The 72,089-nt window shown below is 40.4% G+C and overlaps 2 protein-coding genes and 1 long non-coding RNA gene across 5 annotated transcripts; 2 read left to right on the top strand and 1 right to left on the bottom strand.

Annotated features, from left to right (window-relative positions):
* Positions 1-26,667: 26,667 nt before the first annotated feature.
* LOC138896535 (uncharacterized) lies at positions 26,668-43,650 on the top strand. Of its 3 annotated transcripts, XR_011409869.1 has the most exons (4): positions 26,668-28,309; positions 30,280-40,273; positions 40,502-40,559; positions 41,488-41,809. It is a non-coding gene; the product is annotated as an uncharacterized lncRNA (long non-coding RNA). The 3 variants fall into 3 exon arrangements; XR_011409868.1 differs by lacking the exons at positions 30,280-40,273; positions 40,502-40,559 and adding an exon at positions 43,305-43,650 and having other exon boundaries at positions 41,488-41,549; XR_011409867.1 differs by lacking the exons at positions 30,280-40,273; positions 40,502-40,559.
* Positions 43,651-44,432: 782 nt separating this feature from the next.
* Positions 44,433-44,900, top strand: LOC138896006 (uncharacterized). Its single transcript, XM_070180779.1, has one exon. It carries the CDS (start codon positions 44,433-44,435, stop codon positions 44,898-44,900), a length of 468 nt encoding a protein of 155 aa, XP_070036880.1.
* A 17,440-nt stretch (positions 44,901-62,340) lies between these two features.
* Positions 62,341-63,387, bottom strand: LOC104091817 (uncharacterized). The gene is made up of 3 exons (XM_009597239.1): positions 62,785-63,387; positions 62,528-62,724; positions 62,341-62,440 (listed from the first exon to the last, which is right to left on the bottom strand). Exons 1-3 carry the CDS (start codon positions 63,385-63,387, stop codon positions 62,341-62,343), a joined length of 900 nt encoding a protein of 299 aa, XP_009595534.1.
* Positions 63,388-72,089: the final 8,702 nt, after the last annotated feature.

Genomic DNA, 72,089 nt, shown 5'->3' with positions numbered 1-72,089 from the left:
CCATTCCGGAGTCGTCCACATAAAAATCAAACTCCGGTTAACTCTTTCAACTTAAGCTTCTAACCTTAGGAATAAGTGTCCCAATTCACCCCAAAACTTCCCCGAAATTAATCCAATCACCCCCGACAAGTCACATAACCACAAATGGACATAGAAGAGACAATAACTAGGGAAACGATGGTGCAATACACAAAACGATCGGCTAGGTCATTACACATTTTCACCCAAAAATCTCTTTGTTCTTTGATTATAGTTATTGTGTTATTCATTACTTAATATTATTATATTATCATGTGATCTTTCATTAACTTACCAATTGACTTAATATCTTGTTTATTACCCTTTTGATAATCATATATAAATATAATTTTTTAGTCCTAACTTTTAATGTACTAGTATCTACGAACGTGTGTTGCACGTTATTCCCTATCAATCATCATAAAATAAAAATGTTAGGTAATATATTGTAATTACATTATATTTATGAGGTACAAATATGTTATTAGACACTAATTTTCAATAGTGAGATAAAAAAATATTAGTGGAAAAAATTTTACATTCCCAATTTTTCAAACTTTCAATTGTGAGTAATAGTTTTTTAATAGTTGTTGACACTCAATTTTGACCCTCCGTATTTAAAAATTAAATTTTGTAGGTTTCCTTGTCAAAAAAATGATAAAATATAGTTTTTGCACATTATTTAACTTTAATAAAATTTATTGATAATTATTCCTATTTTTTTTTACAAAATATGAGAATTTTTATCATTTTATTGTAATTAGTTAAATACTACCATTGTGGTGCATTTTTATAAATTTCAAACGATATATTGATAATTGTCCTATTTATCAAATATTAGGATATTCTATCAATTTATTGTCTTTTCAAAAAAAAAAAATAATCAATACGATACAATTGTAGTAGTTATATTTTTAAATAAATACTACCAGATTTCCAAATTGAATAATCATCTTTCAATTTGTAACACAACTTAGTAATACATGGAAGTCAGTGGAATTAATTTCAGAATATTGATCAAATCCAGGCAAATCTAATGTCCCATCAACATCGGGATGTGACGAGACATCGTGATGTGGCAAGACATATGATATGACAAGTCACTTAATGTGACTTCGATGTGACATGACTCTCTTTACATCTTGACCACATGTTTTTCTTTTTATTTTACATTTATTTTTATTTTAAAATTAAGTCCACACAAATCCTACCTACACCCACTATAAAATAATACTTACACACTATACAACATGGAGGGAAAATAAGATTTTGGGGAGGGGGAAACCCTAATATATTTATCAATCTCTCATTCTTCTCTAACACATAGTCGTATCTCCCAAGAGGGTCTCTCTCTCATTTTGGAGAACCTACCGCCGAGCTCCCCCCCCCCCCCCATTTTCGCTGGCGGCCAGCCATCAGCGGCCATGGCTGGCGCCTTCCCCTCACTCCTCTTCATCCCCTCTTCCTCCTTTCTTTAACAACCGTAAAATGGGGAACAAAAACCCATTAGATCTGATTGAAATTATTAGATCTCACCAGAAAATCCTTCACCGGTGACCGTGCTCGCTTGGCTTCTTGAAGATACTGCTCCGATGACTCCTTGGTTGTAGCGTCATTGATTCCGTCATGACCCCAATCCCCATTGTAGGATGTCGTGATGGCACCTAGTCTTTAAGCCTAACACATGCTAATAAATAATGGAATTTAACTAATCTTATCTGCAATACATTAAATAATATCTGAAACCACGTAGCTAAACCAACATCAGTTACATAACCCCAAAACCGGTAGTACAAGTCATAAACCTTTCTAAGAGTAACTATATATAATGAATACATCACTGTTTCGGAATAATATGAAACAATGGAAATAAAATACAACAGAGGGTGACTTTGGGACCTGCGAACGTCGAGCAGGTATACCTTGAAGTCTCCAGCCGCGCAGACATCAGTCTCAGAAAAACTAACTCGATCCGAAGTACCTGGATCTGCACAAAAATGTGCAGAAGCGTAGCATGAGTACACCACAGCGGTACCCAGTAAGTATCAAGCCTAAACTTAGTAGAGTAGTGACGAGGCCAAGTCAAGACACCTACCAGGCATGTAAACCTGTGCAGGATATAACATAAAGCTAACAAGGAAAGGACAACAATGTAAGGCCAATGGCAGAAGGATCACAAATTACAATCAAAAGTGAAAATAATGGGAACACGAATGGCCCGAGAAACAACCAAGTAATTAAGCAACAACATAGTCGAGGTACAGATGAAATATAAATGAATTCAAGTAAGGGAAACCGATGACAACTCAATCAAGAAAATCATTCCTAATGCATGAATTTCAACAAGAATTAACCCAGGTACCACTCCTCGTAATCTCAAATCATAAGTCACAGCTTCCAAACCTTACACACATGGCACCTTGTGCCCATATTTTCCAAATCACTTTCGCACGGCAAAATCCACGTGCTACCATGTACATAGTATCTGTATCAAATTCTAATAAAAATGTTCTAGGGATCTATTTATATACAATGAAGTATAATTATAGTTTTTGAATCAAGTAGGAAATCAATGAGAAAATGAGTTTATTTTAGAAATCATTTGGGTGAAGAAAACAACATTTTCAAATAAAATAAAGTATCGGATAAGCAACTGAATTTAATATAGAATTTGTTAAATTAAAACATAATAACGATTTCTAAGTTAAGTACAAGCATCAGATAGATTAAGAAGTTTAAGTTGAGAAATAAATTAAAGTGAAATATGACAACTATTAAGAATAGTAAAGTACCGAATGAAACGACGAGTTTAACTTAAGAGTCACACAAGGAAAGCATGCCCAAATTCTTTCATTTAAAACCGTTATGTTATCAACAACTCAACAGGTTATGAGATAGTAACTCTGCGTAGTAAATTCATCTTGAAAATCAATTCACCAAGTAACCACATGAGCATAGATTGATACATTGAAGTAATACAACAGTTCACGTAGGATGCATGACTCACACAAAACACAACAACAATAAGTACAATACACACAATCCGTTGTGGCGTGTAACCCGATCCCACCGTACACACACAATCCTCCCTTATTTCACCATATCAATATCAAGAATCACATATAAAATTCGTTGCGGTGCGCAATCCGATCCCACCGTATTATCATTTATCAATATTATAATCCTCCCTTATTCTACCATAAATATCACATATATAATCCATTGCGGCGCGCAACCCGATCCCACCGTATCAATATCAAATCCTCCCTTATTCCACCATATCACAACCATTGCTGCGTGCAACCCGATCCACAAACAATTTAAATCAACAACAACAATCCAATAACTCAATTTACAAGAATTTCTACCATCAAAGGGTATGAGTACACGACAATAAAGGAACCATGTAATAATCAAGGAATGCAACAAATATTACAAAAGCGATAGGACAAGTGAAGCACGTGACAACTAAGGTGTGCAAGTACAATAATTAAGGAAAGTAGCAGATAAGCACGAAGTCATGGAAGGGACCAACAATTAAGAGGTCACAAGACAATAAGGAAGGCAACAACTTCAACCAAAGCATATAAGAGCAAAATAACAAGTAAGAGGAAGAACAAGTGCTAACAACGTCAAGTAGAGCTTGTAAGAGTAGACTAATAATGAAAGATATCACATGTTATGAAAATTCAATTAAAGGCATGGAAAGTGTCTAGATACTCGAAACCGGTCAAATACCACATATAGGCCGTGTACCCCACTCGTCACCTCGCGTACACGGCTTTCACATAACACGAATAGAACAATTAACCCAAATCTTAAGGGGTAGTTTCCCCCCCACAAAGTTAGGCAAGATACTTACCTCAATCTGGCCAAATCAATACTCAAATAAGCTTTTCCTTTACAAATTCGCCTCAGCTCGACTCAATCTAGCCAAAGACGACTTAAATACATCAAACAATGCAAGAGAAAATAATTTTAATTAACAAAGCTATGATCTTTATACAATTTCCAAAAAGCCAATTAAAGTCAACCCCCGGCCCGCCCGGTCAAAACCCGAGTCCAAGGGTAGGTATTGACTACCCATAGTCCCACGAGTCCATATATGTGTTTTGTTTCCAAATCTGAGTCTAATTCGACTCTCAAATCCCAAATTTTTATTTTTTAAAACTTTGACAAAATCTCCCAATTTTCCTTTAGATTCTCATGAATTTGATGTTAAATCAAATATAAAATCAGGAAATATAATTAGAAATCGATTAGAATCACTTACCCAATAGTTTGGTATGAAAATCTCTCCACAACATCGCCTCCCACCGAGTCTAGGGTTCAAAATAGGATAAAATGAAGCTAAATCTCGGAATACTCAACTATAAACAAGCTGCAAATGTCGCATTTGCGACATGGGGTTCGCAATTACGAACCCTCACAAAAGTAAAGAATCCTTCGCAAAGGTGAAGCTTGAATAGTTCTGATGCCTTCGCAAATGTGACAAAAATGTCGCAAATGCGGACACTGATCTTTCACAAAAATGATGAGTTGGTCGCAAAAGCGATTCTACCCCAGCCCAGGCCTTCATCGCAAATGCGATGCAGAGTTCGCAAATGCGAACTCTTCAGGCTTCGCAAAAGAGATCATTTCTTCGCAAATGCGAGTCCCTTCCCCAGCAGACCAGGTTCGCAAAAGCGAGGACTACCTTGCAAATGCGGTAGTCGCATTTGCGACAAAACATCGCAATTGCGATGAAACCAGCACCAACACTCCAAAGGCTACAAAACAAATCTGAAACCAATCCTAAAATCACTTGAGCCCCCGAGGCTCCAAACTAAACACCCACACAAGTCTAAAACATAACATGAATTCACTCGCACGATCAAAACACCAAAATAACCTCTAGAATCACGAATCAGATGCCAAAACGCATGAAAATCACAATGAACTTCAAGAACTTCTAGAATTACAACCACGTGTCCGAACCACATCAAATCAACTCCAAATGATACCAAATTTTCTAGGCAAGTTCCAAATGATGAAACGGACCTATTCCAAGTCCCGAAAGAAAAATCCGAACCCAATAGCCTTAAAGTCAAACCATGGTCAAACTTAGGAAAATTCTAAACCTTTTAATTGCCAACTTCCGCCAAATGGTACCGAAACCTTCTAGAAACATCCAAATACAAATTCGGGCATATGCTCGAGTTCAAAATCATCATATGGACCTACTAGAACTATCAAAACTCTGAACCAAGGTCGAATACTCAAAAGTCAAACTTAGTTAACTCTTTCAACTTCAAGCTTATCAAGTGGGAGTCCTCCTTCAAAATCAATTCCGAATAACTCAAAACCAAAGCCAACCATGCACGAAAGTGATAATACACTATGCGAAGCTACTCATGACCTCAAACTGGCGAACCGGACGCAATTGCTCAAAACGACCAGCCGGGTCGTTACATCCTCCCCCACTTAAACATACGTTCATCCTCGAACGTGCCAGGAGTCGTTCCAAAGCTATCAAATCACTGCATGATCTCACCATACAAACACCCGGGGGTGATTCCATGTCACCCTAATCCATGTAGGCCTCACAACGTAACTTAACTGAAGATCTCACTTTATTCTTAGTATATAACCTTAGGACATAACCCAATCCTCAACATCTGAAACTCATCATAAGACCCGAATCTCGCATCAATACACTATATAAGCCTGCACAAGCTAAATGGAGCCATAATCCCAACCCAAATTACAATCACATGATGTTCCACACAACTCAAATGCCGGTAGCAATAACTTCCGACCACCATAGTTGTCCAATAACAATCTTGGTACCGGAAATACCCTTTTATATCAAATAAAACTTTGTTCTGGACCTCTGCAATGCTGCCTATGATAAAAGAACATGCACAAACTCATAACCACCTATGAAATCAATAAGCCAAGAATCTCTCTCGTCCGTCAAGGGCCATTGCCCAATTCTGAGCAGAAATAGCATCATCTTTCCAAACATTCCTCATCCCGATACGATAGTGCAAATCTCAGGTCTAGAAACCTCATCTCAGCCAATACAAGCAGCCCAACTGACAACTCACCTCGAGACCACACAGATTCTCACATAACATGGCCCGTACACCAAACCAACAATAACTCAGATATGCAGCAAAAATAGAAGGAAAGCAAGGTGCGAGGGCAATCTAACAAGTACGACAGATATAACAACAAAAGTACAATTTCGTTAACTCATCCCACAGTGGGAAAACAAAGCACCAAATAAACACAAGGGAAAGGGTATCCCACATAACATCCGATGCGACATGCAACCCGATCCCAAATATAACAATCCAAATAGGGTACCCATCGAGCCAAAGTGCTCGGGTTCACTGATCACATGAATGCCGATATCAAGAATGATAGAGTGTACCAATATAACGGTGGGACAATAAATAGAAATAATACAACATGGAAGAAATCAAGCACAACTAAGGTGCAATAAGCAAATCAACATCATGAGGGTCATCTTGCCCAAATCGCCATAAGGCTTGAATGAGGTTACAACATGCGTGAGAATAATCATACAACCTTACAGCCCATCGTAGCATAAGAGAGGAGCACATAACATAGACCGGGGGCACACATAATATCCATTCTGTCGGGTAACATGACCATGATATCAACTTCACAAGAGTACCCAAACCTGTTCTGATATAGAATACACTTTCCCATTAGGCTTTCAAATAGACCCCAAACCAATTCCGATCATTCCCAAACAAGTAAATATCCTCCCAAAAGTCCATAGCAACCTATACATAATATATGCCAACAGTTATCCTATTCTCAACATTTCTTCGCAATCCGCAACCAAGAAATAGTCCGCCTACAAGGACATCCAGCCACGAAACCTTATGAATACCGGAATTTCCATACCCGATCTTAATTACGCTACTCAAATGGCTGATACATCACTCACACTACATCATCTTACGAAAGCATCCACGCCGGTCTTCCATGCCATGTATCAAAACCCAGACCTCAGAAGCCTCAAAATCCGGTAATCACCATACCACTAGCCAAGCATCCGAAACCAAAACACAAGGTGCCTTCCTAAAATGCACGCTCTTCACATGCGATATCCAATAATGCCAGCATTCTATTAACTTCTTATATCTATCCAGGAGAAAATCATAATGCACAACATATTCCTTATGCCCGTAGCAGACAACCGACTCAGGCCGTGTCCGACACCATCGAGAACTCTACGAGACCCTCCCGCACGTAACTAAGCCATCAGGACCGAATCTCCCCAACTCAACCGAGTCACACAAACCGTCCAACCCAAGAGTACTGCCACAAACACCGGTAGAGAATTACCACCCCAAAAGGACTAATTACTTCCATTGATATGCTGACCCAACACCACCGAGCTTACCCATTTCTTCGAATACTCCTCAACTTTCCTCTAGGGTAACACTCCTTCTTGTCGATACACAACGATCCTAAAACCAAAGCTCAATGCATAAAATCCTAGCACGAACCACGTATCCCAGACGCTCATAAACCACTGTACTTCGTCTGAAGCACCCCACAATGCTGCAGCCGAGATGCCCACGCGGAAAAGACCTTATGTGAATCTGAAATTGCTTCTTTGACCTCTCTGATACTGAAATATAGATTCGTTAATGATGCAGAAATACCACAAGCCCTAGCTTTATCCCATGCAAATTTCAGATCTTAATCATATACAAATTTCGAGGAACCTTTCAATACCACATTTATACATCTCAAGCCAAAATTGATATAACACATGACCCTGCAATCTGATCATCGATAGTGGACTCTTCCACTTGGCGCGAAGCCACATGACATAACATCTAATGATCCATAATACTAACCTTCACAGCTCATAAACACCAATCATAAGATACCTAAAGTCATCTACTAGCGCATATCCATCCTCGTGCCAGTCAAACTCGCTTCTTCCAGTGCCTTGAATGATAATATGTTCCTTCCACTGAGTAGAAATCCCATACGAACCACATAGTCTCTAATACCACCAACTATCCTCAAATCAATATCCACCTCATGACCCTACCACGATCGCGGCGACTAGTCAACCAATTTAACCTTCCCGAGCTCGTACTTATCACCAGATGCCAGACCCGCTGCACCCCCACGTGAACAACTGAATGATCTCTCAATACCTATGCATCCTCAGTCTGGATGACATGTTGAGACAATGTTTGAGCATCCCTGGCTCCCTCGTGGTCCATCCACAACATCATGAATCGTCGGCGCATAGCTGATACCGAGGGTGCAATATCATACACGAGTGGATGCAAAGGAATATAAGATATATGCTTCAATATGAATTAATGTCGCACGATAAGGAATGAAAGAAGTAGAATTTCCTAATAGTTTTCGTAGACTTTCGAAGATAAGTACAGACGTCTCCGTACTGATCCGCAAGACTCTACTAAACATGCTTATGACTCATAGACCTATGAACCTAGAGCTCTGATACCAACTTATCACGACCCAAGTCCCCCTCGTAGGATGTCGTGATGGCACCTAGTTTTTAAGACTAAGTAAGCCTAACACATGCTGATAAATAATGGAATTTAACTAATCTTATCTGCAATACATTAAATAATATCTGAAACGACGTAGCTGAACCGACATTAGTTACATAACCCCAAAACCGGTAGTACAAGTCATAAACCTTTCTAAGAGTAACTATATATAATGAATACATCACTGTTTCGGAATAATAGAAAACAATGGAAATAAAATACAATAGAGGGTGACTTCGGGACCTGCGAACATCGAGCAGGTATACCTTGAAGTCTCCATCCACGCAAACATCAGTCTTAAAAAACCAACTCGATCCGAAGTACCTGGATCTCCACAAAAATGTGTAGAAGTGTAGCATGAGTACACCACAGCGTTACCCAGTAAGTATCAAGCCTAACCTCAGTAGAGTAGTGACGAGGCGAAGTCAAGACACCTATCAGACATGTAAACTTGTGCAGGATATAACATAAAGCTAACAAGGAAAGAACATCAATGTAAGGTCAATAGTAGAAGGATCACAAATTACAATCAACAGTAAAAATAATGGGAACACGAATGGCAACGAGAAATAACTAAGTAATTAAGCAACAACATAGTCGGGGTACATATGAAATATGAATGAATTCAAGTAAGTGAAACCGATGACAGCTCAATCAATCAAATAATTCCTAATGCACGAATTTCAACAAGAATTACCCCAGGTACCACTCCTCTAATCTCAAATCATATGTCACAACTTCCAAACCTTACACACATGGCACCTTGTGCCCACATTTTCTAAATCACTTTCGCACGACAAAATCCACGTGCTACCATGTACATAGTATCCATGTCAAATGCTAAAAATATGTTCGTGGGATCCATTTATATACAATAAAGTATAATTGTAGGTTTTGACTCAAGTAGGAAATCAATGAGAAAATGAGTTTATTTTATAAATCATTTGGGTGAAGAAAATAACATTTTAAAATAAAATAAAGCATCAGATAAGCTACTGAATTTAATATAGTATTTGTTAAATTAAAACATAATAACGATTTTTAAGTAAAGTACACGCATTAGACAGATTAAGAAGTTTAAGTTGAGAAATCAATTAAAGTGAAATATGATAAATATTAAGAATAGTAAAGTACCAAATGAAATAACGAGTTTAACTTAAGAGTCAAATAAGGAAAGCATGCCCAAATTCTTTCATTTAAAACTGTTATGTTTTCAACAACTCAACAAGGTATGAGATAGTAACTCCGCGTAATAAATTCATCTTGAAAATTTATTCACCAAGTAACCACGGGAGCACAGATTGATACATTGAAGTAATACAACAGTTCACGTAGAATGCATGACTCACACAAAACACAACAACAACAATAGGTACAATACACACAATCCGTTACGGCGCGCAATCCGATCCCACCATACACATACGATCCTCCCTTATTTCACCATATTAATATCAAGAATCACATATAAAATCCGTTACGAGGCACAACCCAATCCCATCGTATTATTATTTATCAATATCATAATCCTCCCTTATTCCACCATAAATATCATATATTTAATCCGTTGCAGCGCGCAACCCAATCCCACCATATCAATATCAAATCATCCCTTATTCCACCATATCACAACCGTTGCGGCGTGCAACCCGATTCACAACCAATTTAAATCAACAACAACAATCCAATAACTCAATTTACAAGAATTTCTACCATCAACGGGTATGAGTACACGACAATAAAGGAACCACATAATAATCAAGGAACCACATAATAATCAAGGAATGCAAACAGGACAAGTGAAGAACGTGATAACTAAGGTGTGCAAGTACAATAATTAAGGCAAGTAGCAGATAAGCACAGAGTCATGGAAGGGACTCAACAATTAAGAGGTCACAAGAAAATAAGGAAGGCAACAACTTCAACCAAAGCATATAAGAGAAAAATAACAATTAAGAGGAAGAATAAGTGCTAACAATATCAAGTAGAGCATGTAAGAGTAGATTAACGATAAAAGATATCACATGTTATGACAATTCAATTAAAGGCATGGAAAATGTCTAGATACTCGAAACCGGTCAATACCACATATAGGTTGTGTACCCACTCATCACCTCACGTATACAACTTTCATATAACACGAATAGAACAATTAACCCAAATCCTAAGGGATAGTTTCCCCCCACACAAATTTAGGCAAAATACTTACCTCAATGGCCAAATAAATACTCAAATTAGCTTTTCCTTTACAAATTTGCCTCAGCTCGGCTCAATCTAGCCAAAAATAACTTAAATACATCAAACAATGCAAGAGAAAATAATTTTAATTAACAAAGTAATGCTCTTTATACAATTTCCAAAAAGTCAACCCCGGGCTCGCCCCGTCAAAACCCGAGTCTAAGAGTAGGAGTGTGTGGGAGTATCACATGGAGTTCGCGCACCTGTCAAAATATGCCTTTCTAATATTGCCTACTATGGAGGCTAGAGTGCGCCGGTTTGTCCAGGACTTTCGACCCTTGGTTATCAATGAGGCCGCTACAGCTGCCTTGAACTCAAATATGAACTATGGGAAAATGGTAGCATTTTCTCAAGCTACAGAGGATCGTAAGTTAAATAACAGAAGGGAGCAAGAGGGTACTAGCAAGGCTCAGTCCGTAGGCAACTTTTGGGAGTCATTTGGTGGGAGAAGATCAACTTTTAGGGGAGGGTCAACAGGGCCATCCCAGTCTTTTGCTCAGTCTTCAGCCAGCGCACTGCCAGCAGGGGCTAGTCAGCAGCAGGCGAGTCGTTTCAGGCCCAATCAAGGCAGTAGGGGACCCCACCAGCAGGGCCGATCAGGAGGGAGATTCTAGCAGCAGCGGAGGGCCCCATGCCCCAAGTATGGGAGGATACATTTGGGAATCTGCTACATTGACCTGCCAGTATGTTAGGGGTGCGGATTGAGGGGTCATATTCAGAGGGAATGTCGTGCATCCCGCCAGGGTGCGGGCAGGGACACAACACAACCATCTAGTTCTACAGCTGCTACATCTTCAACACTCCCTCCAGCTCGAGGCACCCCAGCACCAGCAGGGCATGGTGTAGCTGGGGGTGGAGCACAGAGTTCGGGAGGATCCAGCCGTTTCTATGCTATGAGATGTCGCCAGAATTCAGAGGCTTCTCCAGATATTGTCACAGGTATATTGACTGTCCAATCTCATGATGTATATGCTCTTATTGATCCCAGTTCCACTTTGTCATATGTCACACCTTATGTTGCTATGGAGTTTGGGATAGAACCAACAGCTTCATGAGTCGTTCTCTGTATCTACTCCGGTTGGTGAGTCAATTTTGGCCGCATGGGTTTATAGGGATTGTGTTGTCACATTGCGTGGTCGGGACACTGTGTCCGATCTTATTGAATTGCGAATGGTCGATTTTGATGTGATAATGGGGATGGATTGGCTTTATTCATGTTTTGCCAAGCTTGATTGTCGAACCAAAAATGTTAGATTCGAATTTCCAAATGAGCTAGTTATTGAGTGGAAGGGTGATGATGTAGTGCCGAAGGGTAGGTTTATTTCTTACCTTAAGGCCATAAAAATGATCAACAAGGGGTGTATTTACCATTTGGTCCGAGTTACGGACACCGATGCTGAGGCACCTACACTTGAGTCCGTGCCTGTTGTGAATGAATTTCCGGGAGTCTTTCCGGATGAACTCCCTGGGATCCCATCAGACAGGGAGATTGATTTTGGGATTGATGTGATGCCAGGCACACATCCTATATCTATTCCACCCTACAGAATGGCACCAGCAGAGTTGAAGGAGCTAAAAGAATAATTGAGAGATTTGTTAGAAAAAGGTTTTATCCGGCCAAGTGTGTCGCCTTGGGGGGCACCGGTCCTTTTTGTAAGGAAGAAAGATAGGTCACTGAGAATGTGTATTGACTATCGGCAGCTCAACAAGGTCACAATAAAAAATAAATACCCACTACCAAGAATAGATGACTTGTATGATCAATTGCAAGGTGCCAGGTACTTCTCCAAAATTGATTTAAGATCCGGGTATCATCAATTGAAGATGAGGGAGTTTAGGACCCAGTATGGGCATTTTGAGTTTCTAGTGATGTCTTTTGGGCTAACAAATGCCCCAACAGCCTTCATGGATCTTATGAATCGAGATTTTAAGCCATTCCTTGACTCTTTTGTGATAGTGTTTATTGACGACATTCTTGTATATTCACGAAGTCGAGAAGACCATGCCGATCATCTCAGGGCAGTTCTGCAAACCCTACATCGGCACCAGTTATATGCAAAGTTTTCAAAGTGTGAATTTTGGCTTGAATTTGTCACATTCTTGGGTCACGTAGTCTCTAATGAAGGAATTAAGGTTGATCCTCAGAAAATTTCAGCTGTGAAGAATTTGCCGAGGCCTACAACTCCAACAGAGATTCGTAGTTTCTTAGGCTTAGCTGGATATTATAGAAAGTTTGTGGAGGGGTTTTCTACTCTTGCCTCTCCATTAACTAAATTGACGCAGAGGGCAATTAAGTTCCAATGGTCAGATGCTTGTGAAAAGAGTTTCCAGGAGTTGAAAGCAAGATTGACTACGACACAAGTGTTGACTCTACCAGAGGGTATAAATGAATTTGTTGTATATTGTGATGCTTCAAGAATTGTGCTTGGGTGTGTATTAATGCAACATGGGAAGGTGATAGCTTATGCTTCTAGGCAACTAAAAAATCATGAAAAGAACTATCCAACACATGATTTAGAACTTGCGGCGGTGGTATTTGCATTGAAAATTTGGCGTCATTATTTATATGGGGTCCCATATTTACGGACCATAAAAGCCTTCAATATTTTTTCAAACAGAAGGAATTGAATCTGAGGCAGAGAAGATGGCTTGAGTTACTCAAGGACTATGGCATTGATATTCTATATCATCTGGGAAAGGCCAATGTTGTGGCAGATGCTCTTAGCCAAAAATCTATGGGTAGTTTGACTCACTTGGAGGAATATCAATGGCCATTGGCCAAGGAAGTTTACCGATTGGCTAGTTTGGGTGTTCGTCTTGTGGACTCAAGTGAAGGAGGGGTAATTGTGCAAAATAGGGCCGAATCAGCGCTTGTTGTGGAAGTCAAAGGGAAGCAATATGATGATCCATTGTTGGTGCAGTTTAAAAAGGGGATTCATAAACATAAGACCATGGCCTTTTCTCTTGGCATGGATGATGGTACACTAAAGTACCAAGGGCGACTATGTGTTCCAAATGTGGATGGTCTCCGGAAAAGAATTATGACTGAAGCTCACACATCTAGGTATTCCGTGCACTCAGGTTCTACAAAAATGTATCATGATCTTAAGGAAGTCTATTGGTGGAATGATATAAAGAGGAATGTGTTGGACTTTGTGGAAAGATGTTCGAATTGTCAGCAAGTGAAGGCCGAACACCAAAGGCCCGATGGGTTGGAACAGAACATAGAAATTTCAATGTGGAAGTGGGAAATGATTAATATGGACTTTGTGGTAGGATTACCTCGTACCCCTTGTAAGTTTGACTCGATTTGGGTGATTGTGGATAGACTCATGAAGTCAACACACTTTTTGCCGGTTAAGTCTACCGACACAGCGAAGCAGTATGCTCAGTTATATATAAAAGAAATAGTCAGGTTGCATGGCACCCCAGTTTCCATCATTTCTGATCGGGGGGCACAATTCACTGCTAAATTTTGGAAGAAATTTCAGCAAGGTTTGGGTACTCAGGGGAATCTTAGTACAGCCTTTCACCCGCAGACTGATGGGCAGGCAGAGTGGACTATTTAGATGCTTGAGGATATGTTGCGCGCTTGTGCTCTAGACTTTAAAGGTAGTTGGGATGATCATTTACCACTCATAGAATTTGCATACAATAATAGCTATCATGCTAGCATTCATATGGCATCGTTCGAGGCTTTATATGGTAAGAGATGTAGATCTCCCATTGGGTAGTTCGAAATTGGGGAAGCAGAGTTGATAGGGCCAGACCTCGTGCATCAGGCTACAGAAAAAGTTAAAATCATTAAGGAGCGGTTAAAGACTGCTCAAAGTTGTCAGAAATCCTATTCGGATGTTCGTCGTAGGGATTTGGAGTTCAAAGAAGATGTTTGGGTATTCTTGAAAGTTTCCCCATAAAGGGTGTAATGCAATTTGGTAAGAAAGAGAAATTGAGTCCGAGGTATGTCGGACCATAAAAAATCATTCAAAGGATCGGTGAGGTAGCGTACAAGCTTGAGCTACCGCCTGAAATGTCATTAGTGCACCCGGTATTTCATGTGTCTATGTTGAAGAAAGTAGTTGGAGACCCGACATTCATTGTTCCGGTTGAGACTATTGAGGTTAATGAAGAATTGACTTATGAAGAGATTCCAGTTTCTATTATTGATCGGCAAGTCCGAAAGTTGAGAAATAAAGAAATTGCCTCCGCGAAAGTGCTATGGCAGAACCAACGGGTTGAAGAGGCTACTTGGGAGGCCGATGAAGATATGAAGAAAAAGTACCCTTATTTGTTTGAATAGCTATGTAATCATTCTATGAAATTGTTCCCTATGAATTACGTATCATTTGTGGAGCTTAAGTTAAAGGTGTTCCTTTTTGGTAGTATACTGCTCGTGAGGCCACTGTTGGCATTGTTTTAATATTATGTTACGTCATTGGTTCATGTCTATGTTGTTAGGACTGGTTTTGGTAATTCTCTAGCAGGTGGTTAGGCCCAATTGCAAAGGATACTCTGCCAAAATTTCTGAAAAATTTGGGAGTTAGCCAAATTTTGGGGCCTTAAGGAAGCTGAAATGTTGGAAGAATATCTAAGATCTATATGAAGTCAAGAACGATTAAAGATAATGGTTAAGGTGAAAGGAGGATAATACTGAGCCTAATAATGACTTGTAAAATATTCGAGGACGAATGTTCTTAAGTGGGGGAGAATGTAACACCCCGGAAAAAAATTTCGAAGTGTTTTAAAACCATTAAGAAGGTTGGCGGGTGCTAATTATATTAATTTGGGTATGAACAAGACTGATAATTTGAGTGATATAAATTGATGATTATAATATATGTATGAGGTGCATTAAGAATGGTTTATGGTCTAAGAAGAGCCCTAAATCTAAGTCAAGTTGAAAATTATGTGATGGGATAGACTTTCAAGTGAGTATGCACAAGATTTAGCTTCAAACGAGCATAACTCTCACGTTATGCTGATTTATATGGTGTATAACCTATTAAATTAAAGCCCTTTCAATCTAGTTTCCAACGCATCAAACCGTTTGTCATTTGGATATGTAAACAGAAAGTTATGGCTATTTTACTAGACATGTGTCATATGCGCGGCCAGATGCGCGGCCGCGCATATTTGAGAGTTTCTGCCTCAGATGCATGGCCAATGCGCGGCCAAATCCGCGGCCGCGCACATGGGAACTCATTAAATAACCCCAAGTCCGGGTATTGAGAGGGATTAAGTCATTTTGGCCTAAAATCTGATATTTTTAGAGTGAGAGAGAGTGTCCTAGAGTGAGAAGGTGTTCTTCAATAATTGTTCTTCACTTTTTGCTCAAGTTTTGGAAGATTAAGAAGGGAAACTCACTAGGTCTTCATCCTAGAGGTAAGATTCTACACCCTAACCCTCAATTTCGAATTTTGTCTAAGAATGGGAAATTAGCAAGACAATTCTTGGGTATGAGAGTTGTTTATTTTCTTGCATGTGTTATCAAAGAGTGTAGGATGATTGTTGAGCTAAAAATAGTAAAGATTGAGTTGTGGGATGATGGAATCCTCCATTAAAGGACCTTGAAACCTTATGCACACCTAGTGTTTGATAAAATGCTCAAATGAGCTAGAACCATAATCATCCTCCTAATTTTGGTTCAATTTGTTATATTTCTACAATAGATTGAAGTTGCTAAGAATTTCGGAACATTTTAGAGTTTAAGGAAGCTCAATTAAGGTATGTATGGCTAAACCCACCATCTTCTTAGAATCGAATTCCACGGTGTTCGTGTAATTGAAGTAAGATCTTGATCATTATTGAATTGGCTATTCCTAATGTGGTTGTGTCGAAGGATATATGTTCAATATTTATTCTAAATATTTTTATCATGTCATCTTGCCATTTGAGGATATGTTCAAAATGTGGAATATGTGTTAGAAATGTTATGACTTCATGTCAAGATCGAAATAAAGGTTGTTATGCCAAATTGTATGAAAAGCCTCTATGTGCCGATGATTCCCAAATTGTTGTGTTATGTGAACTTACTGTCTTGAATGGGAAGCCTTATTGTTGTTGATAATGATTATGATAATGATATTTAAATGTGGAAAAGGGGACTGAAATTATGAAATACGGCCAAGTGCCAAGAATCATTTTGTAATCGTGATTACTAGTGCCAATGAATCAAAAGAATATGAAAGAACTATGATGTGAGATAGTTGAAATTGTAGTTATGGTTGATGTCTCAAGTGAGATGGCCTAGCCGATAGGGCCGTGATCGGACGCCATGCCGCACACATGGTGGTAACTGTGTTGGAAATGATAATTGAAATTGTGGATATGGGTGATGTCTCAAATGAGATGACCTAGCCGATCGGGTCGAGATCGAACTCCGTGTAAGAACACGGTGGTATTGTGGATTATGGCATATGGCACTAAAGATTACCCAACCTAATAAGATGGAAATTGACTTGAGAACTTATGTGATCCTTACTTGATGTTTTAGTATTGTTTTGAAGCTCTTATTGAACTCATGACTGTTTCCCATTGTATTATTGTCCATTCTATTGAGATGGTGTTTTAGCTTTACATACTAGTACTATTCCACGGTAATAATGCCCCTTTTGCCGGGGGCGCTGCATCTTTAAATGGATGCATGTGGTTACATAGAAGACCGTGTTGATTGCAGTTAGTGGCACATCATCATCTTCTCAGCAGACTCGGTGAGCCCCATTACATCCCGGGGTCATGTATCTTTTATACTTTGTGTATCCTTTTTGAGGTATAGCCGGGGCCTTATTTCTGGCACCATCTTTGCTCTCTTTTGTATCTTTAGAGGCTCCATAGCCACTATGTGGGTTGCATATGGGTGTTGGGAATGTTAAACCAGTTATGTTGTGTTTGATCACTTGTTCCATTCGAACTATAAGAAATATGTATTTTGAGACTTAAAGGCGCAATGGCTAATCAAATGATTTAGCATCGTATGTATGAACTTCTTGCTGTATAATTTATGAAATCATGTCTTTTCTTGATTATGGGTGAATTGGGTAGAAAGAATCTAACAAGCTTGCTCGGCCGGGTTTACTCGACTGAGCGCCGGTCGCGCTCCTCGGTTTTGGGGCGTGACATACGCGTACCTGATTCTTGACCTTGTGTTAAGATACGTAGACAACGGGTCATGGGTCAGGTCTTTCTCCTCCTTAATTGGATGAGTCGGTCAAGTCTGGCCACTTGGGTCAATAGTTGACCGAAGATCCTTGCGAAAAGGGTCATATCTGAAAAAATAAAAAATGTATATATCTTTCCCTATTGCTTCGAAGTCTTTCTATAGACATCAAAGGGAATTAAAATTCCCAAAACATATCCCTGCATAATTCCTCCTTGTGGAAATTCAAATAAAAAACCAAAACATCTTCCTCTATCTCTAATCTTCCCGAACTACGCTTGACCCGATTCTCATTTTGACGAGATACGTAGGCAACCTGCGAGTTCGGTCACATTCTTCAAAAAAATCAATCAAGGACCCTTCCCGGGTTCAGTCACATTTTTCAAAAAATCAAAAAATCAATCAAGGACCCTTCTCGGGCTCGATCTCATTCTTCAAAGATAAACAAAAATCATCAATTAAGGACCCTCCCCGAGTTCGATCTTATTTTTCAAAAAATCAAAATATACTTTCATCGTGCGGACATTTCAATTCCTGTCGCTCCCATCGTGCGGAGATTTACATTTTAGTTACTCCCATTGCGCGGAGATTTACTTTCTTATCTTTCCATCACGTGGAGATTTTACCTTCATTTCAATGCTCCTATATAGAATGATACATAACCCGTCTAACATTCAGCGCTCCTATACGGAATGGTACCTAACCCTGTCTAACAATTAATGCTCCTATACAGAACAATACGCAACCTGTCATTTTACTTTCTTGTTAGAGCTCCTAAACGGAATGGTACCCAGCCCCGTCTAACAATCAATGCTCCTATACTGAACGGTACACAACCCGTCATTTTACTTTTCTGTTCAATACTTCTATACGGAACGGCACACATCTTGCTATTTTACTTTTCTGTTCATGCTCCGATATCGTTTTGGAATGGTAACCACAAAGCCCATCTAACATTCAATGCTCTGATATTTCGTCGGAATGGTACCAAAGCCCGTCTAACATTTAATGATCCGATATCGCTTCGGAACAGTAACCACAAAGCCTGTTTTACATTCAATTTTCTTTAACAAAAATCACAAAAAGCCAAATCTCTTATTCAAAAATTCGAAAAAGAAATGAAATAAAAATCTAAAAAATATTTTCTTTCTAATCTTCCTGAACTACGGTTGACCTGATTCTCATTTCAACGAGATACGTAGGCAACCTTCGGGTTCAGTCTTATTTTTTCAAAAAATCACAATTTTATTTTTGATTAAGTCAAAATTCAAAAAAGGAAGAGAAATAAAACAAAATTGTTAAGTCAAAATCCAAAAATCAAACAAAGGGGGAACCCTTCGGGTTTGGTCCTATTTATCAAAAATCAACAAAAAAGAAGAGAGGAAACATTTCTTTGACTCTAGTCCCATTTACCAAAAATCAAAAAACAAGAAGAGGAAAATCACCAAATATTGACTTGGTTGGTACCATCATTGTTAGGAGTGTGCATGGGAAAGAACAAGTATAAAATTGGTATGATGGAGAGGGTCAGCTTCGTGGTAAACCATAGATTCTTGTGGTAACTCTTAATTATACTTTAGTGATGCTTGAAAAATCTCGTGCTTACTGTTGGGTAAGAACAAAACCGACCTCATCGTTTCATGTGTATTATGTGGTGAGCCTAGATTAAAATTCGTTACATTGCATTGTAGATCTATAACTTGGCCCGAATGTCTATTGAGGCAAAATCCTGAGTAACGCTTGGTTTAGGAAAGGATCGTGTTTGACCCATTTGAGCCTTTAAAGCCTACCAAATGACATTGATCCCTAGAATTATCCCCTTTGAGCCTTATGCCTTTTTCTTGGACAACCACATCTTAGTCTATACCCTTCTTTGTGCTTAAGAGAACTACCTCTCTCTTGGTCCAACCTCCTCGAGCGCACTGAAAATGTATAAATTCAGACAAAGACCAAAGTGAAGGTGACAGGCATCAAAAGGCGAAAGTTATAGAGTCCAAGACAATAAAAGATATGACATCATAAAGAAGAAAAATGAGGACTCCACAAATTCAAAAGGAGGATCCAACAAGAAGGAGAAAACATCCGCAAAATCCAAAGAAAATCTAACAAAAAGGGAAAAACTCCACAAACTCAAAGGGGAGGAACTCCAAAAAAAAAAGGGAAAACTCCTGCAAAGCAGGAGAAACTTCAAAAGAAACAAAGAGAAAAAAGTAGAAAACAAATCTCTCTGTAAAAGGAAGAAGAACCTCCGAAAAAGTTCAAAAGAAGTCAAAACAAAGAAAGGGATATCGAGCCAAACAAGATCAAGCGCCGAAGCGTGGTTTAAATGCCGAAGACATGGATACAATGCAATGCTCAAGGTGGGATTAACCACTTTTATCCGATATGATTATCCTACGTCCCCAAGCCTACATTACAAGCCAATAACAAATCCCTACATGATCCTATTCCAAGTGTTCTCACATTAGTGGATACTCACATAAAGGTCAAGCATATGGTATCTCAATTGCATGCATTGAATATCTTTCTGAGCGTGAGTACACTTCTCAAAATATCCTAAAAAACATAAATACTTCATAAATGTGTGAAAATTAGGACTTTTCTTATGGTGAGGGCACTTGAAGCATGAGTTAGACAGAATTCAAAACCTTTGATTGAAGAAATATGAACAAATCTTGTCGAACTTAGGTATACATGAGGTACCACTCAAAGCTATATGAATTACCCATAAGTTCATCTCGGTATGCTGGAAAGTATTTGATGGAAATTCTTATGGACAATACTAATTGTTCGTACCAACCAAAGTCAAGTAAAAAATGAAACAATGATCGATCAATAAATCGTAGTCTCTCTTTACTTCTCATATTTTCAAATATTCTCTACAAAAGCTACAAAAACAACAGAAAATACAGAAAACAAAAAGATTCAAATTTTGTTGACAGTAGACTTAGGTTTTGTTGTAACAAAATTATGCCCGACCTGACTTCCCACGGAGTGATACATAGGCAACCCACATAGGGTCCGGTCCAACTCATATAATAGAAAATCAAAAATCCTTTTCATACATTCGGAACTACGTTGCGACTTTATTTCCTTTGGTAGGAATACGTAGGCAATCCACATCGGATTCAGTCATCTTTTGAAATCGAACTATGCTTTGGCCTGATTCCATTAGGATACGTAGGCAGTCTTAGTCAGACCCGACCATATCATTGCAAAATTTCATCATTTTGCATATACTGCCTACCCGAATCATTAATAACAGAACCCTCTCCATCAATTTTCTCATATATATATATATATATATATATATATATATATATATTCATTCTTGCTTTTCCAGGCGCCCTCCTGAACAATGGGCATTTCATTTCAAAGTCAAATTTTCCAGGCGCCCTCCTGAAAAATGGGTATTTCCATTCAAAGTCAAATTTTCTAGGCGCCCTCCTAAACAATGGACATTTTATTTCAAAGCCAGATTTTCCAGGCGCCCTCCTGAATAATGGGCATTCTATTTCAAGTTCAATTTTACAGGCGCCCACCTTCCAATACGGGTATCTTAGATTTAAATGCTTCGATATCTTCGAACCGGTACACAGACTGGATTTTCTTAAAAAATCAAAGTGCTCCTATCACTTCGGACCGGTATCTAGCCCCGATCCCTTTCGAATTAGAGTTCTAACATGGGACCCTATTTTATTCAAAAAATCACATAATTATCACATCGCATCAACAAATAGAAGCATAGTCCATGCCTTGTCAACTCTACTGATCAGAGACGCGACACAGTGTGGAATTATCTTCTAAAAACAAAAACTGGGGCAGATTTTGAGGACGGACGTCGAGCTTTCCAACAACAATCGACATGTCCCAAGTATTGTTCTTACGTCCCATTGACATGGGGTGTGTAGGCAATTCGAACCCCCATAGTCAAACAAAACACCCAATATTATCACATCTTGACACTGGGGCAATTTTCAAAATCAAAATTCAAAATTCATCCCACCGCCTTCTCGAACTACAATCGGCCTGATTCTCGTTACATTCGAGATATGTAGGAAAAATCAACACAGAGCCCGGCCTCATCAACATCAAAATCCATTCAATCAATCTATCCGTCCATCCAATACCACGTACCAAGTGTTATCATAGTCCGACACTGGGGCAAATTTTTGGAAGCAATGTTGAGATCACACGAACCATTTCGTCCTCGAACATTTGTCTTCCACCCCATGAGGCTACAATCCACAAGTAACACTCAGTTGCATTCCAGAACTACACGCGACCTGATTCTCGTGCAACCCGAGATATGTAGGCAACTTGGAAACCAGAGTTCGGTCACAATTTTCAAAAACTTCTCATTCCCACTCTATCATGTTGGGTCAAAATTGAGTATGGTGTCAATTTCTTTGCCCGAAGACTCTTACATCATCTTCGATAAAAAATGGGCAGTTGTTGACACTTAATTTTGACCTCCGTATTTAAAAATTAAATTCTGCAGGCTTCCTTGTCAAACAATGATAAAATATAATTTTTTGCGAATTATTTAGCTTTAATGCAATTTATTGATAATTATTTCTATTTTTACTAAATATGGGAATTTTTTTCATTTTATTGCAATTAGTTAAATATTACAGTTGTATATTTTTATAAATTTCAAACGATATATTGATAATTGTCCTATTTTTCAAATATTAGGATGTTCTATCAATTTATTGTATTTTCAAAAAATAAAATAATAATTATTACGACACAATTGTAGTAGTTATATTTTTAAATAAATACTACCAGATTTCCTAATTGAATAATCATCTTTCAATTTGTAATACAACCTAGTAATGTCACGACCCAAATTTCCCTTCGTTTGGGTATCGTGATGGAACCTAGTCTTAAGGATTAGGTAAGCCTAACATTAATTAAAACAACAACATTATTTAAATAACATCCAAATATTTGAAATAGAAATCTCTTAAAATTTACAATTCCCAAAACCGGTAGTATAAGTCATAAGCTCTACAGAGTGTTTGCTAAAAAAAATCTAAATACAACTGTCCAAAAATAAGAATAAACAGTGCAAAACAAAATCTTGAAGGTGACTCCGAAACCTGCGAACGCAGCAGCAGGTTTACCTTGAGTCTCCACAGCAACGACCCACACAACTGCTAACGAACAAATACCTAGATCTGCACAAAAAATGTGCAGAAGTGTAGAATGAGCATACCACAACGGTGCCTAGTAAATATCAAGACTAACCTCGGAAGAATAGTGACGAGGAACAGTCAAGACACCCACTGGTCTAATAAACTCAACAAGTATAAGTATATGAACAACAAAAATATAATATCTACATAAAGACTATGCAATATGGCTCACAATACAATAATGGCAATAAGAAAGGAAACAACATGTATCAGCGGAATACCATAAAAATGACACAGAAAAGTGAATAGAACACAACCTAAATCCGAAATCACAAATACAGCAAGGACAAGTAATAACTCAATAATTACAACCGCTTTTACATCAGGTTTTAGTCAACAAACTCCACGAGGTACCGAACCTCGGACAAATCACAACTCACGGGTCTCAATACCTGAACCCTAACACTTAGCATCCTGTGCCCTCATAATACCTCATAACCGCACTGACGACTCACGTGCCAATAGAGCCATTCTCACATAGAAGGCAAGTAAACAAGGGTGAGCATATATGCTCAACAATATCAAGAACACCTTTTATCCGATAAGAGTGCTTAACTACGTGTATGCTTGTGCAAGTGTCCTAACATAGTCCATACCAGCAAATAAGCATAAGGAAAAAGAACGAACAGCACGTAGAATATTTTTTTCACAACTTTCACAAGATAAAGCTCACACAGGTAAGTGTACCACTACACAAATATCAACAACAAAAATGCCCACAGGCCATCACAAATCATCACAAATCAATCCCTGACACATCCCACCTTGTCTTGCCACGTGTGCAATAATAAAGTAAGTGCCCGCCTTATCTCGTCACACGTGCATAATAATGTTCCCACCTTGTATCTCCACATGCGCAATCCACACATATATATATCCCGCCTTGTCACGCCACATGTGCAAATATCAGTAGTAATAATAGAATGGCAAAAACCTCGTGCATCACAATAATAAAAACAACAGCAACAATGATAATAATACAAGGATACGACAAATACGTCAACTCAAAAATTCCAGAACTCAAGGAAACGGAAGAACTAATTCACAAGGAGTAGTCACAATAGAGAATGCTAGTCATAATAAGAACGGCTCAATAAGAAAGGAAATATTATGTAACAACGGTCCACAATGTACAGTTCGACAACGAGGAAGCTAACATAAGACGAATAATTCCAAATACGGACAAGTCAACTAAAATATAGGATATCTAACTTCTTTTAAGATTGGGAAATTAAGAGAGAGATACAACAACTTCAATTAAGGATAAGCAGTATAAGGATAATCATTTACCTCAATTAAGGATGAACAATTTTAGTTAAGGCACATATGAATCAAATGAACTACAACAGTGGATCATGAAGCAATTAATTCCAATTAAAGTAGGCAGAAGTGAAACTAGAAATTAAGAAACGTAATCGTAACGAGAACAACTGCATACTCAATGAATATAAGGACCTAAAAATCTCTAAAAGGCCAATTTTTCACAAATAAGTCCGGGCACGTACTCGTAACCTCGCGTACACGTACTATAACTAGCATAGAAGACTCAAATCCTAAGGGGTAGTTCTCCCACATGAAGTTAGACAAGATACTTACCTCAAAGAAGATAGACCGATACTCAAAAATGAACTTCTCGGGTGAAATAACCTCTGGATGGCTCAAATATAATCAAAATAACTTCAAAGCACAAATAAAACTCATAAGAGACTATTCCGGATCATAAAGTTTCAATCTTTATCAAAATCTAAAAATCAGTCCAAAAGTCGACCCCCGGGCCCGCACCTCGGAACACGATAAATTTCATAAAAACCGAACACCCATTCCGATATGAGTCCAACCATACAAAAATTATCAAATTCCAATATCATTTCATCCCTCAAATCATGATTTTTTATTTTGAAAATTTTCTTCAAAAACCACCATTTTTCTCAACTCAAAACATAAATTAAATGATAAAAATAAAGATAAAATCATGGAATATATAAAATTCTAGGTGAAGAACACTTACCCAATCGATTTGCTTGCAAAACCCACAAAGAATCGCTTCAAACCGAGCTCCACAAGTCAAGATATGATAAAAATGGCCTAACCCTCGGAATAGAGAACTTATATTCTGCCCAAGTGTTTATGCATCGCAAACGCGGAAGAGCAATTGCGTTCACGAAGAAGGAAAATGGAAGCTCCCAGTTGTGCTTCGCGAACGTGACAACACGTTCGCGAATGCGGAGAGGAGAAATCTGATGGCCCACCGACTGCTCTTCGCGAACACGTGAAGTAGTACGCGAACGCGAAGAGTGGAATGGCATAGCTACGCGAACGCGCAAGAGACACGCGAACGCGAAGAGGAAAATGATCACTAGTGCCTAGGGCCTGGTTTGCACTTCGCGAACGCGTGATAGGGAATGCGAACGCGAAGAAGGGGGTGTCACAACTTCACGAATGCGAGAGGGTGACTGCGAACGCGAAGAGGAAATATTTCACCCTCCAAAATAACACTACGTGAATGCGAAGGCAAGGACGCGAACGCGATGAAGAAAATCAGATGACAGATAACAGCAGTTCAAAATAGGAGGAAATGACCCGTAGCCCATCCGAAACACACCCGAAGCTCCCGGGACACCGTCTAAACACACAAACAAGTTCCATAACCTAACACGGACTTGCTCGGGGTCTCAAATCACATTCAACAACGTCGAAAATACAAATCGCACCACCAATCGAACTTATGAACTTTCAAAACTTCCAACTTCGAAAACTCGTGCCGGAATCAATCAAACCAACCCGGAATGACGTCAAATTTTACAGCCAAGTCCCAAATAACATAACAGAGTTGTTACAACTCTCGGAATCGCATTCCGGCCCCGATATCAAAAACTCCACTTCCGGTCCAAATCTCCAAAAATTTGACTTTTGCCATTTCAAGCCTAAATGAGCTACAAACCTCCGAAACATAATCTAGACACGCCCCTAAATCCAAAATACCCAACGGAGCTAACGGAACCGGCGAAACTCCATTCCGAAGTCGTCTTCACTCAGTTCCGACTACTGTCAATATCCTAAGACTTAAGCTTCCGTTTTAGGGACTAAGTGTCCTAAATCACTCTGAATCATCCTTTAACTGAATCCAATCATGCACGCAAGTCAATACACATAATACGAAACTGCTCAGGGCCTTATACCGCCGATCGGGACTTAAATTCTCAAAACTACCGGTCGGATCGTTACAAGTAATACATGGAAGCCAGTGAAATTAATTTCAAAATACAGTCAAATCTAATATCCCATCAACATCGAGATATGACGAGACATCGTGATGTGACAAGACATTATGATATGACAAGTCACTTGATGTGACTTCGATGTGACATGACTCTCTTTACATCTTGACCACATATATTTCTTTTTATTTTACATTTATTTTTATTTTAAAATTAAGTCCACACAAATCCTAACTACACCCACTATAAATTAGTACTTACACACTAAACGACATGGGGAAAAACTCAGATTTTTGGGAGGGGGAAACTCTAATATATTTATCGATCTCCCATTCTTCTCTAACACATAGCCGCATCTCCCAAGAGGGTCTCTCTCTCATTTTGGAGAACCTGCCGCCGAGCTCCTTCTTTCCCCCATTTTCGCCGTCGGCCAGCCATCAACGGCCATGGCTGCCGCCTTCTCCTCTCTCCTCTTCATCCCCTCTTCTCCTTTCTTTAACAACTGTAAAACGGGGATCATAAATTCATTAGATCTGACTAAAATTATTAGATCTTATCGAAAAATCCTTCACCGGTGACCGTGCTCGCTTGGCTTCTTTAAGATGCTGCTCTGACTCCATGATTATAGCGTCACTGATTCTGCCGACTCTTTAGGTTGCTGGTCGGATTTGTTTTGGCTATCGTTACTGTGTTCTTTTGTGATTATAAGTGGTCATGCCGAAATAACGTTTTCGGCGACTGTTGTGCTCCTAACATTGCAGCGATCCTCTGTTCTTGGTCGATTATGATTTGCAAATTTGGATTTGTGTTTGTGGCTGATTACTCGATAGTGTTGGTGGTATTTTGGTACCATTCCGTCGGAGTTTCGGCCGACAAAATATTTTCCGGCGTCCTGTGCAATTTCCGGCGCCTCGCAAAATTTCCGGCCACTGTCACGTACTCGTTTTACTAGCTATTGATGTTACTTTCAAACTCCTTTTCTTATGTGATGGTTTGATTGTATCTTTGCAATTTCTGATTTCTCCTTGGCTTCCGTTTGGGATTTGTCCGCTGATTGTGGCCCTTGCCATTTCTGCTGCTTCATCGCCAAATGTTCTTCAATGGCTTGTCCCATGTTGATGTCGTGACCCCTTTTTTTACACTGTATTTGTAAGAATTCTCAAGTTTTGAAATATTGCTTTTCATCAAATATCGGCTAAACTAAAATAATGGAGACGACGAATTATTCTGTTGAATATTTGGTCCCTCATCGTCATCATGTTTGATTAGTTGGTTGTTGCAAGTGCTATAGTCTGACTAATTTCCTGATAATACGGGGTCGGTAAAATTGATACAGAATGACATCACATTGATTGACACTAGGTCGATGAAAAATAGCCACCGAGTTATTAAGGCCATGATGCTCCGAATGATCCTTCGGATTAGGCCCTATAATAACGAGGCGATGATGATAAACATCGAAAAATAAAAGATGATGATTGAAATATAAAAGACGAGAACACGACGAACCAACCTTCGGAGGGTGACACGGTTGGCCACCGAAGTCGCAACCAAGACGGTTCGTGTTCTCATGTCTAGACGTATATTACATATATCTGAGCCTCTTATATTATTTTTAAAACTATTTTCCAAAAAAAAATTTCCCATAAATATTTTGCAAACAATCTTTCAGAAAAAAAAAAATATTTTTCAAATCATTTTCAAGAGCAATTTTCAAAAAATATTTTTAAAACAAAAATCATTTCAAAAATGCATGTCACTTAATCAGTTTGTCTTTTACGTTACATTATTTCGCTAACAATTTTATTTCTCTTATCTTGCGAGGTACTTTATCTAAAACGCTTTGGAAAGATGACGTTCGGAGACGAAAACGAACCCTGTCAAATTCCCCGCTTCGTACTCCCGTTTTCGGATGTAAGTAAAACGTAAATTATAGTAAAACCGTAGATAGATGTTGTGTTTTGTTTGCTTTGATATTATATATTTGCTAAATACTTAGGGTAAATTGCATATAGTTAATAATTGGGTTAAATTACAATATTGCACGGTTAGATGATTTTCATGAAGTTTGTATGTATCTTGAAGATGTCATATATGTTTTTACAACTTGGTTAACTAAATTAGTCATGTACATAAAAAATGAAAACATGTTATCTTCTTTCAAAAAATAACAGAAAATAAATAATTCTGTTGCTCTCTTAAAGTTATATTAGCATACTTTTCGAACCACTTCATATGTAAATTATTCTTTAATTAACGCATCTCAAGTTGAAAATTATAGTTGGACTATCATACCTTTTTTTGAGAGACTTGGGTCTTGTGGTCATTTGGGCTTGACAAACAATTGGTATTTCAAGACCGTGACTATTAAGATGGCCTCTAGTTGCTCACTGAATGGCCATTCATTTGCTGATGCAAATATTTCTATTATATCGATATAATAATTTTCTTATGTCATAAACATCTCAATACATCTTTTATACCACATTCATTCATCAAATCAATTCTTTATTCATTATATCAATTCTTTCACTTTACTCATTATGCACTAAGATTATCCGAGGATGACTCTTCCTCCATTCTTTGATTAAATTCCTTGCTAACTATTCATCCATGTGTAGCTAAATATTCTTTTCCCTTTTCTCAAATCCTTTGGTATAAATTTTCTCTTGTTGTAGATATCCATCTAATACTTTTTACTCTAATTAATGAGTCATTTTCTCTTTAAATTTATCCTTATAAGTTCAAACTTTTATTCAAATAATTTGACTTAACATGCACTCTTTAGGTGCAATTCTCTCATATTATTCAATTTACACTAGAAAATACTATTTTAAAATATATTGTTATTTCTTTTATACACTACATATTATTGCATATATATTTTGTCTAATATTTTTCTATTCTTTATCTAGAACTCACTTTACACTCATCTTATCTTTTGAAATACGATTCGCTTGTTCATTTTACATATACTTCATACGAGTCAATATCTTTTAATCATTTCATTTCAAAAATACGAAAAATACTTGCATACTTCATCCGTGCATAATTCATTACATATTTAATATCATTATTGTTCATTCTAGTACACGTTAATCATTCTTTAATTCTTTATAATAGTTGTGAGTATTTGCTAATTATCTTTGAACCTTTCCTCCCTTATTTGATCGAGTCCACGAACCACATTTTGTGTATCTTGAGGGATACATAACACCTTCCCCTCGAGATAATATGAACCCTTACCTAGAATCTCAATTGGTTTCGTAGTCCATAATTTAGTGTATATTACATAATGTGGTACAGGTGTCCTAGTGTACCTTAAACATTAGGTGGCGACTCTAACCTTTAACTAACCTTGTAGAGTACTATAAGTTGTACATTATTTTGACTTGTGCAAAATAGGGTGCAACAATAGTGAGTAATATAATCCTTACAATACATTAAAATAAAATACACACAAAAAAATAAATAAATGAAATTAGCTGCGAGTTTCATTCATCGCTAATCTGTCACTAAATTACTTTTAACAAACATAATTTTTTGATAATTTATTGCTAATTAATCCATTGAAACAATATTAGCGACGGATTTTTCTATTTTTACATTTCTTGCTAAAAACGTGTAATAAACTTTTAGAGCCCGTTTTTTGTATCTGTAATAATCCAAGTCCTATTTTTTATCTTTCTCATAAGAAAATGTGTATTACATTCTTATACTCATTGTCTTAGTTTCTTCAGTCAAAACTGTAAGTTTTCGATAAACAATCTTGTTTTGTAGAAAGAAAAGAGTATTTTCGTCCATAAAAACAAGAGCGGAAGTGTACTATTGAATAAACTATATTTTGCATTCTTTATTTATTTTTATTTTTTATTTTTTCTTAGGTTTCAAGCATTGAAACAAGTATATTAGAACATCAAAAGATTATTTTGATATGAAGTATATTGGATTGAGCTGAAATCTAACACATAGGACGGATCAGTGTGATACTTCTGGAGCATGGACACATGGAACACCGGATGGACAACTGACAAACTAGGTGGAAATGCGAGCTTGTAGGCCATCTCACCCACTCTCTCAAGAATTTCAAAGGTTCTGATATACCTAGGGCTTAACTTTTCCTTCTTTACGAACCCCATCACACCCTTCATGGGTGAAATCCGGAGCAATACCCTCTCTCCAACCATGAATGCAACATCACAAACTCTACGGTCGGCATAACTATTCTGCCTATACTGAGCGGTACGAAGTCAATCTTGAATAATCTTGACCTTATCCAAGGCATCCTGTACTAGATCTGTACCCAACAACCGAGCCTCCCCCGGCTTGAACCATCCAACTGATGAATGGCACTGCCTACAGTATAATGTCTCACAGGGAGTCATCTAAATGCTTGACTGGTGGCTATTGTTGTAGGAAAACTCCGCAAGTGGCAAGAACTGATCCCAAGAACCCTCCCCCCTGAATCCATAACACAAGCACGAAGCATATCCTTCAATATCTGAATAGTGCGCTCGGACTGTCCGTCCGTCTGGGGATGAAATGTTGTACTCAACTCAACTCGCGTGCCCAACTCATGCTGTACGGCCCTCCAGAAGTGCGAAGTGAACTGCGTACCTCAATAAAAAATGATAGACATGGGCATACCGTGTAGACGGATGATCTCACGGATGTAGATCTCAGCTAACCGCTCTGAAGAATAGGTAACTGCCAAGGAATGAAATGTGCCAACTTGGTCAACCTGTCCACAATGAACCGTATCGAGTCGAACTTCCTCTGAGTATGTGAGAGTCCAACAACAAAATCCATACTGATTCGCTCCCACTTCCACTCAGGAATCTCTAGCCTCTGAAGCATATCACCAGGCCTCTGATACTCGTACTTTACTTGCTGACAATTTAGACACCGAGCTACATATGCAACTATATCCTTCTTCATCCTTCTCCACCAATAATGCTGCCGCAAGTTCTGATACATCTTGGAAACACCCAGATGAATAGAATACTGGAAACTATGGGCCTCCTCAAGAGTCAGCTCACGAAGCCCATCCACATTGGACACACAAATACGACCCTACATCCTCATAACCCCATCATCTCCAATAGTAACCTGCCTGGCACCACCGTGCCGCACCGTGTCCTTAAGGATAAGAAAATGAGGATCATCATATTGACGCTCTCTGATGCGCTCATACAAGGAAGACCGAGTGACTGTGCAAGCTAGCACACGACTGGGCTCTAAAACATCTAACCTCACGAACTGATTGGCCAAAGCCTGAACATCTGCTGCAAGCGGTCTCTCACCAACTGGGATATACGCAAGGCTACCCATACTCACGGCCTTTCTATTTAAGGCATCATCCACCATATTAGCCTTCCTGAGATGATACAAAATGGTGATATCATAGTCGTTCAACAGCTCCAACCAGCTCCTCTGCCTCAAGTTGAGATCCTTTTGCCTGAACAAATATTGTAGACTCTGATGATCCGTGAATACCTCGCGCGACACACCATAAATATAGTGCCTCCAAATCTTCAGCGCATGAACAATGGCTGCCAACTCTAAGTCATGAATAAGGTAATTCTTTTCATGAACCTTCAACTGCCGCGACGCGTATGTAATCACCTTGCCATCCTGCATCAATACTGCACCGAGCCCGATACGAGATACATCACAATACACCTTGTAGGATCCTGAACCTGTGGGCAACATCAACACTGGCGTCGTAGTCAAAGCAGTCTTGAGCTTCTGAAAGCTCAACTCACACTCATCCAACCATCTGAATGGGGCACCCTTTAGGGTCAATCTAGTAAATGGGGCTGCTATGGATGAAAACCCCTCCACGAACCCGTGATAATAACCTGCAAATCCTAGGAAACTCTGGATCTTTGTAGCTGAAGTAGGCCTAGGCCAGTTCTGAACTGCCGCAATCTTGTTAGAAACCACCTTTATGCCCTCTGTCGATACAACATTCCCCAAAAAGGCGACCGAGTCTAACCAAAACTCACACTTTGAAAACTTGGCATATAACTGGCTATCTCTCAAAGTCTGAAGTATAATCCGAAGATGCTGCTCATGCTCCTCTCGACTGCGGGAGTAGATCAAGTTATCATCAATGAATAATATCACAAAAGAATCCAGATAGGGCTTGAACACCCGATTCATTAAATTCATAAATGATGATGGGGTATTTCTCAACCCAAATGATATCACTAGGAACTCATAATGAGCGTACCGAGTCCGAAAATCCGTCTTAGTGACATTGGATGCCCTAATCTTCAACTGATGATAGCCAAACCTCAAACCAATTATCGAAAACACCTTGGCACCCTGAAGTTGATCAAATAAGTCATCAATCCTCAGCAACGGATACTTGTTCTTGATAGTTACCTTGTTCAACTACCGATAGTCTATACACTTTCTCATCGATCCATCTTTCTTCTTCACGAACAATACGAGCGCACCCCAGGGCGAGACACTAGGTCTAATGAATCCCTTATCTAGCAAATCTTGCAACTGCTCCTTCAATTCCTTCAACTCTGGCGGGGCCATTCGGTATGGCGGAATAGAAATGTGCTGAGTGCCCGGAGCCAAATCAATACAAAAGTCAATATCCCTATCGGGTGGAATCCATGGTAGATCTGCAGGAAACACCTCTGGAAACTCATGAACAACTGATACTGAATCCATGGAAGGAACCTCCAAACTAGAATCACGGACATAGGCCAGATAAGCTAGACATCCCTTCTTGACCATACATCGAGCCTTCACATAAGAAATAACTCTGCTGGTAGAGTGGCCATGAGTCCCTCTCCATTCTAATCTAGGAAACCCCGACATGGCTAAGGTCACCGTCTTGGCGTGACAGTCCAATATAACATGATAAGGTGACAGCCAATCCATACCCAAGATAATATCGAAATTTACCATATCAAGAAGTAGAAGATCTATGCTAGTCTCAAGGTTCCCAATAGTAATCACACACGAGCAATAGACACGATCTATAATAATAGAATCTCCCACAGGCATGGACACATACACAGGAGCACTCAAACAATCACGAGGAACAACCAGATATGAAGCAAAATAGGATGACACGTAAGAATAAGTAGATCCCAGATCAAATAGAACTGAAGCATCTCTATGGAAAACTGGAACAATACCTGTGATAATGGTGTCAGATGACTTAGCCTCAGGCCTAGCTGGGAAAGCATAACATCGGGGTTGGGCCCCACCACTCTGAACTACATCTCGGGGATGTCCTCTAGCTGGCTGGCCTCCACCTCTAATGGCCTGACCTCCACCTCTGGATGCTTGACCCCTGCCTCTAGTTGGCCGAGCAGGTGGTGGAGCAACAGGTGCCGGAACCATGGCACGGGAACTCTGCTGTGGCATGCCGTACAATAATCTTGGACAAAACCTCCTAATGTGACCAATGCCACCACACTCAAAACACCTATCTTGCTGCTGTGGTTGCTGAAGCTGACCCGAACGGGCCGAATAACCACGGTGATAGATCTGAATCAGAGGTGCACTGATAGGAGCTAATGGTACACTGTAGGCTGGCTTCCCAGAGTAAGGCACATATGGACCACGACTCCCTGAAGCATTGTGAGATGCCCGAAGCGCTCAATGAAATGGCCTGGGAGGATGGCCTATACCAAAAGTACCCCTGCCTCTAGATGAGATGCCACTGAAACTACTAGAATGATGAGGTATCTTATCAGACACCGGCTCCCTCTCCTGAGCACGAACCATCTCGATCTGCCTAGCAATATCTACGACCGTCTGGAAAGAAATATCACTCCCGATCTCTTTGGACATCTATAGCCTGAGAGTGAAAGTGAGCCCATCAATAAATCTCCTCACTCTCTCCCTCTCAGTAGGAAGCAAGATAGTGGCATGGCGAGCTAGGTCCACAAATCAAGTCTCGTACTGGGTGACAGTCATACCACCCTACTGAAGACACTTAAACTACCTGCGGTACTCCTCTCTCAGAGTGACCGAAATGAACTTCTCTAGAAATAGCTATGAGAACTGATCCTATGTAAGTGTAGGCGAACCAACTGGTGTAGTCAACATATAATCTCTCCACCATCTCCGGGCAGAACCAATCATCTGAAATGCTGCAAAATCGACCCCATTGGTCTCAACTATACCCATGTTACGCAACACCTCATGGCAATGGTCCAGGAAATCCCGTGGGTCCTCAGAAGATGCACCCCTAAAATGAACAACAAAGAGCTTGGTAAACTTATCCAAACTCAACATAGCCTCAGAAGACATAGCGGGCCTATCACCGGTCAGTGCCGTAACAACCGGCTGAACTACCCCAACTGGCGAGGCTGTTGGAGTCTGATACTGGGGAGCCACCTGCTCTAGGGTGTGAGTAGCAAGAGTATGTGCTCCTCCCCTAGCCCGAGAGATGGCTGGTGCCACCGAGAATGTACCGGTCTAGGCCACACTCTCCATAAGTCCTACCAAATGGACTAGAGTGTCCTGAAGCTCTGGAGAGGCTATGAACCCCTCCGAAACCTGAGCTGGTCCGATGGGTACAGTCTGAGATGGAACCTCCTTCTCAAAATCCACTTGAGGCTCCACTACGGGTGCTGCTGCTCGAGCTCTAGGATGAGCTCTACCTCTACCTCGGCCTCTAGCGCGACCTCGGCCTCGACCTCTGCCCTTGGCCGTAGCTGCCATAGGGGGCTCCGACTCTTGTCTTGCAGTAGATGCAGTGCGTGTTCTTGCCATCTACGAGAGAACAAGAATAGAAGGGTTCAATCATCAATGATAGAATAAGAATCGCACGATAGAGTAATAAAGAAGTGATATTTTTCCTATACTCCATAGCCTCTGGAAGATAAGTACATACGTCTCCGTACCGATCCTCTAGACTCTACTAAGCTTGCTCGTGACTCGTGAGCGCTAGGCAACCTAATGCTCTGATACCAACTTGTCACGGCCTGAAATTTCCACTCTCGGGACCGTGATAACGCCTAACATTTCACTTGCTAGGCAAGACAGTGTTAGAATAGTTTTTAGCCATTTTCAACAAATCAAATTAACCGATACCAATTAAACTGTAATAACTAAAATAGAGTATAAAGAAACATAATAACCGCAATATCTAGATACAATCCCAGAATTGGTGTCACAAGTGCACGAGCGATTAGAATAATACAGATAATGGTCTAAATGAAATAAAACTGTGTAAAATGAAATAAATAGCTAGGATAGGGAAGGGGACTTCAGGGCTGCGAATGCCGAGCAGCTGTACCTCAAGTCTACAATCCGGCAATCGATTCGAGCAATCTACTGATCGCCGCTAGGACCGACTCCAAAATCTGAATAAGAAGTGCAGAGTGTAGTATGAGTACAACCAACCCCATGTACTCTGTAAGTGCCGAGCTTAACCTCGACGAAGTAGTGACGAGGCTAAGGTGGGTCACTTATAATAACCTATACGCAGTATAATAATTATAATATGAAAGGAATACAGGAAAGTAAGGCAGTTAATTTATGAAATTAAACTCAATCCTCAGAATTGGTAAAACAAGAAACACCAGTACTCAGAATCTCGTATGAAAGTATCATAGGCTAACACAGTACAACAATTAATATAAAACACACAATCCGTTACGACGCGCAACCCGATCTCACCATATAATCATAATCAATATCATATTCCTCCCTTATTTCACCATATCAAAATCACATATAAAATTCGTTGCGACGTGCAACTCGATCCCACCATATCAATATCAATCCTCCCTTATTCAACCCGTTGCGGCATGCAACCCGATCCATAAACAAAATCAATAAATGTAATCAACTCAGCAACTCAAATCACGAATCACAAGGTAAGGCATAGGAGGCAATTAAAGCATGTAACAATTAAGACATGGAATAAAATAATTAATGGAATACGGGAAAGCATGGAAATAATTACTTTGACGACGTATATACACTCGTCACCTCGCATATACGCTGCTATACATGTAATTCACATAACACATAACTCAAGGGTTCCTATTCCCTCAAATCAAGGTTAGACCCAACACTTACCTCGCTCCGCAAGCAAATCAAAGCTCAACCGGGGCCTTTCCTCTAAAATCTGCCTCCAAACCAATTGAATCTAACTAAAATCGACTCAATAACATCAAATAATGCTAGGGAAATCAATTACAATACATAAAGTTAAGATCTTTATACTTTTCCCAAAAAGTGAACAAAGGTCAGCCCCGGGCTTGCTTGGTCAAAATCCGAGATTTGGACCAAAACCATTTACCCTCGAGCGCGATTATGTGATTAGTTTCAAAATCCGACCTCAATTTGAGGTCTAAATCCCAAATTTACAAAACCCCCCAATTCTTCCCAAATCCCTAATTTTCTACCATGAAAGAACATATATTAAGGTTAGTAACTAATGGGTGTGGATGGAAATGGAAGAAAATAAGTTAAAGTACACTAACCTATTAAATGGTGATAAAATTTCTCTTCCAAATCACCTCTAGGCCGAGCTCTAATGAAAAGATGGTGAAAATGGGTAAAAATGGCCTCGGGTCTTCATCGCGTTCGCGAAGGGCCTGACGCGATAAGCACTGTGGCGCAAATGGTCTTCGCGTTTGAGAGAGGTGCTCCGCATTTGCGATAGTTCTTCCCCTTACCATAGAATTCGCAACCCAGTGATCTCGTTCGCGTAGCATACCAGCCCAGCCTTCCCAGGGTCCCACAAACCTTCGTGTTCGCGAAGGGTAAGCCTCCCAAAGCTTCACGTTCATGACCTATTCCCCGCGTTCGTGTAGGGTAAATCCCTCCCCAGCCCAGGTTGCTTTTCATGATCGCGGGAGTATCTTCGTGATCGCGAAGAAGAAAGCACCAGATGACAACAAAAGCTCAAAAACCAGAAATTTTCCTAAGTTCAAATCACCCGTAGCCTATCCGAAATTCACCCGAGCCCCTCGGGCTCCAAAGCAAACACACATACAAGTGTAATAACATCATGCGAACTCGCTCACACGATCAAAATATCAAAACAACACCTAGAACCATGAATCGGACACCAAAACAAATGAAATTTTTAAAGAAACTTAAGAACTTTCAATTTTTCAATCGGACGTCCGAATCACGTCAAATCAACTCCGTTTTGCACCAAAATTTGCAGACAAGTCATAAATACTGTAATGAACATATACCAAGTTCCAGAACCAAAATCTGAACCCGGTAGCAATAAAGTCAACCTACGGTCAAACTTATGAATTCTTTAAACCTTTAAATTGCTAGTTTTCAACAAATTACAGTAATTCAAGTTAGGGACTTCCGAATTTGATTCCGGGCATACGTCCAAGTCCCAAATCACGATACAGACCCACCGGTTCCGTCAAAACACTGATCTGGATCCATTTACACAAAACATTGACCGTAGTCAAATCCAATGAGTTTTAAGGCACGATTTCACATTTTCATCAATTGTCTCATAAAAACCTTCAAGAAAAAGGACACGGACTGTGCATGCAAATTGAGGAAGGCTAAATGGAGCTATTCGAGGTCTTGAAACACATAAATGAAAGGTAAAACTATAAATGACCTATCAGGTCATCACATTCTCCACCTCTAAAATAAACATTCGTCCTCGATCGGACATAGAAAAGTACCTAGACTGGTGAAAAGGTGTGGATATCTACTCCGCATATCCGACTCGAACTTCCACGTGGCTATCTCGATTTCCTGATATCTCTACCGCACTCGAACTGAAGGATAACTCTTAGACCTCAACCGTCAGACCTATCGGGCTAGAATAGCCACCGCCTCCTCCTCATAAGTCAAATCCCTATCCAATTGGACTGAGCTGAAATCTAACACATGGGATGGATCACCATGATACTTCTAGAGAATGGACACATAGAACACCGGATGGACAGCTGACAAACTAGGTGGCAATGCAAACTCCTCAAGCGGCAAGAACTGATCCCATGAACCCCCGAAATCCATAACGCAGGCGCGAAGCATTTCCTCCAATATCTGAATAGTGCGCTCGGACTGCCCGTCCGTCTGGGATGAAATGTTGTACTCAACTCAATCTGCATGCCCAACTCATGCTGTACGGCCCTCCAGAAGTGCGAGGTAAACTGCATACCTCGATCAGAAATAATAGACAAGGGCACACTGTGTAGACGGGCGATCTCGCGGATGTAGATCTCAGCTAACCGCTTTGAAGAATAGGTAACTGCCAATGGAATAAAATGTGCCGACTTGGTCAACCTGTCCACAATGAACCATATCGCGTCAAACTTCCTCTGAGTCCGTGGGAGTCCAATAACAAAATCCATAGTGATACACTCCTACTTCCACTTAGGAATCTCTAGCCTCTGAAGAAAACCACCACGCATCTGATGCTCGTACTTTACTTGTTGACAATTTAGACACAGAGCTACATATGCAACTATATCCTTCTTCATCCTCCTCCACCAATAATGTTGCCGCAAGTCTAGATACATCTTGGCGGCACCCAGATGAATAGTGCACACTATTCAGATATTGGCGGATCTTGACCCTCATTCGAGGATGAATGATCCTAAGCGGGGGAGGATGTAAGGCCCCATAAAATTTTACCTAAAATCTAGGGTTTCCTGGTGCAGAGGTAGGCTAATATATTTGAGGGTTGTAGAAAATATTCGATCGCCTAATCATTTTGCGGGCCGCACATCTGTTGCAGAACCAGCATGAAGATTTTCGGAGGGAGATTCCGTGGTCCATTCTGCAGTCACAGAATTGATATGCGGGCCACAGACCTAGCCGCAGGCTGGACTAGACCAGCCTAGTTTTTTGGACCATTTCTGCAGTCCATTTTGCGGGCCACAGATCTAATCTGTGGTTCACTCTGTGACCCCAGAGTTGAGTTTGGAGGGACCATTTTCTGGTTTTAAAAACCGACCCCATTTTTATAAAACAACATTATGGATCATTTTAGAAGGTTCAAACTGATATTTTAGAGAGAGGAAAGTGGTCTAGAGTGAGATGAAGAGTATCTAAGCTATTTATTCATCAATCTTTGCTCACGTCTTGAAGAATTCACAAGGATAACTCACAAAGACTTCATTCAAGAGGTAAGATTCTAGCTCTAGCCTTCAATTTCGAAATTTGGGTTGGTAATAGGTAATTGGGAAGAAGGTTTTGAGAATAAGAGTTGTTATTAATGCATGCATGTACTAACAAAGGTGGTCGGAAGGTTGTGGAGTATTTGTGGGTGGCCTATTTGTAAGGCCCCGTAAAATGTTACCTATAACCCGAGGTTTTGTGGTGCGTTGGGGAGTTGAAGAAATTTTTGGCAGTGCAGGGCATTTTCTGCGGTTCATTCTGTGATCGCAGAACTGATTTGCGGACCGCATCTGCCACGGAATGAAGTAGAAACTTGAGCTAATTTTGAGGACCATTATGTGGCCCATTATGCGGCCGCAGAACCCTTTTGCGGGCCACAGATCCCATCACAGAACCAATGTGAGAAATTTCGGAAGGAGGTTCTATGGTCCAGTATGTGACCGCAGAATTGGTCTGCAGACCGCAGACCTATCGCAGAGTGAAGCAGGAACGTCCAGTTCTGGAGGGCCATTATGCGGTCCATTTTGCGGACGGCAGAAGAGTTATGCGGTCACATATGCGACCGCAGATCTGCATCGGGGCTCCATTTTTCCAATCTTATAAACTGAGCCCCATTTCATTTATCTAGCCTAAGGGTTCATTTTTGGGATGTTACCTGACATTTTGGAGAGAGGAGAGAGCTATTCTCGAGAGAGGAAAGGGAGGACTAAGTATTTCACTACTCTACTTTGATCAAACCTTGGAATTCCATCAAAAGGAACTTGCTAGGGCTTCAAAAAGGTAAGTATTTCTTCACCCAATTCTTCAATTTTGGGTTTGGGTTGATTGTGGGTGATGAGGGTATGATTTATCACATGCATGAGCTAATAGAGACTGTGGGGAAGTTGTTGAACAATCTTGGGTGGTTTTGTTGTTGAATTAGTTTAGGGAAAGGTTGGGTCATAGTTGTAACGGTCTTTGCCATATGAATTCCTCTAATCATGCTTATAATTCTCTCCTCCTTGATAGATTGGCATCGTTAGGAGTGTTGGGACATTATTGTGGCACTACGAAAAGCTCTTTCGAGGTATGAAGGCTAAACTCTTTTTCTGGTATTGGAATTCCCGTGTTCCTACCAAACTCCATCATGTGAAGTTCGAACATGGAACGCTATTGATATGGGGTATTCAAACGAGTAAAAATGATTCCTAATTGGCATAATGTGTTAGAACCCTCGTGTGTTAATGATTCTCTATTTTTTTACTTAATTATGTTATACCCTTTTGGGAAGAAGATATTGTATGAAATCAATGTGATTAAACACTTATTTCTCATATGATGAAATCTTATGAACTTACACTTGCTAAGGCCAAATGTGCCAAATGGTTGACTTGAAAGAGAACTCTTTTGTACAAACTATTATCGTTTTGGGAATCCAAAGTGTGGCATTGTGAATACACCTCTACCCGCATACATTGGGGGTGAGGCGGTGGGGCCACTTTGTGTAGGGTTGTGGTATTGTGAATATATCTCCACCCGCATACATTGGGGGGAGGCGGCAGGGCCGCTTTGTATAGAGTTGTGGTATTGTGAATACACCTCCGTCTGCATACATTGGGGTGAGGCGGCAGGGCCGCTTTGTGTAGAGTTTGTGGTATTGTGAATACACCTCCACCCACATACATTGGGGTGAGGCGGCAGGGCTGCTTTGTGTAGAGTTTCTGGTATTGTGATTGCACCTCCACCCGCATATATTGGGGTGAGGTGGTAGGGCCGCTTTGTGTAAAGGTAGTTGCAGAGGATCCCCAACTTAAAAAATTATAAATGTTATTGAAAGCTCTTAATAACCTTGATATGGCTTTAATGGCTATCTAAGCCTTTTATTTTTACCATGATTCATCATATTCGTGTTGTATTTCCAAGTCCTTGCATAGGTGTTTGGTTTTCATACTAGTACTATTTGACATGTACTAACATCCCTTTTTCTGGGGATGCTGCATCTTTAATGGATGCAGGTGGTTCCACAACGGGAGGCATTGACCAGTGAGAGTGGTACACTCTCTTCCTACTTGACTTGGTGAGCCCCACTTCTTTTGTTCTGTGTGTACTATGTTTTGAGGTATAGCCCAATTCTTGTTGCCGGCACTATCATTGTACTCTTTTGTATCTATTAGAGGCTCCATAGATATGGTGTGGGTTGTGTATTGGTATTGGGAAAGTCAAGATAGTAATGTCGTATGTGTATTACATGTTCCACTTCAAACTATGAAAGTGTATGTATTTTGAGACTTTATAAATGAAGTAACTAATGGTGATGGAATTAATGTTGTTCATGTACTCTCTTGGTGTTAATTAAGGAAGTTTATCTTCTCTTTATTTATGAGTGAGTTGGGTAGAAGGCAATCTAGTAGGCTTGCTCAGCCGGGTTATCTCGGTTGAGCACCAGTCGCGCTCCCCGAGGTCAGGGCGTGACACTATTGAAGTGGGTATTGATTATGGGGTAAAGGAATCCACCATAGGAGGACCTTGAAACTTTAATGCACACCTAGTGCTTGATAAAATGCTCAAATGAGCTGAAACCCCAATATCTTCCTAATTATGGTTCAAATTTGTCATGTTTCTAATAGATTGAAGTCGATAGGATATCCAGAATATTGTAGTAATTTAAGGAAGTTCAAGCGAGGTATGTTGGCTAAAATCCTCTTGTAGAATCGATTTCCATGATGTCCTCGTAAGTTGCAATTTAGATTGGCTCAATTTCTATTTCTCATGTTCTGAGTCCTCCCTAATAGATTTAATTTTTCTAAAATAAGTATTGTACTGAAAGATGAATATATTCAAAATGTGCTCCAAATGTTCCTATCACATCATGATTCCCTCCGAAAATGTAATCTAGCATGATCAATGTACCAATGGTGTAATGATTTAAAATCATGTTTCAATTGCAAGTTGGTATGCCTATTTGTGGAAGAGAAACTCAATGTGCTTAAGACTCTTGTTTGTTCATATGTGTGCTTAAAGTCTTGATTTGAAATTCTCTTATTGATGATAATTCATGGTAATTCTTGAAAGTTATAGGGGTGAGTATGAAATATGAAATATGGCCGACGTGCCAAGAATGATATTACAATTATGGCCACTAGTGCCAATAAAATGGGAAGACGTGTGAAAGATTATGAAATGAGTTGTAAATCCTTTAAATAATAAATGGTTTGGGAGTATCGTTTAGTCACCGAGGAAGGGTAGGTCGAAATAACCTAACCTGAAAACTATACATGCTGATGTAGGAGTGATTGAGGGGTAAATCCCCGTGTTGATGTAGGAGTGATTGAGGGGTAAATCCCCGTGTTGATGTGACGGGATTGTTAAATATGGGATGAAATTGATGTGTTGAGATATTTTCCCTTAAATGGGATGAGATTATTGCTAGCAGGATGTGATGTGATGTCGACCCACATGACATTTTAGTGAGACGGCTTAGCCGATCGGGCTGAGATCGGATGCCATGCTGCACACATGGTGGTGTTGTGATTGGATGTCTCGGGGTGAGATGGCTTAGCCGATCGAGCTGAGATTAGACCCCGTGCTAAAAATACGGTGTTATATCAGTACTAAAGATCTCCCAAATTATAAATATTGAAACATACTTGAAATTTACTTTTATCCTAACTTGACACCTTGATACTGTTTGAGGCTCTTATTGATTTCATGTTTCCTTCTCCTTTTATTGTTACTCGTTCTATTGAGAGGGTGTTTAGTTTTACATACTACTACTATTCCATATGTACTAACGTCCCCTTTGCCGTGGGAGCTGTATCTTTAATGGATGCAGGTGGTTCCATAGCAGGCGATATTGATCAGTGATAGCAACACACCCTCTCCTTAGCTGACTTGGTGAGCCTCATTTTATTTCGGGGTCTTGTATCTCTTGTCCTCTATGTATATGTTTTTGAGGTATAGCCGGAGCCTTGTTGCCGACACCATCATGCTACTCTTTTGTATCTATTAGAGGCTCCGCAGACATGGCGTGGGTGGTACCTTTGTTTTGGGAAGTCTAATTAAAAATGATTGTATTTGTATCTTATGTTTCCACTCCTAAACTATGAATGTGTAATGCAGTATTTTGGTAAATCTTGAATGAAGTTCTAACGGTAATGAAATTTGGATTGTTCATGTAACCTTCTCATGGTCTAATTAATGAAATATACCTTCTCTCTATTCATGGGGGAGTCTGGGTAGAAGGCATTGTACAAGCTTGCTTGGCCAGGTTATCTTAGTTGAGCGTCGATCGCGCTCCTCGAGGTCAGAGCGTGTCAAGCTTGGTATCAGAGCCTAAGGTTTTAAAGTGTCCTAGGATGTCTCGGAGCCGTATCTAGTAAAGTCCTTCTTATCGGTGTGTTGCTAACCACATCTATAATTAGTAGGCTACTTGGGCATTTACAAATAATACCCTTCTGGACGTTCAAGATCGTACGATAGAACTGATTGTAAGACTATTCCTCCTCTAACTCGTGCATTGCTCTAATTTTCAGTATATGGCACCTAGGAAAAAAGCAAGAACTGGCCAAGGAGCCAATGTCACCCCAGGAGTGGTAGTTGGTTCTATACCTGGTGATGTGGGTGAGCACCCGCGGGGTGAGGATATTCCCCCAGCTACTACACCGCCTGATTCTACTACTCCTACTCCGACTGCACCAATCCCTACTCCTACTAAGGGTGAAGCTATTCCACCTCCAGCCCAGCTTCCGGTCCCGGTGTTTCTTATGGGGTTCTTAGGGGAGCCATACAAATGTTGGCTTAGATAGTGGCTTCCCAAGCTTAGAGATCGAATGTTGCACCTGCTTCTTCCAGCCAGCAAGGGAATTCTGCTAGTTCTAGGGTGAACAAGTTTCTTCAGCTGGACCCTCCAGTGTTCACAGGTACTGACCCTCAGGAGGACCCCTAGGACTTTATTGATGAGATGCACAAGACCCTCCAAGTTATGCATGCTACTGAGATGAAGGGAGTGGAGTTGGCCTCCTACCACCTAAAAGGGGTGTCTTATTCTTGGTTTGAGATGTGGGAGGACTCTCGTGAGGAAGGGAGCCCTCCGGCAAGGTGGAGTGAATTTGCCAACACCTTGACTGACCATTTCTTGCCTGCTGAGACTAAGGCAGCCCATACCGCTGAGTTTGAGAGCTTGAAGAAGGGTAGCGTGAGTGTGTGGGAGTACCATATGAGGTTTGCGTGCTTGTCCAAGTATTCCATCTACATGTTCCCCACTATGGAGGCAAGGGTGCGCCGGTTTGTGCAGGGCCTCTGCCCCTTGGTAATTAATGAGGCTGCTACAACTGCCTTGAATTCTGATATGAACTATGAGAAGATGGTGGCATTTGCTCAAGCTACAGAGACTCACAAATTGAATAATAGGAATGGAGTGAGAGGGTAGCAATAAGGCCCGGTCTGCGGGCAACTTTGGTGGTTCTTCCGGTGGTGGTGGTGATAGGATAACATTCAGGGGAGGGTCGTCAGGGCCATCCCAGTCCTTTGCTCAGTCTTCGGTTAGTGCACCGCCATCAGGGTCCCGTCAGCAGCAGTGGAGTCATTTCAGGCCCAGTAAGGGAAATAGGGTACCCCACCAGTAGGGTCGGCCTGGAGGGAGATTCCAACAGTAGAGGCCCTCATGCCCTAGGTGAGGGAAGATGCATTTTGGGGCCTGATTCATGGACCAAACCATATGCTACAGGTGCAGTATGAGGGGTCACATTCAGAGGGATTGCCGTTCATCCCACCATAGTGTGGTCAAGGGTACGGCACACCCAGCCAGTTCGGTAGCCACTACATCCGCAGTACCTCCTCCAGCTCGAGGCACTAGCACCCGCAAGGCGTGGTGCAGCTAGGGGTGGTGTACAGAGTTCGGGATGTGCCATCCGTTTCTATGCTATGAGGGGTCGCCAGAGTTCAGAGGCTTCTCCAGATGTCTTCACCGGTATATTGACTGTCCAATATCATGATTTATATGCCCTTATTGATCCCGATTCCATTTTATCCTATGTCACTCATTATGTTGCTATGGAATTTGGGATAGAACCGGAACAACTTCATGAGTCGTTCTTCGTATCTACTCTAGTTAGTGAGTCTATTATTGCCGCGCGGGTTTATAGGGATTGTGGTCATGGTGTGTGGTCGGGATACCATGGCCGATCTCACTGAGTTGGGGATAATTAATTTTTGATGTAATAATAGGGATGAACTGGCTTTATTCATGTTTTACCAAGCTTGATTGCCGAACCAGAATCGTTAGGTTTGATTTTCCGAATACACCAGTTATCGAATGGAAGGGGGATGATGTGGTGCTGAAGGGTAGGTTTATTTCTTACCTTAAGGCCACGAAGATGATCAACAAGGGGTGTATTTACCATTTGGTTTGGGTTAATGACACCAATGCTAAGGAACCTACACTTGAGTCTGTATCAGTTGTAAATGAATTTCGGTCTTTCCGGATGAGCTCCCTAGGATCCCACCAGACATGGAGATTGATTTTGGGATTGATGTGATGCTAGGCACACAACCTATATCTATTCCACCTTAGAGAATGGAACTGACAGAATTGAAGGAGCTAAAGGAACAAATGAACGATTTGTTAGAGAAGGGTTTCATCCGGCCAAGTATGCCACCTTGGGGCGCACCGGTCCTCTTTGTAAGGAAGAAAGATGGGTTACTGAGAATGTGTATTGACTATCGGCAGCTCAACAAGGTCACAATAAAAAATAAGTACCCACTACCAAGGATAGATTACTTGTTCGACCAATTGCAGAATGCCAAGTACTTTTCCAAAATTGATTTTAAGGTCCGGGTATCACCAATTGAAGATCAGGGAGCAGGATATTCCTAAAACAGCTTTCAGAACCCGATATGGGCAATTCAAATTTCTGGTAATGTCCTTTGGGCTAACAAATACCCCGACAGCTTTCATGGATCTTATGAATCGAGTATTCAAGCATTTTCTTGACTCCTTTGTGATGATGTTCATTGACGATATTCTTATATATTCACGAAGTCTAGAGGACCATGCTGATCATCTCAGGACAGTTCTATAGACTATATATCAGCACCAGTTGTATGCGAATTTTCGAAGTGTAAATTTTGGCTTGAATCTATCACATTCTTGGGTCTTGACATCTCTAGAGAAGGAGTTAAGGTTGATCCGCAGAAGATTGAAGCTGTGAAGAATTGGCCTACAACACCAACAAAGATTCGCAGTTTCTTGGGCTTAGCTGGTTATTACAGAAAGTTTGAGGAGGGGTTCTCTACTCTTGCTTCCCCGTTGACTGAATTGACGCAGAAGAGAGTTAAGTTCCAATGGTCAGATGCTTGTGAAAAGAGCTTCCAAGAGTTGAAATCAAGATTGACTATGTCACGCCCCAAAACCGAGGAGCGCGACCGATCAAGCCTATTAGATTTCCTTCTACCCAAACTCACTCATGAATAAAGAGAATACATATGTTTTCGTTAATCAACCAATAAAGTGATCATGTCTGCAATACTAATTTCTTACCATTAGTTACTTTATTTTAAAGTAACAATTCCAAACATATTTTTCATAATCTGAAGTGGAAATAGTAATTCAAGCACAACACACGAGTTTGACTTCCCCAGCACCATTATACAACCCACACTATGTCTACGGAGCCTTTATAGATAAAGATGAGTACAATGATAATGCCGGCAACAAGGCCCCGGCTATACCTCAAACAGAATACACAAAGAACAAAAGATACATGACCTCAGGATGAAGTGGGGCTCACCAAGTCAGCTGGGAAGAAAGTGTACTGCTATCACTGATCAATATCTCCTGCTGTGGAACCACCTGCATCCATTTAAAGATTCAGCGCCCCCAGCAAAAGGGACGTTAGTACCGTCGAATAGTACTAGTATGAAAACTAAACACCAATTTAAGAATTCAGAAATACAAGATGAATATGATGAACCAGTTCGGTAATAGAATAATATAAATAACCTTTTAAACTAGAGAAAGCTTATTAAGAGCTATCAATAACATTTACATGATTTAAGATGAGATCCTCTGTAACCATCTTCACACAAAGCGGCCCCACCGCATCACCCGATGTATGCAGGTGGAGGTATAAGTACAATACCACAACTCTACTTAAGCGGCCCTACCGCCTCACCTCAATGTATGCGGGTGGATGTATAACCACAGTACGAAGAACCTACACAAGCGGCTATGCCGCCTCACCCTAATGTTTGCGGGTGGAAATGCATCAACGATACCAATACCAACAAAAAGTAGCTATGCCGCCTCACCCCAATGTATGCGGGTGGAAATGCATCAACGATACCAATACCAACACAAAGCTTCTATGCCGCCTCACCCCAATATATATATGTGGGTGGTGGTGCCACAATAATACCAAACTATACACAAAGCAGTCGTACCGCCTCACCCCAATGTATGCGGGTGGAGGTGCAGTCCCACAATACCATAATCCCTACACAAAGTGGTCATGCCGCCTCACCCCAATATATGCGGGTGGAGGTGTATCAAAATCCCAATCTCTAGACAACTTGGCATAATAGCTTTCACATAAATCATGACTTGAAATTATAACATGTGGATACACAATCCATAGTTTGAAACACATCCTCAATTTATAATGCAATATGATAAGAGCATTTGAAACACAAATTGAACATATATCTTTATCACAAAACTTATCAGAATACTCGATTTGTAATCAACATCTTGGAACTTATAAGGATAATGGGAATTCCAATTCTTAAAGAAGGGTTTAGCCAACATACCTCACTTGAGCTTCCTTACACTCTAAATGTTCCGAAATTCTTAGCAACTTCAATCTATTTTAGAAATATAACAAATCGAACCAAAATTAGGAAGATGATCATGGTTCTAGCTCATTTGAGCATTTTGTCAAACACTAGGTGTGCATAAGGTTTCAAGGCCCTTTTATGGAGAATTCCATCATCCCACAACCCAATCTTTACCATGCCTAGTTCAACAATCTTCCTACACCCCTTGATATCATATGCATGTAAATAAACAACCCTCCTGCCTAGAAATTATCTTGCTAATTATCCAATTCTACACAAAATTTGAAAGTGAGGGTTAGGGTGTAGAATCTTACCTCTAGGATGAAGACCTAGTGAGTTTCCCTTCTTAATCTTCCAAAACTTGGGCAAGAATTGAAGAACAATTATTGAAGAATACTTTCTCACTCTAGGGCACTCTCTTTTACTCTAAAATATCAGATTATAGCTCAAAAATGGCCCAACGAGTGTATTTAACGAAATAGGGCCGGGTTTTAAAAACCCAAAAATGGAGCTCCGGAACAGGTTCTGCGGTCGCATATGCGACCGCATAATGGATATGCGGACCGCATATCGGTCGCATAATTACAGACCAAAAAGACCAAAAATCTATCTGTGTATGCGGTCCGCATAATTGTTATACGGTCGCATAATGCATCGCATAATAGTTATGTGGTCGCATAGTCGACCGCATAATTGCTCCCAGACTGGCCCTCTCCTGCCCACTTATGCGGCCATTATGCGGCCAGCAGAGTGGTTCTGCGGTCGCATAATGGACCGCAGAAATGCGCTTTTTTGCCAAAAATTTTCCTTTACTTTCCGGTGCATTGTTCAACCCAAAAAGTCCGAGTCGCGACTCGCAAGCTCACCGCAAAGAATTTCTATAATCCTCAACACGTAAAAACCATTCAGCACCACGAAACATTATTTTCTTTTTGCAAATTTTTACGGGGCCTTACAGACTACGACACCGGTGTTGACCTTACCAGTGGGCACAGATAGGTTTGTAGTATATTGTGATGCTTCGAGAATCAGACTAGGGTGTGTATTGATGCAACATGGAAAGGTGATCGCTTATGCTTCTAGGCAACTAATAAATCATGAGAAGAACTATCCAACACATGACTTAGAGCTCGCGATGGTGGTTTTCGCATTGAAGATTTAGCGTCATTATTTGTATGGGGTTCATGTGGATATATTCACGGACCATAAGAGCCTTCAATATATTTTCAAACATAAGAAATTGAATATGAGGCAGAGAAGATGGCTTGAGCTACTCAAGGACTATGACATCGATACTCTCTATCATCCGGGAAAGGCTAATGTTGTGTTGGATGCTCTTAGCCCAAAATATATGGGTAGTTTGGCTCACTTAGAGGCATATCAAAGGCCGTTGGCCAAGGAGGTTCATCGGTTGGCTAGTTTGGGAGTTCGTGTTGCGGACTAGTGAAAGAGGAGTGGTTGTGCAAAATAGGGCTGAATCATCGCTTTTTGTGGAAGTCAAAGAGAAGCAATATGATGATCCATTGTTGGTACAGTTGAACGAGGGGATTCACAAACATAAGACTATGACTTTTTCACATGGCATGGATGATGGTACACTAAGGTACCAAGGGCGATTATGTGTTCCTAATGTAGATGGCGATGAACAAATTTCCATTACCCTTCCCAAACTTTTCTCAAACAGTCTGTAATGCATCAGCCATAACCTTTTGTACATAACTACAAATTCCAAACGGTTTGATTTTCTAAAAGATATAAAGGGCTACAACTTTCTTTTTAGGATCATCTCTAAATTTCTTATAGATTGCAAGATATAAGCTTTAAAATTCGGGTCAGTGACAACATAATTTTATTCTATGCGATCGCCAAAAGGCTTCCGCGATCGCGACAGTGCCTAAAACAGCAGTTTGCTCTTCACGAATGCGGCCCAAAGTTCATGATCATGATGCACACCCCTGTAGCCAAAAACCAACAACTAAAAATGGCCTAAAAATGGTCCGAAACCACCCCGAAACTCACCCGAGCCCCTTGGGACGCCGTACGAACATACCAATAAGTCCCAAAATATATTATTGACCTACTCGAGGCCTCAAATCACACATAATAACATCAAAACCACGAATCGTTGATAAAGATTAATCTCTTAAGTTCATAAACATCAAACTTCGAACCAAGCGTCCGATTCAAGCCTACCCAATCCAGAATGAATCCAAAATTTGAAAAACAAATTCCAAATGACATATCGAAACTATTCCAACTCCCAGAATAACAATCTGAACCCGATAACATTGAAGTCAACTCCCGGTCAAACTTATGAACATTCCAAACCTTCAAATTCCCAACTTTCGCCAAATAGTGTCGAAGCCTTCTAGAAACACCCAAATGCAAATCCGGGCATATGCCCAAGTCCAAAATTGCCATCCGAACCTAATGAAACCATCAAAACTCCATTCAGGAGTCAAATATACAAAATTTAAACTTGGTCAACTCTTCCAACTTAAAGCTTCGAACATGAAATTCATTCTTCCAAACTAATTCATAATCACTCGAAATCCGAAACCGACGATACACAGAAGTCATTATATATCATACAGAGCTAATCATGCCCTCAAACCATCGAGCAAAGTGCAAATGCTCAAAATGACCGGTCGAGGCATTTTATTCTCCCCTACCGAAATATACGTTCGTCCTCGAACATGATAAGAGTCGTTCCAAAGCCATCAAATTGCCATGTAACTCACCTTGCACATACCCATGGGTGATCCCAAGTCACCCCAATCGATGCACGCCTAACAACACAACATAACTGAAGATCGTTACTTCAACCTTAGTCCGTAAACTTTAGAACCAAATTTCCAACATCCGGAATCCATTACCAAACCCGAATCTCGCGTCTAATCTCATGTCTACACCCTTTATAAGTCTAAGCAAGCTGTATCAAGCCATAACCATAACCCACGATGAAATCACATGATATACCACATAACTCTCATTCTCGTAGCAATAATTTCCAATCACCGTAGCTGCTATAAAATAAAACTTGTACCGGTAATGAACCTCATATAAAATATAATCCTTGTTCTAAACCTTCGTACACTGCCAATGATGAATTAAACACACAGAAGCTCATAACCACTCATCATATCAATAAGTCACAGATCTCTCTCGCCTAACCAGAACCATAGCTCAAATTCTAAGTTGACTTCCGATATTACTCTTCCAAAGACACTGTAATCAAATTCGATAGCAATCAATTCAGGCCCAAAGACTTCATCTCATCAAATACAAGCTACTCTATTGATATGTCATACCAATACTACCTAGAGCCACAAACTATGCAATCCGTGCACCAATAAGCAACAATTCAAATGTATTCAAACATGGAAAATGACTCAAATGATAGAACTGTCCCGCAAGTTCAATAGATACCACCACAAATGCAATGCTACGAACCAATCACACATAGTAGAACCAAGACACACAGATCTAAAACAAAGTATCATAGCCAATCATAACTCTGCTACAATGCATGACCCTATCCAAACATCGATCCATATGAAATACCTCAAGCCACAATGCTCAAAAGAATCAACAACCATACGTAATTCGACATCAAGTACACGAAGTGCATGACTATAACCATGGAGAAACAGATAGCACCATATACCATAAATAGGAAAGAGCATAACCAAGGCGCAATCAACCATTCAACACCCTAATAACCTTCTCGTTCGAACTTTACCGCACAGCCCAAACAGAAACGCATCTAATGTGCAAGTAACCAATAGATCGCAACCCATTGTAGCATAGAAAAGTAACACATAGAACATATCGAATACGAATAAGATCAATTCTAACTGAATGGCCAATCCCCCAATAATAGCAGTACGGAGTCAGCCAATCCGACCCGGTGTAGAATACATATCCTCATTAGGCCTACCAATGAGCCCCAAATCAACCCCGGTCATCCACAAATAGATAAATAATCCTCCAAAAGTCCACAATGTCCTAACCATAACACATACTACTAGCTAGATAACTTTGGCAACATCTTCACAGTCCATAACCATGAAACAATCTTCTTCTGAGAACTCCCAGTCTCCAAATCCATAGAACACACGAATCACCAAAGCTGATACCAACTCCACCACTCAAATGTCTAACACATCTCTCATACACGATCATACCACGAGGAATACTTCTATAATTTTTCCGTGCCACATAGTAAAAATCTGAATATCGTCAATCGATCAACTAGGCGAGTACCACAATACCAAAGAAGCATCCGTAAGTCAAAACGCAGTGCGCCTTCTGAATGTACACTCTTCTAATGTAATACCAAATAGTGCCAACATTTTTCTCACCATCTAAAATCGTCTGTGCTGCATAAAATCATGACCTTCCTTTTGAAACTGAACTGTATACTTGCACATGCAAATCCAAATCTTAGACCACACACCGCCTCTATCAGGCCATCGTACAAAAACATGAGAACCTTATTATTAATTCTTAGTCACAAGAAAAATACATACTCAATTAGTTAGAAACCTTCCACTTTATCCCATCCGGGAGAAAATCATAGTATGCAACATAATCCTCATGTCGGTAGAAAATATACATCTCAACCAATGGTAGAAATCATCGAGAACTCTACGAAATCCATATGCACCTAACCAAGCCATCAGAACTGAATCCGTCTAACTCAACCAAGTCACATAGGTCGCCAAACCAAAGAGTATTTCCACAAAGCACTTGTAAAGCCTCATCACATCGTAAGAACCAAAAGAATCGATCATACCATTACCATACTGATCCAACCTACTACCAAGTTGTCCTATTTCCTCTGAGTTTCTTTTGAATTGCCTTCAAGTTAACATTTCGCTTTGCTAACACACTACAACCTTTAACTCAATGCTCACCACGAGAAATCCTAGCATGAAACCACATCTCACAAAATCCCAAAAGCCGCTGCATTCCCATTTAGACACAGAGAATATTGCGTCCGAGATACCCACTCTGAAGAGACCTTATGTGAACCTAAAGTCGTTTTCTTTATCTCTATGATATTGAAATATAGAATTCATAATGATATAGAAATACCGCGATTCCCGACACCATCCGATGCAAATCCCAGATCTTAGCCATATATAAAATCTAGAAAATTCTCAATTGCCACATATAAATCTTAAATCTATTAGAACCTTCTCGAGAGTCATCTACTCTGCTTAAATCACAATTGCACCGCCCAAACGGGTCGAACGACCTGTGTCCCATTGACAATATAACCCAAAGAAGTAATCCACACATCTAAGCAACCGAATGGATCTCTTTTTTCTTGGTACATTACATCCATCACGAATAACAACCGTAGTCCATTTCCAAGACTTCCATATATCCATAAGGTGTAATATATCATGCATCCAGAAATTCCTTACTCAAGTCATCCTCAAAACCAGCATCTGTAAGTCATAACTGATCCACAAGTATGTCTTAGACTGAAACCAATACAACACATAACCATGCAATCAAATCACTGTTGGTAGACTCCCCCACTTGGCTCAAAGCCATAGAATAAAACATCTGATAACTCACAATACCCATACTTTATTACTGTCATAATCTCATAGTGGGTTTTACTAAATCCTTCACAAGCTCCTGCAACATAACCCATAAAATGCCTCAAATCATCTACTAAGCTTGCATTCATCCTCGTGATAGTCAGGTCCACTTTCACCACCGAACCAAACTCAAATCGCAACACATATAACCCACTGGTAGAAAGAAACTCTCCACACAACATCATAAGGATCACACATCTGTAGATTACCCCGCAGGTGAACCCACCTGCTTAGCCTCAAACCGACATCTCCTTATACCCTTTTACAGCCACAATAACTATGCAATCCTTTAATCTTCCTTAGTCTGAACTCATCCACAAGACATGCCAATATACTTTGTTCCACAAATAAACGACATGAAATTTCCCTCAAAATGATCATAACTCGAGTCTGTATAACACATCCATAGAAAGCGAGCATTCAATAGTCCTTTCCACATCCTAAGCAAACTCTTCTCACCACATCCAAACCATCTGAACGCATACTGCAATCACGTCATACTCATCACATAGACATCCAATCACTCACCGAGCCATAAATTCCACTCATATGGACACTACCGGATATATAAGTCCAAGAGTATGTGCTCACACAACTGAAACTACTGAGCCTAAGCTGCGGTCTAAACCTGGCCTCATGTTCTCTAGACAGGCCCATCACAAAACATAGAAAATACATCTCGCACCTCATCCATGGAATTGCAATCCGTCGATGCAGAGCTAATACCAAACGCATACCTAAGGACTAGTAGTACAAGTCATGAGCCACTAAGACTTAAATTTACAAAGCTGAAATGAAATAAATACAACATATGTTTGAAATGTACATGAACATAATTCAAATCTAAAGCTACTAAGGACAAATGATAGCTATAACTGAAATGCAGGTACATCTTCAATGCCAGCCCTCACCATACACAACAACATTAATACCAAGATCTACACGCAAGGTTCAGAACTGTAGTATGAGTATAACCGACCCCATGTACTCAATAAATATCCTAGCTAACCTCGGCGAGGTACAAGAAGAAAGAACTATAAATGATACTTACCAACGCATGTACAGTTCATAATTTCAACGAGTATAGAACAGCTATATGATCAAATCAGGAAAAATTTAGGTATAACAGTATTGATGCTAATAGTTCTTTATTTTAAAATGGTTTACTCATGCAACTGTAATGACCCGGCTGGTCGTTTTGAGTATTTTAGCCTCGATCCCCCATTTATTGCCTCCACTATGTTGGATTATGGTAATATCATTTACAGGGGGTTTTTGGTTTTGGTTTCGGGTGTGTTTCGGAGTGAAATGGGACACATAGTCCCTAAGTCGGAGGCTTAAGTTTAAAGAGTTGACCGTAGATTGACTTTTATGTAGACGACTCCGAAATGGAGTTTTGATAGTTCCAATAGCTCCATATGGTAATTTGGGACTTAGGGGCGTGTTCGGATCTTCATTTGGAGGTTCGTAGGTCATTCAACTTGAATTGGTGAAAGTTAGAAAGTTGAAGGTTAGGAAGGTTGAGAAGTTTGACCATGAGTTGACTTTATTGATATCGGGGTCGGATTTTGATTCCGGAAGTTGGAATAGGTCCCTCATGTCATTTTCTGACTTGTGTATAAAATTTGAGGTTAATTGGAGTTGTTTTGGTATGATTCAGTGTAGTTTTGGAAGTCGAATGTTCATTATTTAAATAGGCTTGAATTGGGTTGCGATTCGTAGAATCGATGTTGTTTCATGTGATTTTTGGCCTCGATTAGGTCCGTTATGTGTTTTGGAACTTGTTGGTATATTTGGACGGGGTCCTGAGGGGCCCCGGGTGTGATTCAGATTGAATCCAGAACAATTTTGGACTTGACGCATTGCTGAGCCTCTGTTGTGTTTGGTGCGATCGCACCTGTGCATTTTAAGTCGCAGGTGCGGCACTGCAGAAGCGGCCCTCGAGCCGCAGAAATGAAATATGGCCTGCCGAGCAGGCACCGCATATGCGGTCAGTGTTCCGTAGAGGTGGACTCGCTGATGCGAGTGAGGAAGTGCAGAAGCGAAAAAGGCAGGCCAAGTCTGGGGTCGCAGAAGCAGAGCTCCTTCCGCAGGCGCGAGAGCGCAGATTTGCCCATATTCTACAGGAGCAGATGCGCAGGTACGCGACTTGGTCCGCATAAGCGGAATCTCCTAAGATTAGTGGGAACCGCACCTGTAATGGATTTTCTGCAGGTGCGCCGTAGCGGGTGCGACCCTATGCCCGCAAATGCGAAATCGTTGGTCAGAAATAGGGGTCTTCGAGGGTTTGATTTTATTCTTCATTTTTGGACCTAGAGAGCTCGGTTTGTGGCGATATTTAGAGGGATTTTCAAGAAAATCATCGGGCCAAGAGATTGTAACTCGGTTTTGGCTATATTACATGAATCCATTGTTATTTTCATCATTTAATGAGTGATTTGAGTTGAAAAATTGGAGAAAATTTGTGAAAACTTCATAGACTAAAATTAAGGGATTTAAAAGGCGATTTGCAAATTCTTGTATGGTTGGACTCTATATCGAATGGGTGTTCGGATTTTATAATTTCGGTCGGGTTCCGAGACGCAGGCTCGGGGTTGAATTTTTGAGTTCACTTTTTATTTCTCTTTAAATACCGTAATTTTATTGTTCGGGATACTTTCCTATAGTTTACATTTATGGTATGAAGTTGTTTTGGCTAGATTTGTGCCATTCGGAGTTAGATAATCGAGGAAAAGGCTTACTAGTGGATTGAGTAGCGTGTTTTGAGGTAACTGTCTTGCTAAACTTTGTGTGGGGAATTACCCCTTAGGATTGGTGTTGCTTTGTGTTAATTGTGGTACGTGTAAGCCGTGTACGCAAGGTGACGAGTGTTTACATGGGCTAAATATTGTAATTGACCGGTGTTAGCTATGTAGATTCCTTTCATGCCTTTAATTGAGTTACCATAACATGTTATATTCATCATCATTAGGCTATCTTCACATGCTCTACTTGTCTTATCTCTTACTTGTTAATTGTCTTTACGTATTTAGTTGAAATTATTATTGTTTCCTATATTTCTTATTCATTATTTAATTGTTGAGTTACTTATTTGAAGTTGTTATTCTTGGAATATCTTGTTGTTGAAGTTGGTATTGAGTTATAAAGGCCGAGATTCACATTGAGGCAAAGTTGTAAAGTTGTGAAATACCATTCTTGTTGAGTTATTCACTTTCGATTGTTATTGTGAGACTCTTGTGCATATTTGTTTAAGCAAATATACTACTAGGTTATTCCCCTTGTAGCTGATATATATATATATATATGCCCCAAACTTAGGCAAAGTTACATAATGTTCAAGTAAAATAAAAAAAATGAAACAAAGAAAGCCAATGGCTATTGCTACCAAATACAATGTAGCAACAGTATAAAGATAGATGAAAATTACTAAGCTACAAATTTGAAACATCCAATTGTTGCCGACAATAAAATTCACACTCCAGTTGCAAATAATTCCTTGTTGCACCTACAAAGCTCTCACCAGGCGCCATTTGTTGCAATCCGAAGGAGTAGGTATGTATAAATCCATAAGATGTACATCAAAGCAGTTCGGACATCTTCACTTTGGGGCTGTAGAATTTCAGCAGTAGTGTTTATACTAAACAAAAGCATTTGATACTTCCTCACTAGAATGAGTAGTATTGATTGAGACTACGACTGAAAAATGACACAGCTCCAGACAGTTGTTCTACTAGACCAAGTTCTCCTGTGCAACAATCGTTAATAGATCACATGTGAGTTTGATGTTGTGGCAGCCACACTGGAGCACTAGACCATGTGAAATGAATAGCATCTGCTCAATTTGTGAAATGACAATGCAAGCAGTTCCAGAAAATTTAAGGATCAAACTCGCACCAGCAGTAGTGGATATGCACAAAACAGTTCAGTTGTTCAAATTTTGGTGTTGCAGAAACCAACAAGTACTGGGGGTTGCCGGTGCTGTATTTCCCAACTCCCACCAATAAATTCCATGTGGATTGATACTGGATCAACTGAACTGAGTCTTCCATCTTTGAAAAGTCCATTATTTTGATGATTTTGAATAAGAGTAGAAGCAGAAGCCATGTCTTGCAATCCGAATGAATAGGTCTGTGCAAATCCATAGTAGTCACAGCAGAACAATTTGGATATGTTCAGTGCATGGTGGAAGAAGTTGAACTGTAGAATATTTGTTGAAATGGAACACTGATATATGATATTTCTGTGTAGGAATTCTGCATGTAGTTGTAAAAATCAACCAAACAACTAATTTCAAACCAAACTCCAGTTGCCTGAATAAGTACAACAGTTGCTTCCAATGTGTTGATAAACCATACCCAGAATGAACATTAAAAATATCTAATACCATTGGAAAATGGCACATCTCCATACTGTCAGTAAACTATCCTACGCTGTTCAGTGCACGTAATGAGAGTAATTCCATACTTCCAGTGAATATGTGAGAGTAATTCCATACTTCAAATGACGATAAATGTCTCATTAATGTGAGCGTATCTATGGAATAAATTCCACTTGGAATTGATACGTGAACAAATCAAACACTGAACAGTAACAAATTGGATGTCTTCACATTTGGCATGTTGGACTGGAGTTGTAGAATGTATTTGTATAAGATTAGTCCATGCCATTGCCTCAGTTTGCTGAACCTATCTTAGGAACCTAAAAAATGTAGCAAACAAGTTAGGAATGGAGTTTGTGCTCCCAGGTTCTTGTGTGGTCTGGGAGCATTAAAGAAGCTCGGTCTGTAAGTGAGGTAAGAGGGCTTTGGCTGCTGCTAGGTTTGTATATTGTTGATGTATATCGTTAAACTACCCCCAGAATGAGAATGAAGCCATGCTAATACCACTAGGAAGTAATGAGATAGCACACAACCATGCAATACCATCCTAAGCATAGCAGCAAAAGCAAATCTATGTGAGTGTAGGTTGCTTGTTATATTGAAGGTCATGAGGTGGATGTAAGCCCAGTAGCAATGAAGAAGTAGTATCTCCAATACATAGTTATTGGTTTGCTCAAAGGAAGCTATATCCAACCAATCTGCTACACCCTACAAAGAAGTTCCTGGGGTATGTAAGCCTAGTACCAATGAAGAAGCATTTGCTGAAATACATTGTTATGGGTTTGGGCAAGGCAACTATAACCAACCATTCAGCTACACCCTACAATGAAGTGCATGTGGTATTTCACATGCAAAGGCAACTAACAATGCTAAAAATAATGTGAGTAAGACAGGAGTGTAAGAGCAACATGTTGGTCATTGGTTGTAGCAGCTGTATGCTTATGATGACATGCTGTTGAAGAATCTAGAGTTGTGAAAAACTGGTGGGTGATTGTTTTAGGAATGTTGATTGCCTGTTGCATTTAGTGGTACTGAAGTGAGGAGAATTGTGGTTGTCTTGCCTACTTGGCTTAAAATGCTTGTCTTTCCTGTTAGGAATGCAGAAATATGAGTCAAAGAGAGGCAAAGCATTATATGTTTTGATCATCAATCAGGTTCTCTTCTCTTTGCAATCGTAATCCGAAGGTTAGGAATTGTGATTTATCCATGTTGATCAGTTTTTTTGCCGTAATTGGCAATTCATGAAATGACTGAAATGTGAGTGTAACTGCAAAAGAGAAAGCTAGGTTAGCAAGAAAATCTGCAACAGTGTTCTCTTCCCTTAGTACATGCTGAAAGAGAACATTGTAGCTGTTATTTATCTGCTTGAGCTTCCTCACTTCAGCACTTATACCCCATGGAGTTGCCCATTTCCCATCAATAATCTTCCTCATCACCAAGGAATCAATTTCCATAATCAGTGGATGTAATTTCCTTTCAACACAGTATTCTAACCCCTCACAAATAGCCTTTGCTTCTGCTACTATATTGGTTGCCTCTCCTATTTCACTTGCTTTAGTAAAAACCAAATCACCCACATGATCTCGCACACAAAAGCCATATGAGCTTGGTCCAGGATTACCTCTTGATGCACCATCTATGTTGCACTTGAACCACCTTTCATAAGGAAGCTTCCATGTCACTTTCTTGGTCACAATATATGGCTTGTAACCCTCCAAGAATCTGATCAGTTTTGGCCATAAAAGGGGGATGCCTAATAGCCATGGATACCTCACTCTTGCTAGGTAATGTAGTGTCTTGTTCACCTCATGAAGTACCCTATTACAGGATATTGCACCTCCATATTTCATTGTATTTCTCCTCTTCCAAAGTTCCCATGTGATCACCGCTGGAACTGCTTGAAATAATGGCTTTAGTTTAGGACAACATTGAGCATTCTACCATGATCTTATTACTTGATGAACCTGTATCAGATTTACTACCAACCCTGAGTCTTCTTGTAATTGTGAGCAGCACCAGCACTTGGAAACTATCATATACCCACCTCTCCTCCACAAGTCATCTGTGGGAATCTTCCCTTTCCACAATCTCCATAGAAAAAGGAGATTTTAAATGGTAAGCCTTGAGTCCACATCTTACTGTAATCAGGATTAGTAGGTGCTCTATGCCTCAGAATTTTCCAAGCACTACTAACAGAAAAATTTTCTGAAGGTGTAGGCATCCATCTAGGAAAATCCCAGCCATCGTCACTAGTGTCAAATAGAACTTCCTGTCTGATATGTTGAGAAATATCTATAGGAAAAGACTAATCTAGGAGTTTCTCATCCCAGGCATCATCCACTCTCAAGTCAGCTACTTTCTATGTATCTTCATTGATTGGGTAGTCTCTTGGAACAACATGGTATAAAGCTCCTAGTCCTGCCCAATTCTCATGCCAAACGTTAGTTGATCCCCTTTTCATTTCCCATAATATTTCATGCTCCACCTCTTCCCTGGCCTCTAACATTTTCCTCCATACATGAGATCCCCCTCTAAATTTGACCACTATTGGCAGCTCTTTTTTACAGTATTTGTTCCACATAAAATTAGACCATAAGGACTTCAATGTCCTAAACTTCCACCACAATTTGGCAAATAAAGCTCTAGATACATCATGCAAAGATCTAAAACCTACTCCCCCTTCTTCCTTTGGTAGGCAAAGATTTTGCCATTTTGTCCAAAGTCCACTTCTACCTTCATCCTTGTTACTCCAGAAGAGCCTAGCAAAGGTTGTATGACGGAGTTCAAGTACATTGTTAGGTGGATCAAGGACAGAAAGGATGTGTGTAGGCATGATTTGTAGTACACTAGTGATTAATGTAGCTTTTCCCCCATAGGACAGTAGCTTCCCTTTCCAAGAGTGCAACTCTGCCTTCACATTTTTAATCAAGCCATTGTAATAATCCTTCCTTCTTCTTTTGTAGAATATTGGACTGCCAAGATAAGTGAATGGAAACTCACCCCTTGAGAATCGAGTAATAGAACCTACAGAGTTGAACAATCTTGCATACACAGTAGAGTGCATATAAAAGGAACTCTTTGTATTGTTGATCATTTGGCCAGAAGTGTGCTCGTACTTGTACAAGACTTCTATAATCTTCTCTAAAGAGTATGGATCGGCTGAAGCAAAGATTATAGTGTCGTCTGCGTAGGCTAAATGATTCAATGGATCAGTCCACTTGGGCATGCCAAAGCCCTTGAATCTCTGGTCTTCAAGTAGCTTATTTAAAGACCTAGACAGTACCTCTGCAGAGAGTATGAACAGGGCTGGGGAGAGAGGATCCCCTTGCTTGACACCTCTTGTTGAGTGAAAAAAACCTGAAGCTTGACCATTAATCAGAACAAAATACCAGTTGTTGGATAGTAGATTCCACACCATGTTGATGAAGTATTCTGCAAATCCCATTTTCCTCAAAATATGCATTAAATACTTCCAAGAGACTCTACCATATGCCTTTGCCATGTCAAGTTTGATAACTACATTGGCAGGTTTTTCCCTTAACCTTATGTCAGTAACAATCTCCTGAGTTAATAAGATGTTTTCAAATATACTTCTTCCCTTGACAAATCTTGACTAGTTGGAAGAGATCAAAGAAGGCAGTATCTTTTGCAGCCTATCATGAACAACTCTAGATATCACTTTATTTATAAAATTGCTTAAGCTTATAGGTCTGAGATCAGTAAATGTTTGTACCTGTGCTTTTGTTTTTTGGCAGCAAGACAAGGTTTGTGTGCGTTATAGACTTAGGCAAATGACTTCCTCCGTAAAACAGTTTCAACATCTCATGTATATCTTCCCCTATTATATCGCAACATTCTTGAAAGAAAATGCATGTGAAACTATCTGGACCACCAACACTCTCACCACTCAATGCAAATATTGTTGCCTTTACCTCCTCAATTGTAGGAATTCTATAAAGCTCTAAGTTCTGATCACTAGACACCATTGGAGGTACATTGTTTAGAAGCTCAGAGCATGTAGAGTAATCTTCTTGTGTAAATTATTTCTGGTAAAATTCTACTGCTGCATCAGCCAGCTGATCTTGTGACTTAATCCAAGCACCATCTTGATTCTGGATTCTCTTCAGTTGGAGCTTTTGCCTTTCACCATAGACATGGTTGTGTAAAAATCTAGTATTTTTGTCTCCTTCTGCAAACTAGGAAATTCCTACTTTTTGTTTCTAATACTGCTCCTCTATGCTCAGATATCTCTTTAACTCAAATTGTGCTTTCTGAAGTACAATTCTATTCTCTACTGTTGGTTCTTCTTCAAATATCATTTCCTTTACTCTGACCGCATCTTCTCTTAAAGCTAGTTGTTTAAAGATATCCCCATAAGTGAGCTTGCTCCATTTTGAAAGAGCAATCTTAACTCTTTTTAGTTTCTATTTGAACATTAAGAAAGGGTCACCTGTGAAATCAGCCAACCAATTATGTCTAACTACCTCCATAAAAGAGGCATGTTTTATCCAGAAATTCAGAAATTTGAAAGTTTTGGCAATTTGAGTGGACTGCTTACCACTACTCATCAGTAGTGGTGCATGGTCAAAACCTGTTCTGATGTAGTGCTCCACTTCTGTACTAGGGAATAAAGTCTGGAATGGCATATTAACAAAACTTCTGTCCAACCTTTTGAAAATGCATTCTGAGTTTGGTCTCCCATTCCACCATATGAATGGACTTCCTTTGTACCCCATGTCAAACAGCCCACATGAGTTTACATAAAAGACAAAATCTTCATATTCTGGAGGGTAAACTGGAAGTCCACCAATCTTCTCTTCTTCATTAAGAATCATATTAAAGTCCCCTCCAACCACCCAGGGTAATTCCATGTCTCTATCAAGGTAGTATAGATTATCCCACAATTCTAGTCTTTCCAGGGATGAACACTTTGCATATACAAAGGTCATCATGATGTGATTCTCAATATCTTGATGATAAACCATGATAGTAAGTTGCTGGTCAGTGTCAATCACAACATCCCACTGGACCATAGCATCAAGAAATAGCCATATCTTGCCATTGATATTAGATGTTGCTGCTTCCATACCTAGTCTCCTCCTATAGTTCTGAATAAGCCTCTACTTTTGCAAAGGCTCCATGAGCACTATAATGAAAAAACCATGTTCCCTTTGCATGTTGATAACTCTATGAAAGGCCTGCTGAGTTTTAACAGACCTTATGTTCCATATGAGTGTCTTAATCATCATCTAGTGGTGGAGGAATCCCTCTTGGGCAGTATTCTTGTAGGAGGTTGTTGTTCTTTGTGATGAGTTTGCTTCCTTCCTTTATTACCATGTTTAGCTGCAGTCCTTGGTGACAAATCTCCTTCCCTTGCCACAGACTTGAAATTCCCAGCTGTAGATTCGTCAGCACCTTCATCTTCTAGTTGTTCATTAGTGCCCAAGGCTTTATGAATTTCCAAAGGTAGTTCCTTGTGTGCAATAATGTCATGCATAATCTGAGCAGGAGATTGTAGTGGTATATTGATTTGAATCTGCGTTGGAGATCAAGTGGCTGATGCAATTGCCATAGGCAGTGTATCAATTGTTGTTGACTCCCTAGGAATTATGGCTGACCCTACCTGCTCATACACAATTGTTGGATCCTTCCCATCTACATTTTGAGAGGATGACCTAAGTAAATGGTGATCTGTCTCTGCATCAGCATTACTGACCTACTCCCTGTCTGGTAATATTACCATTGCACCTTCAACGTTGGCTACTAGTTCCCCCGTTTTGTTGCTATCGAAAGCCTTCCTGGATACCTCTGTATTAACTTGTGCTAGCATTGAATTAACTCTTTGATAATTAAGTCTTAGTCTTGTATGTGCCTCTGAACTTACTTCACCTTTCCCCAGTTGTATAGAGCCTGTAGTTTTTCCATTTGAATTAGGTGAGTCCACAAATGTCTGAGATGGTATTTCCTGACATGAGTGGTTGAGGGTCACATTAAGTGTTTCCTTATGCATTAAAAAGCTCCTTTGAACCCAGTCAATGGTATTTTATTTTGTCCCTGAAATATTTTGCCCAGTATCAGTAGAGATAGAGTTTTTGGTCAGCTCTACAGCTTTAGGATTGGAATTTGATTTTTCAGCAGTTTTTAGATATTGGTTATCTGGATATTCCAAAATTTGATGCTTTTGCTGTTTTTATTTGAGCTTGTCCCTGTCCTCACTATCATATTCAGAAGTCATATTATTGACAATTCCACCATCCCCATTTTTCTGTGTGCTTGCCTGATTTGCAGCAGTGGATGGTAGGTTTACCATGCTGGTGTTACCACCTACCTGAGCATACTCATGAAATGTCCGAGGAGCTGCTATTCCAGTAAAGTTCCATGTCTCATTAGGTGGTTCCTTTGCACTAATCTGTCCTCCATTACAAACATTAGCACTATCAGCAGTATTATGAATGGCCTCTGGTACAGTCTCCGGTGGCTTTGGTGGAGCACATTGTGATTTGTTCATTACACCTGAGGGCTGGGAGGGTCTGGATAACTGTGTCTCAAGAGCTTGTTGTTGTGGCTATTTTTGTTTCTGTTGCTTGTTTTTCCGGTTGATTCCCTTGAAGTTATTCTTTTTTTGAGATTTCCATTGATCGTTGGAATGGTTATCCTTTTTTGGTTATTGCGCAGTTACTTTGTGATTTATTCTTCCTTGTTGCTCCTCAATTTTGCATTGTTACTCAATTTTTTGGTTGGAAGTCTAATCATTTTGATGTCCCTGTACCATTTGCTCATGTGGTGTTGCAGTTGCTCCCTCTAGCTTGTTTGTAAGGTGATTGTTAGAAGTGTGAGCTATTGCTGCTATTGTTGGTTCTTTCTTCTTCTCTTGTTCTTCCCTTTTTCTGATAGTGCAGTTTTACTCTTCATGACCCAAGTGTCTGCAGTGTAAGCAGTAATCTGGTAGATCTTCATATACTACTTCCAGCCACTGGCCATCCCCATTCACATCCTGATCTTCATCAAATCCCAGCCAAATATGATGAGGCATGTCCTTAGTCAAATCCACATGCATCTTGACTTTTGCAAAACTTCCCCTTATTTTTTGCATTGAAGCTAAGTCTAGATGGAGTACCTTACCAATAGGTGATAAACGTACTGATAGTACTTCCCTATAGTAGAAATTCCATGGATGTTCTGGAATGAATATCCAAACATGGATAATAGGATTATCCTCTTTTGGATTGAAATTGGGTATCCAAGCTTGTAATTCCATTCTTTGACCTTGGATGAACATGAATGATTTTTTCCAAATAGTAGTATGATCATACTCATTGTCTAACTCAATGTAGATTGTTCTTGCATTGAAATGAGCTATTTTAACTCCTCCTCTGAGTTCTGTTTGTGTTATGAAGCTTCTCCTTATTTGCTCCATTCTAGGCATTATGTTAAAGAATTTGCCCACAATTGTGTATTGGCATCTGTTAGCCATTGTGACCATATAATCTGTCCTGGTGAAAATAACAACTGGTTGGCCCTGTTTGGTAGTGATTCTGGGAGGTGTGAACTCTATTGGTGTTATCTCTGAAACTTGCCTAGCTCTTAACTTTGTAGCTAGATATTGAGTGATAGTAGGTGGGGGAGGAGCAGGGTAGTTACTAGTTTTATTTTGCTGGGCAATCGTAGCTATAAGCTTGGGATGGGAATCTGTTATAATGTGGTGAGGGTGGGTATTTTGGTTAAAAGCTACTGGCAGTTTATAGGTGTTAGGGTTTTTTAGTTGAGTTAAGTTGGTTGAGTTCTTTGTGTTTGTGTATGCATGTGTTGTAGAGATTGCTTGATTTTGTGGTTTGTCTTGAAGGGTAGTTTCTTTTGGCTTTGAGCTAGGTTTTCTTGTGTTCTGGTGCTGGCTTGTAGCTAACATTTGGTTATGAGTAGATGGAAGTTTGTCAAAGTTAGTAGATATTTTAGGAAAGGTTGATGGAGGTGTTATCTGAGATAGTTGAGGGTCTGCTTGAGTAGCTCTATTTGCCGTTGGTTTTTGTTGGTCAGATGAGCTGCAGAGACATTACCTGAATGAATTAATGTTGTTGAAGAAGGGGTTGGATGCAGCTAATCAGTAGGAGTTGGTTTGACAACTTTTTCTTTGTTATCAGGAGACTGCTCAAGTGATCCTTGTCCAATTGAATGGGCAGGAACATTACAGTCATTTAACATCACAGCATCAGGGAAACATTTGGTCGCGCAGCAAGGTTCTCAACATGCAATTGAAATTGAACATTCCGATGACTTCCGCCAACTGGCATTGAATCTTTTCCATCCAATTCAATCACAGCTTGCACATTAGTATTAGCAGGGGCAACCTGGCAATGTGGTTGCTGCTGTAGGTGCAGATTTTTTGTCAACCTTTTTTTGTGTTTGTTCTATTTAATTGTCATGAAGACTAAGCTCAACATAAATTTGTGAAGCACAACCATTCATCTGTTCATTAAAATTGGCATCAAAACTAACCTTGGCATTTGGTCGAACAGATGGCATATGCGATTCTCCGTATACTGGGTTCTACCATTTTATAATGAATTGCTCATTGTGGTTGTTATTTGAGGGGTTGGGATCAATATCCAAGTCAATTGTAGCGGATTGGCATTGGTTTTGACTAACTTGGTCATCTGTAGCTCCGTTCGAGACCAGTCGTTATTTGTCGTCATTGTTCCCCTGTTCTGAATCGAAGTTTCCTGTTATGATGTGGTCTGAAACATTATGGATTGATTGTAAATGATGTGTTGAGTAATCTCCATGGCTTTCAATCAGTCATTTTGACCCAGTGATATTGTAGTGTATCTCTTCTATCTTCTGGTGATTTTTGGTGAGCATCCATTTCTGCCATTGTTGATTTCTTCAGCAGATGGGGAAGAAACGATAGGGGCTCCTACCTGGGGTTTGTGCGCAGTGTTGTTACGCGTTTGTTGGGTGTGGTCCGGTGGCTTTTCACCATCGGACGAAGGAGACGCTACCATTTTTGGTCTATTTAGTTACTATTCTTGTTTGTCGCTTATGTAGAGAGAATTTTTCGGCGGCTAGGGTTTTTTCATAATGTTCTTGTGCATATTGTGGTTGAACCATGGCCATTTATTGTGGAAACACCATTATTGTTGACTTCTTTGGCAAGTTGTAATATTGGGCACTTGAGGTGCGATTTGTGATACGTTGTGATATTGATACGTGTGTGGTGGTATAAGGTTTGAGGTTGAAAAGCATGAGGTGAGATAAGGGTGACTAGCATGTGTGTTGCTAGTAGGAGAACGACTTAAAGCCACGCGGTATGATAAGGTGGGCTAAAATGTGAGAAGCTATTTCGGGAAAAATGATTTTTAAAACTAAATACAACGCTCTCGCGGTGATATAAGGAAAGATTGTGAATTGTTTTGTGATATGAGACTATGAGGCAGTACCTCGGTAGTAATTCTTATAGATACTTTTCTGTTACTTCACTTGTGTTTGCTTGCTTTGTTTCCTTGGCATGTCATTCCTTGTTTACTTCTGCGATGCATTATTTGCCTTAGTTCAGTGTAGCTAATCTTGGTATACTTAGTTATTGTTTAATTTCCATTGTTATCATTATTACACTGTTGTATACCTGTTCAGTTTCTTATTTATTCCATTAGGGCCTTGACATGACCTCATCACTAATCTATCGAGGTTAGTCTTGGTACTTACTGGGTACCATTGTGATGTACTCATGCTATGCTTCTGCACATCATTTTGTGCAGATTGAGGTACCTCCTACCAGTCCAGGCACCAGTAAGACGAGCTCAGCTTCGGACACACACAGCTGGATTAGATGATCAAACACTTACGCCCCCTGCTAAGGCCACGGGAGATGAGGGCTGGGGCAGAGGCCGAGGACGGGCACATGGTGCAGCTAGAGCACCTGCTCGAGCTGCTACGTAGGAGCCACTAGTAGCTCTAGTTAGAGGGCAGACACCCGAGGCGTCTGTTACTACCCCCGCACTTTAGGAGACTTTTGCCCAATTCTTGAGCATGTTTGGTACTCTAGCTCAGGTAGGGTTAATCTCACTTGCACCGGCCACATCTCAGGTTGGGGAAGGAGCACAGACTCTGGCAGCTCGTACACTAGAGCAGCGGGTCCAGGTTGACCAGGTCCTAGAGGACATACCAGTGCAGCCAGTTATCCCAGTTTAGCATGAGGTTAGAGCAGCAGTATCTGAGGGGGAGCAACTCAGGCTCGAGAGGAACCAGAAGTACCACCCCTACTTTCAACGGCTTAGCATCAGAGTATGCACATAGTTTTCTTGAGGAGTACCACCGTATCCTCCGTGCTATGGGTATTGTGGAGTCCAGTGGGGTTGATTTCACTATGTTCCAGCTTAAGGGAGCGGCTTATCAGTGGTGGCGAGCGTACAAGTTGGGTAGCCCGACCGAGGTAGCTTCACTCACATGGGCTCAATTTTCATAGATGTTCATGAGAGAGTTTGTTCCCTAGAGCCTTCGGAATGCATGTCATATGGAGTTTGAGTAGTTGTGCCAGGGTGCTATGACTGTGTCCTGTCAAGTTCAACGAGTTGTCCAGATATGCACCGGCCTTAGTCTCCACAGTCAGAGAGTGAGTCTGTCGATTTATCGAGGGGCTCAACCATGGTATTAGATCCAGCATGGCTCTAGAGTTGGATACTGATACCCCGTACTAGCAGGTGGTGGAGATCGCTCGAAAATTGGAGGGTATGTGGGGCCGGGAGAGAGAGGACAGGGAGGCCAAGAGACCTCAAAATTCTGGCACATATAGTGTTGCTCGTGCCTCAGTTGCAGCCTGTCTTGGTAGAGGCTATGTGAGCCATCTCGTTCATTTAGCACTTCCAGCTTCCAGTGGTATTCCGACTACTCCCAAGTCTCAGGCTGCCCATTATGCATCGCCACTGTCTAGTGCACCTCCTGCACGGGGTGCTTTCAGCAGTCAATCCATTCGACCAAGCCCGAGCCAGTTTCAGCAGCCACGTCCTCCGAGAGCTTGTTTTGAGTGTGGTGATACTCGTCATATAGTGATGGAATACCCCAGACTCAAGAGGGGTGTACCTCCACAAACTACTCAGGCTCCACATATTCCACGGGGGGCCCAGACTTCTCAGGCCATGGTTACCGCACCGGTTGCCACTCCACATACACAGCCAACTAGAGGTGGTGGTCGGGTGGGTAGGGGTTGCCATAGAGGGGAAGGCCAGGATAGATGTTACGCTCTTTCGACTAGGATAAAGGTGGTTGCATTAGACTCAATCATCACAGGTATTGTTCCAGTTTGTCATAGAGATGCATCAGTTGTATTTGATCCATGCTCCACTTATTCCTATGTATCATCTTACTTTGCTCCGTATTTGGGTATATCGCGTGATTCTTTGAGTTCTCTTGTCTTTGTGTCCACACTAGTGGGAGATTCCATCGTTGTTGACCGTGTGTATCGATCGTGTTTAGTTGTTCTTGGTGGTTTTGAGGCCAGAGTTGATCTATTATTGCTTAGTAAGGAAGATTTTGATGTTATTTTAGGCATGGACTGGTTATCGCCCTATCATTCTATTCTTGATTGTCACACCAAGACGATGACATTGGCTATGCCAGGTTTGCCGCGGTTGGAGTGGAGGGGTAATTTGGATTATGTTGCTAGTAGGGTGGTGTATTTCCTTAAGGCACAATGAATGGTTGGGAAGGGGTTTGATGCATATCTAGCCTTTGTGAGGGATGTCAGTGTTGATACTCCTACAGTCGAGACTATCCAGATGTATTTCCGGCAGATCTTTCGGGCATGCCGCCCGATAGGGATATCGATTTGGTATTGATTTGTTGCCAGGCACTCGGCCCATTTCTATTCCACCATATCGTATAGCCCCAACAGAGTTGAAGGAGTTAAAGGAGTAGTTTCAAGAGTTGCTTGATAAGGGCTTCATTCGGCCTAGTGTGTCATCTTAGGGTGCTCCGGTCTTGTTTGTGAAGAAGATGAATGTTTCTATATACATGTGTATTGATTATCGACCAAGGTTACGATGGGGAACAAATATCTATTGCCATACATTGATGACCTATTTGATAAGCCATACCAGAGTGTTCTCAAAGATTGATTTGTGGTTAGGCTATCATCAGCTGAAGATTCGGGATTCGGATATTTTGAAGACTGTCTTCAGGACTCGGTATTGTCATTGCGAGTTCCTTGTGATGTCATTTGGGCTGACCAATGTCCCAGCAGCATTCATGCACTTGATGAACAGTGTATTCCACTCCTATATTGACTCATCCGTATTGTGTTTATTGACGACATCTTGGTGTACTCCCGGAGCCGGGAGGATCACGAGCAACACCTGAGGATTGTGCTTCAGACCTTGAGAGAAAAGATGTTGTATGCAAAATTTTCAAAGTGTGAATTCTGGCTTGATTCAATGGTATTTTTGGGTCATGTAGTGTCGAGTGAGGGGATAAAGGTAGATTGAAGCAGTGCAGAGTAGGCACAGACCGTCTTCAGCTACTGAGATCCGGAGCTTTCTGCGTTTGGCAGGGTATTGCCATCGTTTCGTAGAGGGTTTTTCATCTATTGCTGCACCTATGACCAGATTGACCCAGAAGGGTGCTCCGTTCAAATGGACCGAGGAGCGTGGGGAGAGCTTTCAAAAGCTTAAGACTGCTTTGACTACAACCCTAGTGTTGGTGTTGCCTACGGGGTCAAGGTCTTACACTGTGTACTATAATGCGTCACGTGTTGGCCTCGGGAGCGGTGTTGATGCAAGATGGTAGGGTGATTGCCTATGCTTCTAGATAGCAGAAGGTACATGAGAAGAATTATTTTGTCCACGACCTCGAGTTAGCATCTATTGTTCATGCCTTGAAGATTTGGCGGTACTATTTGTACGGTGTCCCTTGTGAGGTCTATACCTACCATCGGAGTCTACAACATCTGTTCAAACAGAAGGATATTCACTTGCGGCATAGGAGATTGTTAGAGTAGCTTAAGGGCTATGATATCACCATTCTGTATCATCCTAGGAAGGCCAATGTGGTGGCTGATGCCTTGAGTCGTAAGGCAGAGAGCTTGGGTAGTTTAGCATATCTACAGGCAGCGGAGAGGCCATTAGCATTGGATGTTCAGGCCTTGGCCAACCAATTTGTTAGATTGGATGTTTCGGAGCCGAGTCATGTTTTGTCCTGCGTGGTTTCTCGGTCTTATCTATATGATCGTATCAGAGAGTATCAGTATGAGGTCCCCCATTTGTTTGTCCTCAAGGACACGGTTCAGCACGGCGATGCCAAGGAGGTTACTATTGGGGATGACGGTATTTTATGGATGCAGGGCTTGCTATGTGTGTCTAATGTAGATGGTTTGCATGAGTTCATTCTTCATAAGGCCCATAGTTCGCGGAACTCCATTCATCCGGGTGCCGCTAAGATGTACCAGGACTTGAGGTAGCACTATTGGTAGAGGAGGATGAATAAAGACATAGTGGAGTATGTAGCTCGGTGCCTAAATTGCAGGTGAAGTATGAACATCAGCGGCCAGGTGGGTTGCTTTAGAGGCTTGAGATTCTCGAGTGGAAATGGGAGCGAGTTATTGGACTTCCACGAACTCAGAAGAAGTTTGATGCAATATGGGTGATTGTGGATAGGTTGACCAAGTCGACTCATTTCATTCCAGTGGTGACTACTTATTCTTCAGAGCAGCTGGCTTAGGTCTGTATTCGCGATATTGTCCAACTTCATGGCATGTCAGTAACCATCATCTCTGACCGGGGTATGCAGTTTACATCGCGATTCT

The sequence above is a fragment of the Nicotiana tomentosiformis genome, chromosome 7 (genome assembly GCF_000390325.3).
Source record: "Nicotiana tomentosiformis chromosome 7, ASM39032v3, whole genome shotgun sequence".
NCBI classification, from domain to species: domain Eukaryota; kingdom Viridiplantae; phylum Streptophyta; class Magnoliopsida; order Solanales; family Solanaceae; genus Nicotiana; species Nicotiana tomentosiformis.
The sequence above is the reverse complement of the archived record's forward strand: the minus strand, read 5'-3'. Positions and strand labels throughout refer to the sequence as shown.

Excerpts from the sequence above, each read along its gene's own strand:
- LOC104091817 (XM_009597239.1), bottom strand. The coding sequence starts at position 63,387 with ATGGAAGCAGCAACATCTAATATCAATGGCAAGATATGGCTATTTCTT. Across the intron at positions 62,725-62,784 it reads AACATGCCTCTTTTATGGAG|AAACTAAAAAGAGTTAAGAT; the intron begins GTAGTTAGACAT and ends ATGTTCAAATAG. Across the intron at positions 62,441-62,527 it reads TATCTGAGCATAGAGGAGCA|GCAAAAGCTCCAACTGAAGA; the intron begins GTATTAGAAACA and ends CTATGGTGAAAG.
- LOC138896006 (XM_070180779.1), top strand. The coding sequence starts at position 44,433 with ATGCACAAGACCCTCCAAGTTATGCATGCTACTGAGATGAAGGGAGTG.